Here is a 50464-nt window from a genome sequence, read left to right on the forward strand (position 1 = left end):
TGAGCCAAACCAGTTTCGGCTCTTAGTGGTGTCCTTTAAAGCACAAAGGCTTTTACAATTGATGATGTCAAGTTCATCTATTTTTTTCTTTTGTTGCTTGTACTTTTGTGTCATAACTAAGAAACCATTGCCTAATCCAAATCCAGGAAGATTTACACTTATGTTTTCTTCTGTTAATTTTGTATGTTAACTCTTACATGTAGGTCCTCGTTCTATTTTGAGTTAGTTTTTGTACATGATGTGAAATAAGGATCCAATTTTATTATTTTGTATGTGGATATGCAGGTATCCCAGCACCATTTATTGAAAATGTTAGCCTTTCCTCATTGAATTGTCTTAACATGCATTAATATTTTATTTTATTTGTTTATAACATATCTGTCCACCTTCCCATTCCTCTATCCAACCATCAATATATTTTATTTTTTATGCATTTCAAAAAGTGAGCCCTGTCCGGTTTGGATCAGTGAATAGAGTGTCGACCTGCGGACTGAAGGGTCCCAGGTTCAATTCTAGTCAAGAGCATGTACCTTGGTTGCGGGCATATCCCCAGGAGGGGGTTTGCAGGAGGCAGCTGATCAATATTTCTTTCTCATCAATGTTTCTAACTCTCTATCCCTCTACCTTCCTCTCTATAAAAAATCAATAAAGTGTATTTTTTTAAAGTGAGTTGCAAATATCAGAATACTTCAGCATGAACATCATCAACTACAGTTTAATATTTGTCCCCAATTTTAATGTAAAATTTACATACAATGGAATGCACAATCTAAGTGTTCCATTTGATTTGTTTTGACAGATGCATTCACTTGTGCAATGCAAATCCCTTATCAAGATATAGAACATCAACACCACCCCAGAAAGTTCCCTCACGTGCATTTATTTTTATATATTTATTTTTAACAAATGCATGTGCCCATGTAACCACCGCCCCAATCAAAATATAGAACATCTCCATCTCCAAAGGAAGTTCTCTTTCACTTCTTTGCAGTTAACCTTGCCCCACCCCACCCGCACCCAAGCAGCCACTAATCTTGTTTCTACCACTATAGCTTTGTTTTGCTGTTACAGAATTTCACATACATGAAATTCTATGATGCATGCTATTTTGTGATCGGCTTATTTTGCCCCTATAAGACTGAAAAGAAAATATATGAGTAAATGGCATCTTGCAAGGTGAAATGTTGACTTGTTGATGTGTGTGTGTGTGTGTGTGTGTGTGTGTGTGTAATTGTACTAAACCAAAATAGAAAATGCATTTCTTTTTTAATATATTTTTTATTTTTTAAATATATATTTTTATTGATTTCAGAGAAGAAGGGAGGTTGGTGGGGGGAAAGAGAGAGAGAATCAGAGAGAGAGAGAGAGAGACATCAGTGATGAGAGAATCACTGATTGGCTGCCTTCTGCATGCCCTTAATGGAGATCAAGCCTGCAACCCAGGCATGTGCCATTGACTAGAATTCAATTCAGGACCCTTCAGTCTGTGAGCTGAAGTTCTATCAACTAAGCCAATCCAGCTAGGACTTAATATATTTTTAATGATTCTAGAGAGGAAGGGAGAGGGAGAGGAAAAGGGAGAGAGAGAGAGAGAGAGAGAGAGAGAGAGAGAGAGAGGGAGAGAGAGAGAGAGAGAGAGAGAGAGAGAGAGAGGGAGAGAGAGAGAGAGATAGAAACATCAATGATGAGAGAGAATCATTGATGGGCTGCCTGCTGAATGCCCCCCACTGGGAACTGAGCCCGAAACCTGGGCATGTGCCCTGACTGGGAATTGAACCATGACCTCCAGGTTCATAGGTCGATGCTCAACCACTGGGCAACACTGGCCGGGTGAAAATGCATTTCTTACTATGGGTTGTAATCAGAGATTTAAACAGAGCCCTGTTTCTTCCCTTCCTGCCCTGTCGCTCTCCCTGCCTCCTCAGTGTCCCAACTGCATATCAGTGGTTCCAGTGATTGGTCTCCCCTTCATACCTTTCAATTTCTGTTCCTCCCCTTTGCTCACTCCCCAGCTGGTCTCACTCACTCTCACACTGGAGAGCTCCTACTCATCCATCAGATGCCCTCCTAGTTGGCCTCTCCTCTAGCAAACTCTCTATTCCTGTCCTCCCCTTTAGAACTGATTCAAAACGTACTCACCTATGCGGTTCCCAGCTCCTAGGAGGTCATGATTCATAACAGGCATCAGTAAATACTCATTGAATGAGTGAATAAACCCCAGAACTCTGGGTGACAGGGATTTTGATAAACCAACCAGATTCATTCCCAAGGCCCCATTCCTGCTTAATTTATGTCTCCAACTTGTTAACCATCATGCTTTACAATCTCCTTTAATTGCCCTGCAACCTTGGACTTTCAGTTTCTTCTTCCTATGCCCAATGTTAGGCCTTTCCATGGTTACTCCCTCCAGACAAGCTGAGGCAAACAACTTTCATTTATGAGGATGACGTCATAGCCTTATCTCTGTGGCCTTTGCCCCAGGATCCGCCCCAATCTTGCCGAAGTGACATAAACTCTGTGACTCTGGATGGGGGAGGACGTGTGTGCACCTGCACCCAGAGAGATGTTCACCAAAACGGCACAGTGTCTACATCTGAGATTTCAGATTATTTCACTTAATCTTTTTATTATATATTTTTACTGATTTCAGAGAGGAAGAGAGAGGGAGAAAAAGATAGAAACATCAATGGTGAGAGAGCATCAGTGATGGGCTGCCTCCTGTACTCCCCCTATTGGGATCAAGCCTGCAACCCAGGGCATGTGCCCTGACCAGGAAACAAACCGTGACCTCCTGGTTCTTAAGTCGACACTCAACCACTGACTCACACAGGCCGTGCTCACTTAATTTGGTGTACTTTTCTGGATGGCTTTAGCTTTCTAACTGAGACTTGCACCCGTTACCTCCTGCTATGGTAATGCAGCCACAAGCCCTCCATAAGCATTTATTGCTCACACTCTGTTGTTAACTAGAAGACTCTACTGATCTTGGCTGCACGCTCATGTCTGGGCATAGACTGGCGGATCTAGACTGGCCACGACTGAGACAGTGAAGGTGAGTGACTTTGTGCCACATTATTTCTAATCCTGTGGGAGAGCCCATCCTGGAGACATCCTCATGGCAGTGGCATGAATGCAAATGCAAAAAAGTCCAATTATGAGAGCAAATGTCAAGTTTCTGCCCCATCACATCTGTTAACATCCCATTTTTTCAAAAGTCATGTGGCTGAGCTCACAGTCCAAGTGAAAGACACTTATAAATTACATGGCAACGAGTGTGGGTACAGGGAGGGAGGGGTAAAGAATAGGGACCATCATTGCAATCTCCTACAAACGTGTTCTAACTTTATATTCAGGAAAAGCAGCAAAGCTGGTGTTGTGCAAGATGGCTGCCGAAGCTCCAGCCCAAATCCTCCAGCTGGTACAGGTGAGAGACACCTGTGGAAAGGGGAGGCGGCCATTTCAGCCCCAGAAAAACCTCAGTGTCTCTGATGGATCACATGCCCATCTCTGACCAAATCACTAATGCTGAGGCACCACAGTGTTCTGATTGGCCACTCCTGAGTCACCTGCCCACTCTTGGGTGGACTTGTCTGGACTGAGAGCTGAGAGGGTGGCTCTTGAGAGGAATATCAAGGATGCTGCTGCAGGAAGGCTGACGTAGCTAGGACAGCCCCGAGGCTCCTGAGACAAGGGCTGGAATGCACTTCATTGGCACTGGGAGAGTGGGGACGTGAAGGGGGAGGGAGAGAAGCCGGTGCAGGTGTGTTATAAGCTGGGGGACCGGGCCTCCATCTCTCTGGGACCTCTGGGAGACTGCTGACCGTGTCTCAGAGCTGCCCCCCAAATTCCCTAAGAGTGAGGACACAGGTGTTCATCCTCCAGTTCCAGTCATCACTGCTGAGGCCTGCTGCTTGGACATCAGCTCTGCACACACCCTCTGCAGGTGAAGCTGGCTATGTGGCCAGAGAAGCCCACGGGCAGAGCCTCAGGTGCTGGCAGCGAGGAGCTGGGACTGGTAGGTGGGAGAGGACATGGGCGGGGCATGTTGCAGTGGGAAAAACAGGCCATGATGCCAACCAGCTGTGAGGACACTGCCTCACTTTGGTCTGGGTCCTTCTCTCAAGGAAAGGAGGTCATAGGTGCCACCTCTGGGCAGAGACCAAAGAAGAACGCAGTGGGGTATAGTAGGGCTGATATGGGGGTCTTCCAGTGTCCTCTTGTTGACTATGAGACCTTACGCAAGTTACTTAACCTCTCTGAGCCTCAATTTCCTCGTCTATAAAATGGGAATATATAGGGTTGTTTTAAATGAGATAACTGATTATAAAGGACTGGGCACATGGTAATCAAAGATTGAAATAAATGAAGAGATATTCTGTTCATGAATAGATAAATTCAATATTGTTAAAATGCCAAAGTTTCCTAACTGAATGGACAAATTCAACACATTCCAATCAAATCCCAGCAAGATATCTTGTGAATATTGACAAACTGATTCTAAAGTTTCTGTTGAAAGACAAAAGATCCAAAACAGTCATCACAATACTGAAGAAGAAAAACAAAGTTGAAGGACTAGCAGTACCCAACTTCAAGACTTATAAAACCACAGTAATCAAAACAGCATGGCATTGGAGAAAGAATAGACACACAGATCAATGGCATAGAATAAAATCTCAGAAAAAAAAAAAACCCACATAAATATATTCAACTTATCTTTGACAAAGAAAAAAAGACAATTTGATGGAGAAAAGATGGTCTTTTCAACAAATGGGGCTGGAACAACTGTACATCCATTTGAGAAAAGAGAAAGAAAATGAAGAAGGAAAGAAAAAAAAGTATCAAGACATAGACCTTCTACCTTTCACAGAAATAACTCTAAATAGACCATAGACCTAAATGTATAATGAAAAACCATAAAATTTCTAGAAGATACCATAAGAGAAAATCTAGGATCTAAGTTTACCAATGAGTTTTTAGATCAACACTTAAAGCATGGTCCGTAAAAGAAAAACTTCATTAAGTTGAATTTTATTAAAATTTAAAACTTCTGCTTTTAAAAAAAAATACTTAAGATCATTAAAAACTAAGCCAAAGACCTGGAGAAAAATCTTTGCAAAACACGTATCCAGTAAATATATTTTAAACTATTCAAAAACAATTTTAAAACTCAACAAGAAGATAACAACCCAATTTTAAAATGAGCAAAAGATTTCAACAGACAATATACACACAGATGACCAATAAGCACATGGAAAGATACTTAACTAATATGGCTTTAAGGAAATTGCAAATTAAAACAATCATGAGATACATATCTACTAGATATGCTATCATTCAAAAACTGACAGTACCAAATGCTGGCAAGAATGCAAAGCAATGAGGACTCTTGCTCCTTGCTGGTGGGAATGCAAATGGTGCAGCCACTATGCAATACAGTAGAGTTTTTAAATATAGAAATAGAAACATTTAATTTATTTTAGAGAGAGAGAAAGGGAGAGGGATAGAGAAATAGAAACACTGAATGCAAATGGTGCAGCCACTATGCGATACAGTATAGTTTTTTTAAAATATATTTTTAAATTCATTTTAGAGAGAAAGAAAGGGAGATGGATAGAGAAATATAAACATTGATGAGAGAGAAGCATTGATAGGCTGCCTCCCAGGGATGGACCCCAAAGCCAGGCATGCGCCCTGACTGGAAATCAAACTGGTGACCTCTTGGTTCATGGACCGATGTTCAACCACTGAGCAACCCAGCCAGGCCAGTCTGGGTTTCTTTCTAAACTAAACATATTTCCACCATCGGATCCCGCAATCACACTTGGTATTTATTCAAAGGAGTTGGAAATATGCCCATACAAAACCATGCACGTGAGTGTTTATAGAAGCTTTATTCGTAATTGCAAACACGGAAAGCCACCAAGGAGTCCTTCAGTGGGTGACTGGCACAGAATCGGTGGCGCTCCCAGACAAGGGAGTATTATTCGGACTGAAGAGAAATGGGGTATCAAGCCACTAAAGACATGGAGGAACCCAAAAGGCTATCACTAAGTGAAAGAAGCCCGTCTTAGGAAGCTCTCCTGTCTGATTTCAACTGTCTGACGTTCTGGAAAAGGCAGAACTCCAGAGACAATAAAAAGACCAGAGGCGTCCAGGATTCAGGGGGAGGAGGATGAGTAGGTGAAATCAGGCTGACACTCTGACCCTTAGCCATACGGGTGAGGGCTGAAATTAATTATTTTACTTCTTAAAGCCGGAAGGATGGGCTTACAAGGGAGTGAGTGTGTTGTGATGAAGTCTGAGCTGGGCTTGCGCTGAGGCAACACTGGGAAGCCCCTGGATTGCGGGCCGAGGTGCGTTACTTTGAGGCGTCCAGCCCGGCTCCCGGCCTGCCGCAGAGCAGCCGGACGCAGTGCGGACAGCCTGGGCAGGGACTGTGCGCGGTGACAGACTTCACACTGTTCTTTCTCGTGGGCCTCAGGACCATGCCCCGTTTTCTTTAACTCTTTGTTTTGACATAATTTCAGACTCACAGGAAAATTGCAAGGAGAGTACAAAGAATCCGTGCATCCCCTCCTCCCAGCTTTCCCAAATGCCTTCACCCCGACCACACCGGCTCGGTCCTGTCCTGTCCCTTCACAGCCCAGCCATCAGCTCTGACCGGCTTCCTTCTCACCGTCAATCTGATGAGAACAACAGTGAACACTGCGTGAGCCAGGCACTTTTCACATAGTCCCTCCCCGCCTCATACAGCCCTCGGAGGGCCCATCCCCACCCCACCCCGCAGATGGGAAAGCTGGGCTCGGGGACTGATGTCTGTGCCCAGAGTCTCAGAGTCAGCAAGTAGCGGAGCCGGCGGGGAGTGAGGAAAGAGCAATGACTTAGAGATGCAGAAAACGGGTGGGAGCCGGGTTTGGGCAGCCAGCCCAGACCACACATTCCCCAAAGGAGCCTTCTGCTGCCGCTGCAGATGAGCTGGCGCCGCTCAGAGACAGCAGGACCAGCAGGGCCGGAGCAGAGAAGTCCCTTCCTCGCAGAGGGAAACCCGCGGCGCTCCTTCTGAGCGGCCTGGCCTCAAACACTGACTGCGTGGGTGTGCGTGAGTGTGCGTGAGTGTGCGTGAGTGCGACTGCGGGGTGTGAGGGGCAGGAGTGTGTCAGGGAGGGGGGTGAGTGTATGAGTTTGCGTCCGTGTGTGGATATGAATGTGTGTGGATGTGAGAGTGTAAGTGTGAACATGTGTGATGGGTGGGAAAGTGTGAGTGGCTATGAGCATGTGTGGTGTGTAAGGACCTGAGTGTGACAATGTGAACGTAGGGTGAATGAGTGGAATGTGTAAGAGTGTGAATGTGTGTGGCTATATGAGAACATGAGTGAAGTGTGTGTGATGTATGAGTATGTGAGTGACTGCGAGTGTGCAGGTGTTTGGGCAGGTGAGTGTGGGTGGGAGTGAGTGTATATGTGGGTGAGTGTGAGTGTGTGTGAGTGTGAATATATGAGTGCATGTGTGAGTGTGAGTGTGAGTATAAGTGAATGTGTGAGTGTGAGTGTGAGTATATAAGTGAATGTGTGAGTGTGAATGTGAGTGTGAGTGTGAGTATATAAGTGAATGTGTGAGTGTGAGTGTGAGTTTGAGTGTGAGTGAGTGTGAGTATATAAGTGAATGTGTGAGTGTGAGTGTGAGTTTGAGTGTGAGTGAGTGTGAGTATATATAAGTGAATGAGTGAGTGTGAGTGTGTGTGAGTATGAGTGAGTGTGTGAGTGTGAGTGTGTGAGTATATGAGTGAGTGTGTGAGTGTGAGTGTAAGTGTGAGTGAGAGTGAGTGCATGTGTGAGTGTGAGTGTGTGTGAGTCTGAGTGTGAGTATATAAGTGAATATGTGAGTGTGAGTGTGAGTGTGAGTATATAAGTGAATGTGTGAGTGTGTGAGTGTGAGTGAGTGTGAATATATAAGTGAATGTGTGAGTGTGACTGTGAGTATATAAGTGAATGTGTGAGTGTGAGTGTGAGTGTGGGTGTGAGTGAGCAGGAACAAACCCTTCTCGGGGAAGCAATCCGCCGGAGCTGCCCGGTGTGGCCTTGGTGACAGTCACGTCCCACGTGGAACTCCCATCCGACCTGCGCACTCACACCTGGCCTGGCCAGGCCCTGCTCCCTCTGGAAGCCCACACACTCTGTCCTTCCTAGGCCTCTCCTGTGCCCTCTGCTGCCCCATCAGAGCTCACCACACTCGAGCGCTTGAGCCTGTTTACTTGTCAGGGCCCCGACCAGACCCCAGGGCAGGAAAGCAGGGGCTGGGTCTATGTCCCACTTCCCCGCCCCAGCTCAGGGCCCGGCACATGGCGGTGTCAACAAACAGACGTCACTCCCCTTCATGCCACTGCTGGCCTCCAAGTGTTGGCTCTTGCAGTCCCCACTACCTGAATGCCCATCTCCTTTCCCTTCCCTCTTCTCCACTGACCCATGGAGACATCTATCAGAGGCCACCTCCTCCAGGAAGCCACCCCTGACTATGCCTTGAGACTGGCCCACTGCACTGTCACATATGTGGGAGTTGTGAGCTGTCTTGTCCACATGGTTGTAAGGTCTCAGAGGTCAGGAGCCCTGTTATGTGTCATATCTTTATATGTGTGAGCATATTAGTGAATGGGAGAGTCCTCAGCATTTGTCACAGGTCAGGCATACCGTAGGGCCAAGAGAGAATGAGTGTGAATCATGAGGAAAAAGAACTGACGTACTGTGTCTTCCCCTTGCCCCCCTAGGTCCCTCTGTTTGCTCTCTTCTTGGGCCGCTTGTCACCTGACATACTTTATCCATCTGGTGGTTTTCCTACCTTCCGGCTGCAGCAGGGCTCTATGTGGCCCAGTGTTTGGTCTATGGAGCCTGGGTTCGAATGCCACACCTACTGCGACTCTAAACAGGCTTCCCTCAGAGGCTCTGTGCCTCGGTTTCCGTCTGTAAAATGGGTGGAGTAGCCGGGTTCTCCCGGCTGTGAGCATTGAGAGCACGGGGTGTCAGGGGCACCGCTGATGAGAGCAAGGAGTTTCACTGAATTCTCCCTGAGCCTGTCACCATGTGTCACCATGGGGGGATGTCGCCATGTGGGGGGATGTCACCATGTGGGGGTGCGCACACACCAGCACCGGCAATCTTTGGCTGCTGGGGAGGCCGGATGATTAAAGCTGCCCAGCCCCAGCCCCAGGCGCACTGCCCCGAGGGTGAGAGGGAGGATGAGGGGGATGAAAGGGATGGGCTTGTCCCCCCCCCACCCCCCACCCCCGCTCCCGGGCAGGGGGACAGCGGGAGGGGCGCAGGGACCGGCAGGGCGGACGGGATGGGCTTTCGCTCTGAGCCCCGGGAAGCACTCGGTTCCCCGGGACGCGGCCAGGCTGCTGCGGGGAGCAGAGCGGGGCCCCGGGAAAGGTCAGGCCGGCGCGCGGGGGCGGAGGGCGGAGGGCGGGGACTCGGAGAGGGACGGGGCGCCCCAGAGGGAGGGAGGTGCATGCAAATCGGGGGCGGGCGGGCCGGGAGGCGGGGCGGCGGCCAGGAAAGCCCCGCACGGCCGGTCCCGGCCCAGAGGCCGCACTTCCCCGGGCGCCGCGGGATGGACCGGGGCGCGCAGGTAGGACGGGCGCCGCGGGGATGGTCCGGGGCCGGGCAGTGGGGGCCCGGCGGGGTCCAGGGTCTGACTCGCGCGGGGCGGAGCCGGCTCAGGGCAGGTGCCGGGCCGCCGCGGGAAGCTGGCCCAGTGCTCGGAAGCCGGCGCCTCCGCACTTTGTCGCCTCCGGGCTGGGGAACGTGGGGGCCCGGGGCTTGGCCACGCCGCCCCTCCCGGGCGGTCACCCCGGCCGCGCACCGGGGTCGGTGAGGATTGGGGGACGGGGGTGGAAAGGGGGGCAGTTCTGGAAGCGGACAGCCTGAGACGGGCTCGAGGACTCGGGTGACACCCTGCCACCTTTGGCCTCCTCGTTTGAATATCGCTGGGTGGACCCGCACCGGGGCCGCCGCTGTGCGGGCGCCTGGGCGCGGACCGTGTTGGGAGTGAGTCAGAATGCTCTCCTCGCACCGGGTACCCCCACCGTTTCCAGGCCGGGGCGTGGGCACCGGCGCTGAAATCACCCGGGAAAGCTGGTCAGGAAGGAACCGGGCTGTCTGCCGCCACCTGACCACGGTGTTTGTCAAACCGCCCCGTAAACAAATTCTCCTGGGATCTGTTAACCGCAGGCTCCCAGCCCCTTCCACCAGATAGACTCAGTAAACTCGGGAATCTGCATTTAAAAACCTGTATTTTCTATCATCAGGAGGGGCTGGGACCAGGGACCGGTGGCGGGTGCTGGGATTCACAGCTTATGCCCAGGCCAGCTCTGACCTGCTCGAGCCCCAGGCCTCTGTGAGCTGTGACCCCGCAGCTGCTCCCAATGGGCGGCCTCTTAGGAGCCGGAGCTTTTGCTGGGACATCAGCGTCTTTGTTAAAATCTTAGTCTGTTGGGGAAACTGAGGCTCGGTGTCCGTATGGCCAGGGTGTCCCCCACCATCAGGGGGTTCCAGAGTCCTGCAGAGGGCCCGGAACTGGGCTAGTCCAACCTGTGATTCGAGGAGGATGCTGAGGGTGGACGGGAGGGGCCCCCGAACCCTCACTCCCCAGCTCTCACAGTGCTCCTGGGCCTGCCCAGTGCGGCTCTGGGCACCGGTGTCTGCCCTGAGGAGGCGCCCTCTGGGGGCGGGGGGGGGGAACAAGGGGGTGACCAGCTCTTCACGGGCATGAGACTGGCTTCCCTGAGCAGGACCCTGAGCAGCGGGGAGAGAAGGAGAGGGGCTGGGCCGGGAGCTTGGGGGGAGGGGGGGGTATGCTGGCAGTGGGAGCAGCATGGACAGAGGCTGGGAGTGTGGAAGCCGTGGTGTGGGGTGCTGGGAGCAGGGAGAAGCCAGAGGGGCGGAAAGGTGGGTGTGGCCACGTTGTAGAAGGTCTCAGTGCCCCGCTGAGGAGGGCGCCAGTGTCCCGCCTTCGCCTGAGCCCTAGGAGCCGCCATGCAGATTCCTGGGCCTTCGGCATTGAATCTGGAGGGAGGCCCAGGAAGGCAGGGGGAGCCCACTAGCCAGTCGCCCTGGTTACGCACACCATTTCCCAGCAGGTGTGGGTGAGCTCGGGATTTCCGCATCGGAGCAGTGACTCAGTGCTGGTGTGTGCACTGGAGCCCGGGTTGCAGAGAGCCCAGCAGGCAGGGAGGCTGTCCCCCAGCGTCCGTTTCCTGATGCTCAGAAAGGAGCTGGAGTGAGGTGTCCGGGAAGTGGAAGGGGACCTTTCCTAGACCTTCCTCTCCTCCCCATCCCCCTGACCCGCCAGGATGGAGGCGTTAGGGTCAGACAGCTCACTGCCCTCAGCGCTTCCCGTCTGCTGGGCGGGGCAGGGACCAAAGGCCCCTGGGTGCTCCATTCCTCACATTTGTAAAACCGGCATCTCATGAAACACAGTTCCCAGCACAGAGTCCTTCCACAGGAAACACGCATGTCTATTGTTACTGTCCAGAAGTGATCCTGGCCCTGGCCAGTGTGGCTCTGTGGTTAGAGCGGCCGTGCATGGAAGGGTCATAGGTTCGATTCCTGGTCAAGGGCTCGCACCTGGGTTGCAGGTTCAATGCCCAGGTCCCGGTTAGGGCTTGTGCAGGAGGCAACCAATCTGTGTGTCTCTCTCACATCAATGTTCTCCTCCACCCCCCACACTCCCTCTAAAAATCAATGGAAAATATGGCCTTGGGTGAGGATTAATAACTAAAAACAAAGAAAAAAGCACAGTCCAGAGGTTCAGAGCATGGGCTCTGGAGCCGCATTGCCTGGGGCTGAGAGTGGCTGACTTCTCAGGACCTCAGTTTCCCCACTTGTGAAAATATAGTGATGACTTTATATGGTTGTAATGATGCTGAAAATAAGTGTCAGGCATACAGAACAATGCCCGGTATGGAGTAAGCACCATGTGTTTGTAAAATATTAAGAGATTAACCCCATTGGACGGGGGTCAGTCTGCCCACTGGGCAGGTGAGGAAACAGAGCCAGCGATGTGTGTGGTGGCCTGGCCTCAGGTCCCAGGTGTAGGGCTGACAGGGAGGGATTCGAACCTCCTTCCCTCCCCAGCCTGTGTTCTTCACCGCCCGGGTTTGCTGGGGGGACCAGAGGGACCTCTTTCCCAGCATGCCTCAGGGCCGGCCCTGTGAGACATCCCTGGCCATGTCAGACCAGACTCCCCGCGGCTGGTCTGGAAGACAGGCCGGTGGCTTGCGGGGATGTTGTGTGAACTTGCCCTTGCCAGAGGGGGTGGGAGAACCCAGCGGTGGCTGCGGGGCCCTGCAGGAGCCGGCGTCAGAGGGGCCGTCAGAGGGGCCCTCTTCCCGTGGCTTGTGGTGTGACTCCCAGCAAGTCTTTGCTCCTCTGAGCTGGAGGCACAGAGATGGGCTGGAAGGCAGGGCCCGGGTTCCGATGTGAGCTTGCTGCTTCCCATCTGAGACTGGAGGCGGCTGCCTAACCTCTCTGAGCCTCGGTTTGCTTGTCAGTAAAATGGGTGTGGGCGGGGCGGGTGTTCACAAGATAGTTTTTATGGGCACCTTGCCCGTGGCTCAGGGATGGCAGTTTCTGCCCCAGTTAGAACAGAGTCACCTCTCCCTAGCCAACCCCCGCCTTCCTCGTGCATTTCTCCTTCGAATGTGTGCTGGGCACGGAGAGTGCAGGCAGATGCCAGGTGCTGCCGCCGGAGCGCTGGCAGGTCCCTGCCCTCCTGAGCTCACATTCCCCTTGAGAAGACAGGCCGTACCTACAAACAACTCAGGACACCCCCCTCACCCCCCATCTATGATTCCTAACGCCACCGGCTCGGAAAACCCCAAGCTTTTTCACAAAAACTTCAGCCGGTACACGGCCTGACCCGAGCCCAGCTGGAGGCCGCTGGGCCTGTGTTTCTCCTCCTCGCTGAGCGCTGAGCGCGCCGTCCTGCAGGGTTGCCCCTGGGATGGTCCCGGGGCTGCGTGGAGGGGAGGGGCTCCGTCGGCTGGTCTGTGTGCACGGCCACCTTGGACAATCGGAGGCTTCTGGCCCCAGGGTTTCTGAGGGAACGTGGGTCGCAGGGACAGCGCCCGGAGGGGGAGGGAGCAGGGGGACGCGGGCACGGCCCCCCGAGGAGGACATTAGAGACGGGCGGAGGGGAGAAGAGAAGGTCTCCTCCATCGCCACCCGCTCCCCCGCTGCTCCCTGCTCTGTGTGGGCCGCCCGCTCCTGCACCTGAGCCTTCCCTGGAGGCGCCGATGCCTCGGGTTCAGCCGTGGCCCCGCACCCACCCTCGCTCTGGGCCCCGGGCCCCTGGCTCCAGGCGCTCAGGAAAGCCGGGTCTGGGCTGGAGCGGCGGGTGCCGGGCCTGCCGGGCGTCACCAGCGGGTTTGGGGGCCGGTTTCCCGAGGGGGGGCTGCGGGCTCTGAGCAGAGGACGGTGGAGGGACTGGCAGCCTCAGCCGCAGGCGGCTCACACGCTCAGGGCCGGGTCCTGCCCGGGGAGGGTGACCATCGCCCTCCAGTACCACCCAGCACTCCTCTCTCTCAGACGCAGCCTGAGTTCTCATCATTCTTCTTGTCTCGGGGGACGGTGAAGAGGTCAGCCTGACCTTGGACAGGACCCGGTTGGTCAGAGTCCCATTAAAACTCCCAGTCAGAGAGGAAAGAGCTTTTTCCGTCCTGCGGAGCTTTATTTGCGCTCGCACGCACTCAGCGAACGCGCCAGGGCTGGGACACAGCCTCCGGGCCAGGGCCCCGTGGAGCTGAGTCCAGTCGGGGAGGGGGCGCGGAGGGGGTGACTGTGGCCTGAGGCCTGAAGTGAAGGCACGCGGCTCTCCGGGAAAGAGCATTTGGGCGGAGAACAGCAAGTGCAAAGGCCCTGAGGTGGGACGGCTCGGTGTGCTGGACCCACAACAAGGAGGCTGATGCGTTGGCTGGAACTGAGCGGGCGGCGAGGGCGGGCCCGGTGCTCTCACCGGACTTGTAGGCTGGCCCCTCAAAGCAGCACCCGCTCTTCTCCATCGTCACAGACGAGGAAACAGACAGAGAACGTTCTAGTAACTGGTCCAGGGCCACAGCTGCCAGGTGGCGAGCAGGGCTGTGACCCGCCGCTTCAGGTCCGCAGTCTTCACCGCTGAGTTTAAACACAAAACGGAAACAGGGCTCAAATGCAAGGGCCGCCTGCTGCTGCTGCGGTCATGGCTGGGGTGCCCGCCCTCTGTGGGCCAGCCAGCCCTGTGGGCGTGGTCAGGCCCAAAGGGGCATCACAGACCATCTCTTACCAGCAAGCACCTTCCCCAGGACCAGGCAGTGAGGACACACCCGAGCAGAGTGGACGGGGGAGGGGGAGGGACAGGACCAGTGGAGGCCCCACTTCACATCAGGCCTGTGCTGGGGGGAGGCGGGCAGACCACTGGGTGCCCCCTCCATTCCTCTGAGGAGGAAGCTGAGGCTCAGGGTAGAAACTCACCTGATGACACAACTCGGAAAGGGCAGAGTCTGGGTTCAAGCCCAGGGCCGCTGACCGGGAAGTCGTTCACTGGCTCGTAGCCGCTGTGCTGAGCCATCCCCAGGAGGCGTGGAGGCAGAGACGGGCTTTCTTGGAGGGAGATGAGGGAGCGCAGGCACTGAGAGCATCCGGAGAGGGGAGGAAGGCCGGCCCGGAGCAGCCAGGACGGGTGGTGCCTTTTCCGAAGGGGACAGGCCCTCTCGGGAGCCCTCCGAGCCCAGGGCAGCCCGCCTGCAGGGATGGAGCAGAGGCCTCCGGGCCCCACCGCCGGGCAGCTCCGGCAGAAGGTCCTTCCTGAGACGGAGCCAATTAGCTTTCCAGGAGCGCTCACGTCCTGGCTCCGGTTTTGCCCCGTGGAGGGATGGCCCTGTATTTCTCTCTCTCAGACGACACAGCCAGAGTTCTCAGTCATTCTTCTTGTCTCAGGGGACGGTAAAGAGATCAGCCTGACCTTGGACATGACCCAGTTGGTCAGAGTCCCATGTAAAACTTCCCAGTCAGAGAGGAAAGAGCTTTTTTCACCCTGTGGAGCTTTATTTGAGGAATTCATATAGGGAACATCCGCCTGTCTTCCACAGCTTCTTGTTTCACCTCCTCGGATCTGGGGCCCAGGCCTCTGCACTTACACTGTGCAGCAGCCATGTCCCACTCGGGGCTCACATTGGGCTTGTCAGTTAAAACCTCCAGATTTCTCTTCTACATATGCTGCTATCAAAGTTTCTTCCATTCTGAGATTCCTTGTTTGAGGCTAGCAATCATTACCAGTCTTCCTTAATTTCTAATAAATGTACTTCAGGCTAAATGGCTGTATATTTTTCTCCTAGTACTGTTTTGGATTTATTCCACAGGTCTTGTTATACAATGTCATTGACTGCTAAAATAGTTTACAATTTCTCTTTTGTCTAAAAGTTTATGTGCTTTTTAAATGTTTTAAGGTAGATGGAATTTTTGAAAGTTTTCTTACTGGTGATTTCAAAATTTATTACATTACTAGGGGCCCAGTGCATGAATTCGTGCACCTTGAAAGGAACTGTGGGCCGTGAGGCTGTGGTGAGCACAGGGGCGGGTCTCAGCCCATCCTCCTTGGCCCCTCTTGCCATGGCCCTTGTCCCCTGTCTGCCAGCAGCCCTGTTCCCGCCCCTGCTGCTCCCACACACTGACAGCACCAGCCCCACTGGCACCCACTGATAGCACCGAGCAATTGGGGCCAGCACCAGCAGCGGGTGCAAGCGGCAGCTGCTGCCCCGATCGCCCCTCAGGAGCAGGGGGACATGGAGAAGCCCTAAGGGGCAATCTGGGCTGGTAGCTGCCACTCGCACCCACTGACAGTGCTGAGCAATTGGGGCTGGCACTGGGTGCAGGCAGGACCAAGGCATGTGGGAGCAAAGAAGTTTCAGTAATCACCAAAGGCTCGCCCTGACGACTCCCTGACACCCCTGCTCACCTGCTCCACTATCCCATCATGGCATGCACCCCCTGGTGGTCAGCACACATCACAGCAATCAGTTGTCAGTTATTCTGCCGTTTGGTCTATTTGCATATTAGGGTTTTATATAGAGAGGTGGTTAATATTTGTGGCTTTTATTATATAAAAATGAAGATTTTCTTTGTAAGATTTTCTGGTTAATTTTTCTGTATGATCGACCCTCTTGCATTTGAAAGGAGGTATATTTTCTATTGGATAGAAAGTTCTAGAAATATATCTGTTAGCTCAAGCTTGCTAACTATATCATTTATACTATTTACGTTTTTGTGTGTTTTTGTCTACCTGGCTTGTCTCCCCTTGTGATATAGGGTCTGTTCTGGCCTTCTCTCAGCTTTTTATTTTGTTTTGTTTTTCACTTTGGCTTTCTTTTCAAAGCTATTTATTATCAGGTGCATATGAATAGAAAATGTGACTAGAGAATGGTTCATGCGTTATACCTTCTTGGCCAATCGTTCCTTTATCAGTATAAAACAGCCACCTTTCTCTCATTTAATACTTTGATGCCTTGGATTCTGTTTTATTTGGTATTAATATTCCTATACCTCTAATCTTTATTTGCATTTTTCTTGGCTAATTTTCTGATTCTTTCTTTTCCTTTCAACTCTAAAGCTGTAGGCTTTTTATTTGGTGGCCAGATGAATTTAAAAGAAAACAAAACTTGCATCTCGGTCTCAACTCCACAACCCACTTGCTTAGTAATCTCAGACAAGTCATTTCCCTGTTAGACCTCAATTTCCTTGTCCATAGAATGGGAAAGGACCTGCTGGGTTTTTGTGGAAACAACACGATAGTGAATGTGAAAGGCCACACACACACATACACACACTACCTCTCCCCCCTCCCCCCCCGTGCACATGCTGGTCATTGGGATGAGTATGGGCCGGCGTTCCAGGCAGTGAGAATGCAGTGCAAAGGCCCGGAGGTGGGAAAGCCCACATGAGGCGGCCGATGACCTCACTGGCCACCTCCTCTGATCCCAGAGGCACATGAGTAAGACCCAGACCCGGCCGGCCTGGAGGGACTTTGCAGGTGGAGGGAAATGGTGGGCGCAGCTCACCGTCGAAGAATGGGAAGGATGTTGGACAGGAACAGGCAGAGCACGGAGGTGGCTGAGGAAGGCGCAGGGTTTGACCAGGAAATCCTGAGGGGGCAACACAGGAGGAGGCCATGCCAGGCGGAGGACGGGCCCCTGTGAAGTGCAAGTGGGGGAGGAGGGGTCTGGCACGTCTGGGGAAGGAGGGAGAGTGCAGATGGGTAAGGACTGAGGAGGAAGGCAGAGGGGCTTGCAGAATTTTGGGGATCCTCACTGACACCAGTGCCCCCTTCTTTCTCATTACCATAGCAACCAGCATCCCACAGTGGGCAAGAGGTAATAGGGACAGAAGGCAGGGAGCATTTGGGGGTACAGGAGCTTAGGGAAGGTGTGGGGGTCTCAACTGTTGTTTCTTTTCATTTGTTGGGGTCTCCTGGCATCTCAGGGCACTCCCACCCTCCAGGAGGATACCCACTGGTGACAGTGAGACGAGGGACCACAGACATGGGTGTGGTTTTTAAAAGTGAGCTCTTCCAGCACTGAAACATCAGGACAATGCTCCTAACATCTGGATTTCTGGCTGCCTCTGTGAAAAGTAAAAAGCCTCCTTCTCACAGGGCAGGGAGTGCTGAGGCAGCATGGCAGGGCCCGTGGGGACCGGGCGTGGGCTCCCCGCTGCCCCCTCTCTCCTCACTGTGGTCCCGCGTCTGAGTTCTCTAGGTGTCTGCGTTTCCTCTGGGGGAGTGACTCTGTGGCCGTGAAGCGCGGCTGAGGCTGGGAGCTGCCCGGAGGCAGTGAGTGCCCGTTCCTGAGGCGGGTGCCAGAGGGCAGAGGGCCCCTTGCAAAAGGCCGCCCTGCAGGCACCTGAAGTGGCATCGGGAGTGGACTCGGGGTCTTTGGGAATCCTTCCAGCCCTGGGGAAGGATGCTGCTGAGACCTTTGTCAACACATCCCACCACTCTAGACTGCTCACTCCAGCCTCTTCCCTCCCGTCCACCTTTTCTCTTTCCCTAGTAACACTAGAGGCCCGGTGCACAGCATTCGTGCACTGGGGCAAGGGAGGGGTCCCTCAGCCCAGCCCCTGCCCTTAGCTGTCTGGGAGCCCTCGGGGAATGTCCAACTGACATCCTTAGCTCTGCCCCAGAGCTGGGAGAGGCTCCCGCCACCACTGCTGTGCTCGCCAGCCATCAGCCCAGCTTCTGCCTGAGCGGTACTCCCCTTGCGGGAGCGCACTGACCACCAGGGGGCAGCTCCTTAATTGAGCATCTGCCCCCTGGTGGTCAGTGCACATCACTGCAACCGGTCGTTCTGCAGTTCGGTCAATTTGCATATTAGCCTTTTATTGTGTAGGATGCGTGCAGACAAGGTGCAGCTTCGTTCGTTTTCTCAGTGAACATGGGCATGTGTAGCCCAATCAGGAAACAGAGCATGACCAGCCCCGGAAGGCTCCCTCCTGCCCCCATCTGCAAGGACACTATCTGACCTCTGACCCCAAGATCGCTTTGTCTCCTTTGGACTCTTTAACAATAGAATCGTTGTTGCCCTTTGCTCGCCCAGCTTGTGCCCGTGAGACCGTCTGTGTGGCCACAGCCGTCCTTTCCTCGGAATCTCAGAGTTTACTTGGTGCTTAGAGATGAGCTCTGGCCGCCTGCTCCATCAGCACGGTCCGAGGCCTCTGCCACCAGCCAGATCTCTGCCTCCCTGCACCCACCCCATGAGCAAGTGATGGAGACCGAGGCTCTGAGAGGACCCCAGCTTGACAGTCAGGCGAGGGCCCCCACACTTAGGCCAGAATTATGCTCCGTGTCTTAGATGCCCTGGAGTCCTGCCAACGTGAGTGACCCCACACGTCGGTGCGTCCCTGACTGCCCGGGAGGATCTGGGGTGAGACAGCAGGAAGGACTTGAGGGGGAACGCCTCCCCCCGCCCCCACAGCCTGCCTGAAGACAGAAAATGAACAGGGAGCTCTTATCTGTGCCCACGCGTCACCAGCTTCGGGTTTGCCCCGGGGGCAAAGTCCTGGTCACTGCGCAGACACGTTCCCTGGTGAGGGCTGGGCAGACAGGACGGAGGCCAAGTTCCAGCCCGGTCACCGCCGCCCTCGTCACCTGGGGACTCCCTCTGAGCCTTGGTCTCCCCTGTGTGCAGGCATGTGTGGCTGCGCCTCCCACAGGGGCTTGCAGAGGAGCACAGGGAAGGGTGGGACGGCACCAAGTGTTTGGCTGCTTCCTCTGTGCCAGGCGCTGTGCTGTGGCCTCCAGAGCCAGAAGGTCCAGAATCGAATTCCAGCCCCACCGCTTACCGCTGTGCATCCTTAGGCAGGTGTCTGAGCCTTCCTGGGCCCCAGGCTCCCGTGTCCATCTTACAGGGGATGAGAGTAGCAGCCAGCGCCTGCCGTGTTCCTCGGGGTGGGGCGGTGGGACCCATGCTGTAATGGCCGGAGGGACTGGGGACAGGCCGGGCAGTTGTGGTGGCGTCTGCGGACCTCAGGGAGGAGGCCACCCGGAGCCGTGGCTGTTGTGAGTGACTGTTGTGACTGCGGCTGACACAGCCAACACCTAATCAGTGCCCCGAGGCCTGACGCCATGCGTCTTATCTCCAAGGAAATGAGTGATGACTGTGGTAATGCCCCAATTACGGCTCCCGGAGGTCAGCTCTCGGGGTGGCCCGTCGTGCCTGCATCGGGTGTTAAGGGGACTCTGAGCCCGGAGTGGTCAGTGAGAGGGGGGCCATGCTGGCTGACCCGGCGCCATGGGCACAGCCAGGGGGAGTGTGTTCAGTCCTTCTCCCGTTCACAGGGTCTGTGGGCCGCCTGTGCTGGGCACTGGCCTGGGCTCTGGGGCCACAGCAGGAAGGCGGCGGGCACAGGCTCTGGCCCTGGGGGAGCTGGCATCCGGGGGGCATCTGGACGGTGACGGGAAGGGTGCGTGTTGTGCTGCAGGGGTGAGTGTTGTGCGGAGACGTGAGAGGACGAGGGCTTGGAGGGCTGCCGGCTCAGCCTCCCCCGGCCTCCGGGCCTCTGGCCGATGGCGTGGCTTCTAGAACCCTAGATGGAGCCGTCTGTGCCTCCCAGGGGCCCCACTGGCTGCTGGGACTCAGCGTGTCCACAGCTGGCACAAGGGTGCACACTGCCAAAAAGTGGCCGTTGGCACAAGATGCCAGGCTGTCCCCGAGATGGCGCCTCCCTCCAGGGCTCCAGCCCGCCCGTCCATGGGGGAGGCCGCAACTCCAGCCTCTCCCCTCCGCTCAGAGTCGTGGCTCACTGCACAGCTGCCACTGGTGCCTCAAATCTTCTGAGTCCAGCCACCAGGACCTGGGCCTCCCAGCCACTGGGTAAATGGCCACTCCACCCACTCAGGCTCCAGCCTCGTTCATCCCCTTTTCCTTCCACCCCCACCCCCAAGTTCCACTATGTGGGCTCCACCTTCAGCCAGGTCCCGCCCCAGCCTCTCTCCCAGTCCTTCCCACCATCCCGTGCGAGCCCCACACCTGCTGTGGCCCGCGTGGCGGCCTCCTCACTGGGCCCTGGGCCGCAGGCCTTTCCCACCCACAGCCCGGGGGGTGGTTTGAAAAGTCCCAGTGTCACGTCCCTGCTCAGATCTTCTAGTAACTTCTCTTCTCACCCGAATATTTGTCAAAAGGAAGAAGGAAGAAAGGAACGAATGAGTGAATGGCCTTGTTCTCATCTATAGTACCTGGCACATAGTAGGTGCTTGGAAAACACCTGCCACAAGGACATGGGTGAATGGGTGAGGGCCTGGAGCACACAGGAGGTGCACAGGAGCCTGGTGGACGCCGTTGGCTAAGTTCCTGGTTCTTGCTTCTGGTTCTCGCTCCCGGCACTGGCTGGGCTGGAGGCGGGGCAGGAGGCTGAGCCCAGGCCATCCGGGGGCCCAGCCCGGCCTGTCTCCCTGTCCTGGTGCAGCTGTTGACGGGCTGCTGGTTCTGGGAACCCGGGCCAGGTGGGCAGTTCCGGGAAGGCTGCTGCCTCAGGGAGAAGTGTGTCCTGGCCCCCTGCCATACCGCCCGCTGTCCTCGAGGCCGGAGGAAGCTCCCGGCTGCCTCAGACTGCCGTTTGGCTCCCAGGGAGGCCCCCCACAGCCCCCGGTGCCGCCGGCTTCCCCCGCGGGCCTCTTGCCGCAGCCTGGCTGCCTCCTGTCTGTGGATCCAGCCCTTCTGGTGGGTTTGTGGTCAGCGGGGAGGAGGGAGCCAGAGGCCCGCACCCCCTCGGGCTCAGGAAGAGCCTCCTCGGCCACTTCCGGGCGGTGCTGGCCGCGGACATCGCAGCCTCGCGGCTCACCTGCCCCGGTAAGGAGAGTGAGACGGGTCTCTCTGCCGGCGCTTCCCTCCGAGCCGCTGTCTCCCTGGCTCCGGCTGCCGCTCAGATCCTGGCGCTGTGACCACAGCCGGTGCTGTCGCCTCTGTGCGCCTCAGTCTGCTCATCTGTAAAGTGGGGGTTTCAGTGGCACCTACACCGTAGAGCTGTGGTGAGAACCACGTTGGTTAACACACTGTACGCACGGAGAGCAGCGCCCGGCACGTGATAAGCATTGCGAATGCATAGCAATCATTACAGGCAAAAGCGTGGTCCGTGCCCACGTTTAAAGGTGGATGACTGAGTTTGTTATTGCTGAAGGTTAGCCAAGCACTCATTCCATAGCAGCGTATTGAGCACACACTGGGCACGGGTCAGCCCTGTTTAGGCACCGGGGGCAAGGCAGGGCCCACGGCACCACAGCTCGGCCCTCCTGGGCTCGCACGCTCCTCTGCAGGTGACGACAGGCCGTCTCTCACCCTGCCTCAGGGCCTCGCAGCAGGACGGAGGGGCTGGTTCATATTGTGGCAACACAGGGTACTTCTTTGGGGACCCGTTTGTGTCCTCTGCCTCTGCTTCTCAAAGGTTGTGTGTCTTGTTGGTTTTGTGAGACCTTTTTATATAGAACAGGCCACCAACCCGCCATTGTGTCGATTTCTACTTTTCTCGCGTCTTCTGCTTGCTTTCTGTTTCTTCTTTGGCGTGTTTTGATCTGAGGAAGTTGAAAATCTTTTGCAGTCAGATCTTCCTATCTTCACCATCTACCTCCTGAAATAAAACCAGCGCTCACACGAGTAACCTCAGTGATAGGATCAGAGACGGTGATAAGTCCATGGCAGCTATAGGCAGGGGCTGTGATGAGTGCCAGGGGCTGCCCTGGTGAGGGGATGGTTTCTGGGTACACAGGCTGCACGGGGCAGCAGGGCCGGGGTCAGAGGCCAGTGGGACAGGAGACGTGGAGGAGGGGAGGGGACAGTGGGTGGGTGGCAGAGGCTTGAGGTTTCTTATTTCCTGGAAACCTTAACTTTAAGACAGCCGTGGGCTCCCATACAGAGACCGCCTGTACGTTCAGCTTCCCACCATGACACAGGCCCTGGTGTGGCTCACCCGCTTTCTTGCACTCCCTCACGCAGCCTGCATTCTGTGCAGCTCTGTCCCCCGCACAGCTGTGTCCCCCCCTCCCCACAAGGCTGAATGTGGAGCCCTCTGTCCTCAGGGGATCCCTCCCTGTGCTGCCTTTTATAGCCACACGCCCTCCCCTCCTGCCTGCCTGCCTGCCCCCACTCCCCGCAGTAACTGCTCTCCCTCTCCAGTGCGGCCGTCCAGGAGAGTCACACAGTGAAACGTCACCTGCATGGGATCGGGCGGAGCGTCCCTTCCGACGGGCCGCCTTCACTGCCATCGCTCCTGGGCGTGGACTGTGCTCCCTGTCGGGGATGCTCCTCCCGGGCGGCCGTGACCCCTGGGAGCTGTGCTTGGGGTGAATACACCTTCAGAGCCGGAGGCCAGTGAAGGCCCGAGGGGCGCCAGCAGCGTGGAGAAGGCTGGGGGACCCAGGTCTGCAAGCAACTGCAGACAGCCCCGTGGCCCCGTCCCGTTCTCTCAGCCCGCTGTGGGCTGGGAAAGTCCTGCCACAGCCCTGTTCCAAGACCCTCAAAGTCTGCACCGCCCAGAGGAGGGGCTCAGGGGACCTGTGGACCCCTAAAGTGGAAGGCAAAGTTAATGCCTGCGCTTGCCTAGAAAGAGGGATTGGAGTTTGCACCCACGTTCAGACGGGCCCGTGGTCCCAGGACATGAGGACAGAGGGAGAGGCTGAGCGCTGAGGCTCTGGGGCCCGGGCACCCTGCTCGCAGCCGGCCTGCCACATGCAGCAGGACCGTCCCTAACACCTCTCTGAGCCTCCGTTCCTCCTCTCAAAACGGGGACTATTAGCACCTACTTCAAGGGGGCTCTTTTGACTATTGAGTGCATTAATATGATAGAATTGTAAAGGGATGTGGTAAATATCGTATGCTAAGTGCAAGGAGAGGCTGTAGGGTTTAGGAGGACAGAGCCTTCAGGCACAGACCTGCCCCCTGGACTTGGGGCTTCTCTGTGCCCGTTGTCATCCTCTCAACAAGCTGCAGGTCAGCAGCATTTCTTCCCGAGGGAAGCACAGGGGCGTTCGGGCACCGTCACCTCCCTGGTCCTGGATCTCATATCTCCGTTAACATGGCCTTGTTGGTGTTTGTTTGTTTGTTTGTTTGTTTAAGTTGCTGCTTCACCTCTGGCTCATGAGGGTTTGTAGACAATACAAATCCTCGGCTTTTTGTGCTGCTCAGTCAGCCTCTCTGGTCCTCTGCATGGGCACGGCTGTTTGAGATTAACAAGCAGGATGGCCAGGTCTTTCTGGCTCATCTCACTCGTCTTGTTGGGCTCAGCCTGTGTTTCTGGAGGAGAAGTTGAAGGCGTTGATACATTGGAAGGTGGCTTGGGCCCAGAAGCCAACAGACCTGGCTGCTGGCTCCAGCTCTGCCCTCTCATTAGCCGTGGGACCTGATCTGACCTCTGGCCTTGGTTCCCTCGGGTGGAAAGTGGGGACAACAACTTGTCCAGCAGGGTCTTGGACAGATTCCATAGGGCCATGGCCGGCAAACTGCAGCTCGAGAGCCACATGCGGCTCTTTGAGTGTGGCTCTTCCACAAAATGCCACAGCCTGGGCGAGTCTATTTTGAAGAAGTGGCGTTAGAAGAAGTTTAAGTTTAAAAATGTGGCTCTCAAAAGAAATGTCATTCGTTGTCCTGTTGACACTGACTCTGTGGACTAATGAGTTTGCCCTGGAGTAAATGTTTCTATGCGCTCAGCAAGGTGCCAAGCAAATGCGAGGACTTCATTGGCCCTCGGCGCACGTAAGGCAGCTGTTTCCAGCGGGCAGGCTCTGCGCAGCCGTGGCCTGGGAGTGCGTGCCCATCCCTGGAGGGGTGCGAGCAGATGCTGGCCTGCCGCCTGTCAGAGATGGGGTGTCTGCAGGGCTCCCCTGTCCGGCTGGCAGGTGAGCTAGGCAGGCCACCCCTGAGACTCTGCCCAACTCCCACCCGTCAGGGGTCCTGACTGAGAGTGCCAGCTGGAAACTGTTTCCTCTTGCCATGAGCTTGACTGGGATCACTGAGCAGTTACTGTTTTAATTTCTTATTTACCTGCACCTCTGCCATGGTTTCCCTGACATGCAGCTCCCGCATCCAGTGAAGCCCGCTGAGTGCCGTGTGCGTGTGTGCGTGTGCATGTGTGTACGCGCGCGCACACACACACACACACACACACACACACAATCTAGGCATGCCCTCCAGTCGGATCGGAGGTGGCACCTGATGCCGTCAGTGTGCTGTGTTAGTCCACCCTCCTGGAGGACTTTCCCACGATGGCCCTTCCGCTGTGTGACCGTGGCCAGGCCTCTCAGCCTCCCTGTTTCTCTTTACTCGAAGGCGGGGCGGGAGGGACACGGGCGTCTCCGCCGCAGGACGCTGTGGCGGCTGTGAGCCTGCGAGAGGGAAAGTTACGGGGCTTTGCAGAGGAAGCGGTGTCACAGACCCACCACCGCACGCCCTCCTGCTTCCTGGTCTCCGCTGGGACTCTGCGAGGAAGGGGTGCCCGTCTCCCCCGGGGGAGAGCTCTCCAGCCCCCTGCAGAGCCCGTGGGGCGCCTGTCTCTCCAAAGTGACTTGACGAGCACATGCTGTGTGCCCACACCGAGCCGGCCCCGGGTCCCGGCGGGGAACGAGGCCACCGCGGCCCTCGGGGTGGACGGCACACGCTGGAGAGGACAGTCTCTCCCACACGCCCCTTGCCCGTTGCCCCCGGGGGTGCAGGCCGGGTCCTCCCCAGGCCGCCCTGAGCGCGGTCGGCGTGACCCTCAGCAGGACTGTGCCTTTGAGCAGGATCACCGAGAGCACGGCCTTTCCTCTGGGCTGGGCTTCAGGATGCCGTGGCGTCCCGCCCCGTTCCTGGCGATGCTCACTCTGACCACGTGGTGAAGGTGGTGCCTTCCAGGCTCTGTATGTAAATTGTGCACAATTATAGATATACGTTATATAAAATTATAATGTTAGCTATTCTGACTCATTCATTAGCAAATCACTAACACGAGGTTGGTGGGAGCTAGAGGCTGCCGTGGCGACGAGAGCTGTCCCTGCTCCCGCTGTGACATGTCCCTGCAGCCTCCTGCATCCCTGCTCCGACTCCTGGGTTACCGTGGTCTCTGTAATGTCTGTTGTGGGCCATTTGTGCCCATGTGGGCCAGGGGGCACCGTTCGAGCTGACTCCTGTCCTTTACCATGTCCCCAGTGTTCCTGAGCCCTTCCTTCCATCATCCCTCCCTCCCTCCCTCCCTCCCTCCCTTCCTTCCTTCCTGGCACAGTGACAGTCCAGGCTGGTGCCTGCCAAAGCAGAATAGGATTTAGAAGCTGTGGCCTGGGCCCCAGGCTCACGGTGACCCGATGCCCGACTGGGTCCTAGCAAAGCGGAAGCAGGGTCAGCGGATTAGATTGCGCCGTGCGTCCGTGTGATTTCCTGGTTTTGCTGGTTGCACCGGGGCTGTGCAGAGAATGTCCTGTTCCCCTGAAATCCACACTGGAGTATTGGGGGGAGTTTATTCCTGTGAGTAAATAAATAAGAGAGAGGGGGCAAGGGAGGGAAATGAATGGAAAGGATGGAGAGGGAACGGCGGGGTGGGCGTGGCGGGGTGGGCGTGAGTGGGTGTGTGGGAGGAGCAGCAGGAAGTGGAGGCGAGCAGGTGGCAGGAGGCAGGGGCACAGCTGCTGGGCTGGGGAGGGAGGCGGCCTCTGCAGAGCCTTCGTGTGGGACGAAGCCCCTGGAGAGCATTGCGCAGGGGCTGGAGCTTCTGCTGTGGCTTCAGCCCCCACTGTGCTCCGGACACCGTGCTCCCCACACTGTGCTTCCCACACCGTGCTCCCCACACTGTGCTCCGGACACCGTGCTTCCCACACCGTGCTCCCCACACGGTGCTCCCGACCCCATACTCCCGACACCGTGCTCCCAACACTGTGCTCCTGACACCGTGCTCCCCACACCGTGCTCCCCACACCGTGCTCTCGACACCGTGCTCCCCACACTGTGCTCTGGACACCATGCTCCTGACACCGTGCTCCAGACGCCGTGCTCCCGACACCATGCTCCCCACACCGTGCTCCCAATCCCATACTCCCGACCCCGTGCTCCCGACACTGTGCTCTTGACACCATACTCCTCACACTGTGCTCCTGACAGCGTGCTCCCGACATGCCTCCTCTGTGCAGGGCACCTGCGAGCTTCATGCCTGCTACTGCCGGGGCAGGGAGAGTGCAGAGACAGCGACTGTCTGAAAGCACATGGCACTGAGCAGCAGGAGGAGGCCTGGCAGCTGCCTTTCTGAACTGATGATCCCAGACAGAGGCCCAAGCGGACTGTGGGTGTGCACTGTCAGCATCCCAGGACGGAGCTTTGTGGGGGCATTGGGCAGGAGGTGCCAGGCGTGTGGGGGGCATTGGGTAGGAGGTGCCAGGCGTGTGGGGGGCATTGGGCAGGAGGTGCCAGGCGTGTGGGGGGCATTGGGCAGGAGGTGCCAGGCGTGTGGGAGTGGCAGTCCGTGGCCCGATGGGATCTGTTCCTGAGCATCTTCCTAAGGCGCCCTCCCCACCCCTCCTGTGCAGGTGGCCTGAGGCCTCAGTGTGTCGGCTCAGGTGGTCCTCAGCGCCCGGGGCGATGGAGACTGAGGTCAGGGGGTGAGCTGCTGGCTCAGGGGCCACAGGAGCGCGAGTCAAAGCAGGTGTGGACATAGGAGGTGACAGGAGGGATGTGAGGTGGGGTCCCCCCGGGACAGGCAGACACCACGCTGTGCGGAACAAGGTGACAGAGTGAGCAAGGCTCACCCAGTGCCAGACCCTCCACCGGGGTCACCGCTGGCCCAGGCTGTGGGCTCGGTTCTGTGTGTGGACTGATGTTCACGGTGCCGTGAGTTTAAAGCACATGCTTTCGTATGGTGCCAGTACTGCCGGTTTGGTAAACAGGTTTCATACTCAAATCCCTGTAATCATAGCAGCGACTCTGAAGGAACAGAGACTAAAGTGAGGGGCACTGCTGGGCTTGTGGTGTGGGGGGTGTGAATTGTGCCCTCTCTCTGGGCGTCTGCACCTTCCAGTCTTTATTCCCGGTTACGTCTTGTGGGGTGCTGTTAACACAGCGAGGCTGGTCCGTGACTTCACTGCTATAAACCCCAAACAGAAGGCCCTCCATGGGGTCAGAGATCAGGGAGGGGTCACATGCTCTGTCTGGAACACGCACACCGAGGGCGTGTGAGGGACTCTTAGCTCCTGCGTGTGGGCGCGGCCCTCTGGGCTTGCCTGACCGCCTGGGCTCGCTCATGCACTGGGGTCAGCAAGGCCAGCTGCCTGCCCCGCGGAGGGTGAGCTCACCGCAGGCCCGGGCAGCCGCCCCTGGCCAGTGTGGAAGGGGACCACTGGGACCTGCCGTTACCGTCCTCCAGCAGGCGAGGCCGGGCGCGCCTCCAGGCAGCGGCTGTGCCAGGGCAGGCCTATGCATGCCGCACTCTGGCTAGCATCCTGCTGGCCAACACTAGTCACATGGCGAGCCCAGATCCAAATGCAGGGAACGCCCTGCCCAGAGCGGTTGGGGGGGTGGGGGGAGGGAGGACCACTGCAAGGTTATGTGGACATGGGGGGGAATTGAGGCATTCATGTAGTCAGACAGCATCACTTTTAGTGACTGCCTAATACGTCATTGCATGGGTCTGCCATCCTTTATTTAACCAGCTCTGTAAGGTTGGACAGTCAGCTTAGAATTTCCAAACTACTTCAAGGAATTGTAAGTCCTTCAGGGTGTTAATTGGGGGGTTGACACACACACACAAAAATGAAGGTTGGGTAAATAAATTTGGTAAGTGTTGAGCGGGGGGGGGGGGGGGGGGGGGGGGGGGGGAGTTCCCTTATTGCAGGACTTATGAGAACCTTTATATGCAAATACGCAGAATGAACTTCCGGAAGTCCGAGGGATACACACACTCAGCCGGGCCTGGGCTTTTTCCAAGAAGCACCTCCGGGGACAGGTGTTCCTGGCTCTCGCTCGGGGCTTTGTGCATCCGGGTTGGGTTTGGTGATTGGACAGGTCTCTGCTGAACACGGAGGGCTCACCGTGGCCAGACACAGTGGCCGGGGTGGGGGCGGCTGTGTCTGAGTGGGGCGAGCTCTGAAGGCTGCACTGGGATGCCTGGGTGGCGGGGACACGGGTCAGCCCTCACCGCTCACTGTCTCTCCGCAGGGGCCCTAGGACCTCCCGATGGGGCGGCTCGGCTCCGGGCTCACGCTCCCTGTGAGCTGCCTGATCCTGGTGTGGGCGGCAGGCGCTGGTAAGTCACCCCTCTCATTCATTCATTCATTCATTCGTTCATTCCTTCAGCAAACATGTACTGACTGTCTACCTGCCAGGCCCAATCAGGGAACAAAGCTGAGATCCCCGGCCTTGACTTTGCACTGTGGTGGGGTGAGACAGCCGATGACAGGTGGCCCGGATTATAAATTAATCCTAGGGTTGTTAGAAGGTGTGGGAAAAGACGATACAGAGCAGGGCAGGGAGGACTGGGGAAGCGGGGTCAAGGGGAGGATTGCAATTTATAACACGTGCTCAGGGAAGTCCTCAGGAGTGACAGGCACTGAAGCAGAGACTGAAGGAGGTGAGCAGCAGCTGTCTGGGGAGGACCTCAGTGGAGGCAGAGCCGAGAGTCTGCCTGGAGGCTGGTGGAGCCAGAGGAGTGGGTGGGGCCGGGTGGCAAGCCACCAGTCCGGAAGCTTTGAGGGTGTGAGCGGAGGAGGTACATGGCCTGTTACACGGATACGATCCCTTTGTAAGCATGAGGGTGGAGTCGGGAGGTTGGGGAGGAGCAAGCCGGGACATCCTGCTGGTTCTCAGCAGGCCACTGAGTGGCTGGACTGGACTGAGCACCCCACCTTCTCACCCGCCCTTTGATATTGGCCAAACCCAACAAGGAGCCAGTGGCCACGGGCACTGGGTGACAAGACGGTGGGATCAGCCTCCTGAGCTGCGGGGGTGGAGGGGGGTGGGGGGAGCACGGGAGCAGCACAGGGATAACCGCCTCCCGCTGCAGGGCAGGTGCCTGTTGGCGGCCGTCCTCACACTGCCTCGTATTTTCCCTGTAATTTGGCCAAAGGCAGGTAGGTGAGCGGCAGCACACGAAGGTCATGGGGTGCCCCCTCCGTGGGCCCTGCACCCGGGGATCGTCTTCAGCCTCGGGAGCCGCCTCAGGGCAGCGGGAGGCTGTGAGGACGCACACGGCGGTCCGGGCGGCGGTGCCCGTGTTCGCGACGGGCCCTGGTCCTGTTCCGGCTGGTTCCGGCCTGTCCCGGTGGCCACGCCCTCTTGCTGGGCCGCTCAGGGCGCTGCTGTGTCTGTCTCCCCAGGGGGTGTGCAGCTCCGGCAGCAGCCCACCTGCTTCTCCGACTACCTCAGCACCTCCACCTGCGAGTGGAGGATGGGCGGCCCCACCGACTGCAGCGCCGAGCTCCGCCTGACCTACCAGCTGGTCTTCCTGAACGAGGGGTGAGCCTGTGCCGGGGAGCTGGGGCGGGGGGGCGGCGAGGGGAGGCCAGGAGCTTGGCCTGAGTTCGCCGGCGCCCGGTGGTGCCCTGGAGTGCCGGGTGCTGAGTGCGGCTCCCTGCGGTTCTTGCTGGGGCCGGGGTGCAGTGTGCGATGCCGTTGGTGTCATGCCGCTCCGAGCTCACGCACCGGGCCTGCAGTGTGTGGATGGAGAGGGATATCGGACCAGGCAGCTCTCAGGCCCTCAGCCTAAGGACTCCAGCTCAGAATGAGCGAGGACCCCAAAAGCATCCGTGCAGGCAGCCTGTAGCGCTCGCTCTGGGCCGCTAGGAATGGAACCAGGACATTGAAATCACAACAGCACGCAGCCACCAGAGCAGCGACACCGTAACACACCACGTGATCGCTAGAGAACTCCTTGGTTCGCGTGAGAGAGAGCGGCAGGTCGTTTGACCCGGGCATGACCATTGTTAGGGCGCAGTCAGTGTGAAGTTCAGCATGGGACGTGGGATGCATGTTCCCGTGATTTATGTACATGCCCTCGATGCACCAGGTAGGTGCCCTGTGCTCCCCAGGGCGGTGCCCGGGCCTAGATCAGAGGTGGGGTGCTGGCCCTGAGCCACACGGGGCCCCCGTGCTGTAAACCGAGTGCTGGCACGTGGCCACGCCCATTCGCTCCTGTGTTGTCTGTGGCTGCTTCTGTCTTGGCCAGCAGGGTGTGCAGTGTATGGGGACAGGAATGGCCTGGCTCTCACAGTCTGGCCCTTGACGGAAAACGTTTGCCACCCTCCGGATGAGACACAGGTTGGCTGTTTGGGGCGGCACGTTAGGATGACGTGTGGTGGCAGGGCGTGTGCCACAGTGCCCTGCATGGGAGAGGACAGGCCCCAGGCGTGCTAGCGCGCGCGCGCGCACGCACACACACACACACACACACACACACACACACACGCTGTTACAGATCCTTCGGTGCCATGGTTCTTCCCTTTCACTGGCCTTCAGGGATGAGCCGAGTCCTGGGACCGAGGCCGCAGCCAGGGGGTGGTGGGCGAGGGGCTGTGGCAGCACGGACGGCAGTCCTAGCCCCCTGGCCCACCACACAGGCTGGCTGCCCTGCTCCCAGCCCCCTGACCTGGTCCTGAGGCAGGAGACCAGGAACTAGCAGAGCATGTGGTTCCTTGAGGCATGTCCGGGGGACACCGTACGTGCATGACAGCCTAATGCAGCCCGTGTCCGCAGAAACCACACGTGTGTCCCTGCGAACAGAGAAAGCACCATGTGCCAGTGTGACATGCTGATGGACTACATAGTCAGCGCGGACATCTACCAGCTGGGCCTGTGGGCTGGGAAGCAGCGGCTGTGGAGTGGCTCCTTCATGCCCAGCGAGCATGGTGAGCGGGCGGGGCGGGTGCCCTAAGCCCGGCCCTGGGGTGGGCCAGGCGGGTTCCATCCGGGGGAGGGCCCAAGCAGCCTTTCCTTAACCCCGATGGGGCTCTTGCCCTGCCTGGGCCTTAGTCCTCCCGTCTTTGAAATGGGGTTGGGCTCAGCAGCACCAGGCCCCCTCAGCTCAGACAGGCAACCCCCTGGTTGTGAGCGCCCGGACCGGGTGTTGAGCAGGCTGCTTGGTGGAAGGTGTTCTTGCCGCAGACCAGAAACTGAGCTGGGAACCGTCCTCACCTCCCTTGACTGCTCAGCTGCTGCTGCTGCTTCAGACAGTCCGGACCAAGCATGTCAAACTCGCAGCCCATGGGCTGCATGCCTCGTTTATTTGGCCCTTGTTAGCCTTTGAGTTTCACATGCTTAGTCTAGACTATGAAAGGCTGACCTTATCCTGCTGCCCAGAGTCCCTGCAGGCATTCCCCAGAGCTGGCTAGGGGGTAATGACAGGAGTTTCAAACACCATTTATTGCTGTGTGACCTTAGGCAAGTCACCTCTCTGAACCTCAGTTTCCAAAAGAGAGTTCCTATCCCCATTTTGCAACTGAATAAACTGTAGTGCAGAGCAGGCAAGTAACCCGCCTACGGTCACACAGTATGAGCAGCAGAGGCAGGGTCTCGCAGCCTCCGCCGCTCCATCAGCAGCGCCTGCAGGACCCCGCTTACCCGCTGGTGGTAAACTGGCCCATGCACAAACCCTGAGTTAATGTAATCCTCACATGCGCATGGCGACATTGGTGCATATTATATACTTGCGATCTCACTAATACGATTGCTTCAAAAGAGACTAAGTCTAAACACACGAATCAAAATGAAGAAAAATGCATGGTACATAATGTAGCTCACAGACGTGGCTGAAAGTGTGAAGGACGAAAGTGCACACGCCGGAGTCTGGGTTATTTGGCGTACACGTGCTGGGTTCCCCGTGGCTCCAGGGAGAGGGGGAGCAGCGCCAGAGTGAGTGCCGGGATTGGAACTGCTATGACCGTGAACCTCCGTGGTGCCTACACATGGAGGTGGTGTTGACTGAAAACCTCAGCGGTCCGGGCTCCGAGGGCCACACGCCCTCACCAGGCCCCCTTCTCCCCAGTGAAACCCAGGGCCCCCGGAAACCTCACGGTGAACGCCACCGACTCCCACATGTGGCAGCTGACCTGGAGCAACCCGTACCCACCTGAGAGTTTCCTGGCCTCTAAGCTCTCCTACCTGGTCAACATTTCAAACGAAGACGACCCCACGGAGGTGAGTGGGCACGTGGGGGTTCTCACCACCCCCTGGGACTCGGGGAGCGGAGACCCCATCCCAGGGTGGGAGACAGGAGCCCGGCTAACTGCAGCCTGGGACCTGGAGTCCCGGCTTCTGTCCCTCCGCCCCTCGCCTGGCGCCCGGTGTGCGGAGAAGGGACGTGACTTGTGGGCCTGCTCCTCCCTGTAAGGGAGGCTCTGGGCGCAGCTGTGTGTCCCAAGGACCGGAGGGACACTGAGATTTCGGGGACCCTCTCAAATGACTGAGTCCCACCATGACACCCTCACTCAGCATAGTCTCCCTGACGCTGACTGGTCAAGGCCAGCGTGGCCAGGGCTGCGGGCCGCCTGAGGCTCGCAGGGAAGGATGGCTCCCAGCTCCTGTGAGTTTGGCCGCATCCGTGTGCCAGGGGCTGTTGGGCCCAGGCAGGAGGCCACCCTCCGTTCCTCCCTCGTGGCCTTCCCCCAGCCAGCCCGGGGGAGAGAGGGCGCCCCGGGAGTTTGGCTGATGGTCTCACATGATGTCACCACAGGTGTGGTCCCACACACCATCACCTTTGTACTTCCTGTCGGTGAGAAACAAGTCAGAGTCCTGCCCACAATAAGGGACAGGACTGTACAGGGCAAGACACAAAGGGGATCCTGGGCCCTCAGTTTGTCTGGCACCATTTTTTTTTTAACGCAATAGGCAGCAGACAACACCACCTACTAATTGTCATCTTACCTTGTCCACTCAGCTACAGTCCTGGAAGTCTTCCCAGTGGGGGCTGGTGGGCGGGGCTGAGGTCGGGGCCATGTGCCTGGGCTGGACGTGAGGCTCCAGAGAGCCCATGAGGGAGCCAGGGGCATGTGCCTCTGTCTGCGCTTCAGAAAGTTCATCACGCTCCCTGGGCGCCAGGCCCTGTCCTAAGTGCTTCCCTGCTTCAACCCATTTAATCCTCACGGCAACCCTGGAGGCAGGCACTTTTTCCCTCATTGCAGAGAGGACATTGAGGTTCCGTCACTCACCTAAGGTCACACCCCCCGAAAGTGACAGTAGGGACCCTTGCCCTCAACTTACAGATGAGGAAACTAAAGCTCAGAAAGGTTCCGACTCGCCCCAGCCCTGTCCTAGGGCTGGTCAGTGGGGTGGGGCGGGCCGGTATTCTGACCCATCTCACTGGAGCCTGGTCACAGCCATGGAGGTGCCAAACTGCCTGGGCCGGCGGAATGACCAGATACCAGGCTGGTGGCTCTTACACGCCGTGCGGTCAGCCAAGGACAGCAGCCCGAGTGGGGGTGGCACCCCGGTGCCAGCTGTGCGGTGATGTCTTCCTTTCCTCCCCCAGTTCCTAGTCCACAATGTGACCTACAAGGAGCCTACCTTCCGCTTCCCGGCCAGCGCCCTGACGCCCGGGGCCCCCTACAGCGCGCGGGTGCGGGCCTGGGCCCCGAGCTACAACAGCCTGTGGAGCGAGTGGAGCCCCCCTGTCAAGTGGGTTCACTGTGAGTATCCGGGTCAGTGCTGAGCGGTTAGTCCTCCCCGCTTCACGCTGGGCCCAGACTCTGCCCTGGCCGAGCACCCGGGTCTCCGTCCGAGGACGCCTCCACGCAGGTAACAGAGGAGCGGCTGGCACGGCCACTGGCCCAGGCGGGCAGGCGGGGCTGCGTGGCAGGTGCCCACGGGGCCCGAGCTTTCCCGTGTGGAAACGTGCTTCTGTGTGTGTGACAGTCCAGCGTGACTGTGCTGGCCTGTGGGTGGTCTTCCTCCCGGGCTCATCTCTCTCTGGGACAGAGATGGTTAACCTGTGTGTGCTGGGCCCTTTGGCAGTGAGGGAGCCCCGAGGACCCATTCAGAACAATGTTTCTACAGGCATAAATAAAGAACTAGGATTAATTTTATACAATTATAAAATATACCTTAAATATGGTTGTGATCTGGGAACATATGCTTCTCTGTTAACAGAGAAACAGGAGCGAGGGCAGTTCTCATAAATACTGTCCCCAGAAAACGGATAAGTGACATTTGTTATCTGGCAGCAGTATGTGGTAGGAGAGCAGCTGTGATGTCTGTGGGCAGCTGGGTGACTGCTGATGCTCCCTCCATGCCTAACGGGAGGAAATGCGAGGTGTCAGAAGTGAGTGCAAATAAAGATGTCATTTCTTCCCCATCCAAGTCCCAGACCTCTGAATTCTGCCTGCAACCTTGTTGGAGGTCTGTGGACCCCAAGTGAAGGATCTCTAAGGGCCCTGCCATTGTCTGCAGCCAGCCAGCAGAAGGGGAAGGAGAGCAGGGAGGGACACCTGCTTCTTAAAAGCCTTAGCCTGGAAATGACACATCACTCCCTCTCAAGTTCTATTGGTGAAACTGGCCACTTGGCCACACATAGCTGCAAGGGATTCTGGGAAATGTAGTCCTTTGCTTGAAATAGCACCCCCAAAATAACTCTTTACAACTTTATCACTTGGCTTTTGTAATAGAAATGTTGAATTATCTCACATTCCCAGGTTCTTGCAGCAGCTCAATGATATCACCCCAGAGTCTTGCCTTCTTTTCCTCTGACATCCTTAGCATGGCAGTATTTTATCTTTAGATTTGCCACCTCATGGCCCAAGTTGGCTGCTGTACACAGCCTCAGACCCCAAGGGCCAAGGAAAATGAAAGGTTCTATCACTAACAGGAAGCAAAAAATCTTCCCAGAGCTTCCTAGCAGACCTTCCCTTGCATCTCTTTGGCCAGGACTGTCACATGGCCTCTCTCAACTGCAGTGAATGCTGGGAACTCAAATGTCTGGGAAGGAGACTAGGATCATCGTGATTGGCCTGAACCTCAGGGTGGGCACATTGCCACTGGGCAAAGAAGAGGGAAAGATAGGGGAGGAGGCTGCCTTAGGCATTGTCTGCACTGTGGAGAGGAGATGGGTGGTTAACATTCACTTAGAGAAGAATTCTTCAAAGTGTCTCTTCCCCATCTGTCTCCACCTGGGCTGTGAGCTCTGTGGGTAGTAGCTACCCTGTGCCTGTGTCCCCAGTGCCCAGAAAGGGGCCAGGCACACAGAAAGTCCTTGGGAAAGTGTTGTTGAATTGATTTGATTCTAACATTGGCCTGGGGAAGGGAGGAGAGGGGATGAGAGGGGAAAGAAAAGGAGGGGGGAGGAGGGGAGGGGAGGGGAGAGTAATGGCTTGCATGGAACATGTGCAGTGTGCTGGACACATTCCTTATTTCCACATCTATTTATTGAGCTCCTACTATGCGTGGCCCCATGCTAGACACTGGGAAATCAGTGGTGAACAAAACAGACAAAAATCCTTGCCTTCTGGAACCGGCACTCGGGGGAGGGGGAACAGAAAATAAACATTCAGAAAAGAGGAAATCAAATCAACCCAGACCCAGCGGCAGTGGGTCTGGAGGCAGTAAAGTAGGGAAAGGGGGCTGAGTGATGGCAGAGAGGGCGCGGGGGAGTTTGGGAGCTGGCGAGGGTGCAGTGAGTGAGGAGAGGAGCCCGTGTGCGAAGGGGATAGCAGCATGGGGAGCGGGCGCTGTTCTGAGTGCGGTGGGTGGTAAGTCGTGGGACCCTCACAGCTCCCCGTGAGATGAGCACTGTTGTTAACCCCATTGTGCCGGTGAGGAAACCGAGGCACCGAGGGGGTGAGGGATGTGTCCTGGGTCACCAGTGAGGGTACGACAGAGCCAGGCTTTGAACTCAGGTCGTCCAGGGCCAGAGTCACTGCCCTGGACCTCTGTGCTTCAGGAAAGAGCAGCAATTCAAGATCCTGAGCTGGCACTGAGCGTGGAGGAGCAGGGGCAGCGAGGGGGCCTGTGTGGCAAGGGCTCAGGGTGCACGGGGAGGGCCCAGGGGCTGGGGCGGGAGGGCTCGGGGTGGCTGATCGTGCGGGATCTGGGAGCCACTGGCTGAGGCTCCGGGGAAATGGAGACCAGGTTGTACCCAGCAATGAGGGCTCATGGCTTCCCTCCCCCTTCCAGACTACGAGGGGCCCTGGGAGCAGCGCCTCCCACTGGCCGTGGGCATCTCCTGCGTCGTCATCATGGCCGTCTGCCTGTCCTGCTACTTCAGCATCCTCAAGTGAGTCCTGGGCTGGACCCCGGGGCGGGGAGCGGGCAGGAGTCCCTCCTCTCACCTGTGGGCTTGCAGTCCTCGTTCAACCATAAGTGTTTATGGAGCGAGGCTCTGAGGCAGCAGCTGAAACCCACCCAGGGCCTCTGTGAGCCTGTGGGAGCCCCATGTCAGGCCTGCAGAGAGCCCGGTGTTTCCCCCGCAGCCCCAGCGCGAAAGGAGATGAGCTGGGCGCAGGCACAGATTCCCGGGCGCTGTGTGTTGGTCAGGGAGGGGGAGAGGCGGGGGGACGGGAGGGGGCAGGATATTTGAGCTGAGAGGGGCCTTCCTTGGGAGAGGGAGGTGGATCTGCCTGGGGTGTGATCCAGACAGTTGGGGCTGACAATAGACCAAGGAATTCTAGGTGATTGCCCTGACAGTCGGGAGACCAGGGCTCCGGTCTGGCCCTGGCGCTGGCAGCTGTGGGACTGGCTCCTCCTCTGGGGGCTGAGAGAGCGGGAACGTGTTCCGTCCGTCCTAAGAGTCTGAGAGAGTCTTGGATCACAGTGGGGTGGGGGTAGAAGGAGCCTGGTTTTCAGGAAACATGGTGTCTCAGAGCCTCAGTGCTCCCATCTCTGAAATGGGACTAGAGTCCTCCCTCGCCATGTGAGGATTAGTGACGGCTGAGGATTGACTGGGCGCACAGTAAGTGGGCAGGGGTTGCAGGCTTTCCTCTCCGTGTCTTGTCACTGACACCTCCCAGCCACCGTGGGCTGGTCTTTTCTCTCCTCTGAGCCTCAGTTTCCCCATCGCCTGTCCTCCCAGACCCGCTCACTGTCCAGCACTCCAGCCTCTTGCTGTTCTGTGAACGCACCAAGCAGGTTCCCTCTGAACCTTTCACTCGCTGTGCCCCTGCCTGGAGGCCCTTTCCCCGGCATCGCCCTGGCTCCCTCCTCTTCCACTCTCAGTCCCACTCAGAGGCCGCCTCCTCAGGGGGCCCTCCTGGACCACCCCCATTCCTCTCTACTCCTTTATCTTCTCCATTTCCACTCGTGGCGCTGGATGCCATCATTAATGTCCTGTGGTTACTTCTGTCTGTCTCCTCTTCTCTGAAGTCAGCTATGTGAGGGCGGAGCCTTTGCCTGCTTCACTGTTCTGTCCGAGGCCGGGCACAGGGAGTGTACACAGTAGGGGCTCAGCACGGCATGCTGACTGAGTGGAGTCAGCGGAGGCTGACCCAGGGCATCTGAGGACCTTCCCTCAGAGCTGACACGCCATGGCTCCAGGCCGACCGGGGGAGGAAGGAACCTGCTTCTTCCAGGGTCTCCTCAGCCTCTCAGCCTCCCCTGGCCTGGCTCCCAGCGGCTCCCTGGGGGACCGCTGATGGGAGCACCCGAATTCTCTGCAGCCCGAGTGCCTCCTGCTTCCCTGGGCTTGTCCCATGAGGACAGAGGCGGCGAGTCGGGAGCAGAATGCTGGGGCACCAACCGGCTCCTCTGCCGCCAGCTGTCCCTTCAGCCCCGGGAGCCTCAGTCTGCCCATCTGTGAATGGGGTTGGCAGGAGGCCCTGTCCCACGGGACATCCAAAACCAACCCACATGGTCCTGGCCCCTGGGAGGAACTGGCGATGTGGTCATTTCTGTGGGTGGAGAGACCAACGCGCTTCCCTTCTCTTTTCCAGGATCAAGAGAGAGTGGTGGGACCGGATCCCCACCCCGGCCCGCAGCCCCCTCGTGGCGGTGGTCATCCGGGAGGCCCAGGTAGGCGTGGCCGGTCCGGGCTGTGGAGCTCCTGGCAGGAACCAGCATCCCGGCGTCTGGGCGTTAGACACTCACGGGCTTTGGATGTGCACCTGAGTGTCAGGAAGGCCCCAGCACAGGCGCTTCTGCAGCCCAGTGTGGTCATCAGGGGCCAGAGGCTGCCCCCTCCCCCCACCTCAGCTTTCAGAGCCGATTTCCAGCCTGGGGCGGGTCCCTCCCTTGGGAGGAGATGGCCCCTGTGGTCACCGGCATGTCATCCCTGGGGAGGTGCCTGCACCCGGGCAGGAGGCCAGGAGGCCAGGGAGGGGGCACTCGGCTCCTGTGTGTTCCTCTTACGGGCAGGAAACTGCCGCAAAGCGCCAGCAAACCCCTCCTTTCTCACTGGCCTGGGTTGTATCCCATGCTCATTCCTAAGCCTTCGCCTGCCAGGAGCGGGGAGACCGGGGGCCGGCCGGTGCCAGCCTGAGCGTGGCCGCGTGCGGTTGCCCGAGCTCATGGGCTCTCTGTGAGGGGGCGGGAGCCGGTCCTCAGGTCTCCGGGGACCCTCCGGCAGGCTGTGGGCCCGGCCCTGCCGCTCACCTGCAGAGCGGCCTGGGTTTGAGCAAGCGGCTAACCGCCCTGAGCCCGGTGTCCTGTGGGTTGTGCGGTGATTATGGAACGGTTGGAATTCACCGAGACGGTGCCTGTGAAGTGTGTGTCACCAGGCCCTGCACAGAGCCAGCCTCATCCACGTGTCAGTCAGCTTTGCTGTGCAGCAAACGATCCTAAACTTGGTTGAAACAAGCCCCATCTGTAGCTCCTGCTTCTGTAGTCGCTCAGCGGTGGGGCCGGAGGGGGGTCTGGGCCGGGCAGGGAGCTCCCCGGCCGGGCTCCTCCCCGCGGCTTCGCGCCCAGCTCCGCGGTGGTCTGGCTCTCGCCGGGCCCTGGAGTGACTGAGCCTGTCGTCCTCCCGCGGGCTGGCCCGCTGGCTCAGTGCCACGTGTGCCCCTTTCTGTGCCCAAAGCACGTCACCGGCCGGGCCAGGCCCATGGGCTGGAGGAGCTGCAGACGGCGGCCACTTTGCCTTCAGCCTCAGCAGCTGAGCATCGGGGCGGCCTCGCTCAGTCCCAGGGGCGGAGGCTCCGGGAGCCGCAGTGGCTGGTCTGACCTCCGGCAGGTGACGGCAGGGCCCACAGCCCTCCCCAGCTCACTGCGGCCTCTCCGCTCTGCTCACCGCGTCTCTGTGTTCCAGGTGCCGATGTGGGGGAAGAGCCCTGGGGGCCAGGAGCCGGCCAAGTGCCCGTACGTATATGAGCTTGGGTCACAGCCCGTGTGGACCTGGAGGGGGTGGAATTGGCGCAGTGAGGGGGTCCCACGCCCCTCTGTGCCTGCCTTTTCGTTGGCACTCAGCACTGTTCTTTGCAGGGTGGGAGGGGGAGGAGTGGGCTGGGGAGGTGGCTGCTGGCTGGGCCCCTGAATTTCCCTGGGGGGGTCGGGCAGGTGCGGGGCCTCCTTGGGGGTGCATTCTGGCCTGAGCAAGGCTGTGGAGTCAAGTACCCGGGCAGCGGTGCCCGCTGTAAAGTGCTGACATCACCGCATGCTGGTTGGCAAACACCACTGTCCTAAACCCTGAAGATGCCACCAGCACCTTAGCCTCCTTAGCGCCTCCCCCAGGCCTCTGGGCCTCCCCCGGTGCAGTAGCCGAAGGTTAGACCCGGCACTGAGGGGCCTTCATGACGCGGGAGCCCTGCCCCCGGCAGCCGTCCTCAGTGGGCGTTCCCTGTGCTGCGTGTTTTAAATCCCATCCTCCCTGACAAAGACGGTTCATTCAATAGTCTGAGCTGGCAGTGGGTCCGGGTTATGGGCTGAGCTCCAGACATCCCCAAGGCAGACAGGGCCCTCCTTCCGGGGGCTCCCAGGGCAGGAGCGGGGCAGACTGAGAGGCAGTGGCTGTAAAGCCAGGAGGCCCGTCTGCAATAGGTAGGCATCAGTCCAGGGCGGCTTCAGGCTGGGTTTTGAGGGATGAATAGGAGTTTTTCAAGTGGAGACACTGACCTGACCAAACTGCTTCTGCAGGTACTGGAAGACGTGTCTGACGAAGCTCCTGCCCTGCCTGCTGGAGCCCGGCCTGGAGAGGAGTGACAGTTCTTCCAAGGCGGCCGGGAGCGGGCCTGCCCAGGGCCCCGGACCAGCCTGGCGCCCCGCGGAGGGCAGCAGCGCGGTGCTCTGGCCGGAGAGCATCAGCGTGGTGACGTGCGTGGAGCTGCTGGAGGCCCCGGTGCAGAGTGAGGAGGAGGAGCAGCAGGAGGAAGACGGAGGGAGCCTCTGCCCCTCGCCCGAGAGCAGCGGGGCCGGCTTCCAGGAGGGCAGGGCGGGCATCGCGGCCCGAATGACGGAGCACCTGCTCCTGGACCTCCTCGGGGGCGCGGAGGGGGGCTCCTGCCCGCCAGGCTGGGGGCAGTCCTGCCTCCTCTCGCCCTTGGCAGGTGCCAGTGCTCAGGTGCCTGGGGCAGGCAAGGAGCCTCAGGAGGCCCCCCTTCGGGGCGGGGAGCAGCCCCCAGAGCGCCCCCCGGCCACCCGGACGCAGAGCCCCGCCCGCCTGGCTGTGGCAGAGCTGCCTGCCATAGTCATTGCCGACAACCCCGCGTACCGCAGCTTCGGCAGCTTGCTGCGCCCGCCCTCGGACCCGCAGCTGGCCGAGGACCAGGGAGACAGGGACCCCAGCGTCCTCCCTGCCCCCCAGCCCTCCGGGCCGCCTGCCGCACTCCAGCCTAAGCCAGAGACCTGGGAGCAGGGCCTCCGGCAGAGCATCCTCCGGCTCCGGGCGGCTGGCCCCTCGGCCCCCGGCGGCTACGGGCAGTTCACGCCAGAGGTGTGGCAGGGCAGCACCCGGGGCGGCGAGTCGGGCAGCCCCCCCGGAGACGCCGGGTACAAGGCCTTCTCCAGCCTGCTGGCCAGCGGGGCCGCGTGCCCAGGGCCTCCTGGGGCTGAGGCCAGCAGCGGGGAGGGGGCCTACCGGCCCTTCCAGGACCTCACTGCTGGCAGCCCTGGGGTCCCTGCCCCTGTCCCCCTGTTCACCTTTGGGCTGGACACGGAGCCACCGCCCGGCCCTCAGAACTCGCCCCCCCTCACTGGCTCCCCGGAGCGTCCCGGTCTGGAGCCAGGGCCGCAGGGAAAGGACAGCCAGAAGCGCCCACTCGCCCCAGAGCAGGCCGCAGCCCCCCTCGGGGACGACCTGGGCAGCGGCATCGTCTACTCGGCCCTCACCTGCCACCTGTGCGGCCGCCTGAGGCAGTGCCACGGCCGGGAGGAGCCGGGCCAGGCCCACGGCGAGGCCCCCCACGGCGAGGCCCCCCGCTGCTGTGGCTGCCGCTGTGGAGATGGCTCTGAGCGCCTGGGGGGCCCCCCGCCAGGTGGGGTTCTGCTGGAGGCCAGCCTCCCTCCGGCCTCCCTGGCACCCCTGGGTGCCTCGGAGGAGGGCAAGGCCCCCCTGTCCTTCCAGCCTGGCCCCAGCAATGCTCAGAGCTCGAGCCAGACGCCCCAGATGGTGGCCATGCTCTCGACGGGCCCACAGGCATGAGTGCGTCCTAGGTGTGCGCCCTCCTAGGTGTGCGCTCTCGTTGCTGAGCACACCTCAGCCCTGCCTGCGAACCCCTCTCCCACCCCATCCCCCACGCTGAGGGCAGCCAGGCTGGCGTGGCCGAGACAAGAGAAGCCGTGTGAAGTGAGGGTGTCTGACCGGCTAGGAGGCCGGACCTGTTCTCACACTGAGGAGCTCAGCGCGTGCCGCGGGTGGGAAGGCGGGAGCCGGGCCCTCAGAGCCGCCTGCAGGGACCGGGGGCTCCGGGCACCTTGGCTTGTGAGCGAGCTGTCGGCCACCTGATCGGTCCACGCTTCGCCAGCGCACTGCCCCTGCCACGCCGCCCACGGCCTGTCTGTCCCCCGCTCACTCGGTTGCCCACGTCTTGCCCGGCTCCGGACGCTGAGCCTAGACACTAACCGAGCAACGGGGAGCGCCGGAGGCTTTGGGGCTGATGGGAGCCCGGGCCTGGAGCGCGGCGATGAGCCCAGCGGTGCCACCATTCAGCGGCTCCGGTAGGCCGGCGCGGAGCAGGAGCGGGCAGGGGAGGGCGCTCAGTCAAGCAGGGGAAACGGAAGCTCTGAAAAACGGCGGTTACCGCGCAGTGACGGGTTGTGGGGTCCGGGAATAAACACACCCAGCTGCCTTGGGGCCGGTCGGTGCCCTGCAGACACCGTGGCTGCAGCCACAGACCAGAGGGAGAGCTCCGCCCTGAGAGCCGGCTGAGCTGGGCGTCCAGACGCCCACACCAGGCACGTTTCACCTGCCCGCCGGCCCGGACCTCCCGCTGAGTGTGTGTGTGTGCACGCGCGTGTGTGTGTGTGTGTGTGTGTGTGTGTGTGTGTGCGTGTGTGTGTGTGTGTGTGTGTGTGTGAGATTGTTTAAACCTAATATTTGTATTTGCAGAGGAGGCTGGGACGGGAGGGGGTGGAGTTTTATATAAGTAAAGGTTCTTTCTCTCTTTTTTTACTTATGAAACAAGCATGCTTTTTATCTTTATTAACTCATTGACTCCACACAGGACTCAAGTGCAATGAGGTGATCAGGAGGGGACCCAGGAAGCCTCCTGGGGAGCGGGCAGGGAGGCAGGTAGGGCGGAGGCCGTAGAGGAGGGAGTGTTATAAACAGCGCCAGCCGGGCCGCTGCTGCCTGGTCCTGCCGGGAGCTTCGGAAAGCCATGCACCTAGAGGTGTAAGCCTAGAGGTGTCCCTGCAAAGTGGGGTGGGGGCTGGGGTGTTGGTCGGCCCACTCCCCTCTGCCGCCGGTGGAGGCCACGGCAGGGCACTGGCAGCAGCTCCAAGCTTTGCCAAGGCTCACAGCTCATTGGCAGGCCCACAGCTGAGCCCGCGTGTCTGTCACCCAGGCTCTGCCGTGATGGTCCTCACACCCAGGTGGGTGGCCTGAGGGACTGGGCCTCCGACGGGCAGGCAGGGAGCGTAAGCTCCTAGGTCTGTGACTGTGTCTGTCACACTTTCAAATGGAGGCTTGGCCGTTTGAAGTTCCTTCCTGCTCTGCCGTTCTATGCAGCTCGCTGCCTTACATGCAGCCTGATTGTCCAAGTGTCTCCTTTATTATTTTTTTTAAGTGTCTCCTTTGTATTGAGCCCAAAACTATCGCTTTAGCTGCCAGAGTCCCCCTCCCCCCTCCCCCAGACGCCCAGTTTACAAGTGGGGACACAGCTTCAGGGAGGAAGAGGGGTTTGCTAAGGTCAGCAGTGAATGGCAGAGCCTGAACTAGCCTCTGGACTTTGTGCCTTCAGGAGTCATAACAAAACATAAGAATTAAAAATGAAAATAGCTATTTAGCGCCAAGCAGTATGCTAGATGCTGTATCTCCCCTGTGCCAGCTCTAGCAGGCAGGTCCAGTCGTCCCGGTTTCACAGCTGAGGAAGCAGCCCGGAGAGGCTGAGGTCTGGCCTCGGGTCCCACAGCGAGCGAGTCCCAGAGCCAGGCCTGCCTGCAGAGCTCCAGCCCCATGGAGGCCTCTCCTGTACCGCACGGCACCATCCGCACGTCAGCTCCAACCCGCTTTGTCTGAGCATCGTCTCAGGAAACCCAATTTAAGAATTAAGCAGCAGAGAAAGTACATTAGTGTGCGTGGTGGAGGGGCAGTTGGGTGAGGTGCAGCAGGATGGAGGCAGAGTGTTTGTTCTCTCCTCAGGATTTTATAAGGAGGGAGACCCAGCTGGTGGGCTGAGGCTGATGTGACAGAAATAACGGGGCTTGGGGCTGGGATGGGGAATTAGGTAGAGAACCTCCGTCTCTTCCCTGCCTTTAACCACCTCCCAGGCTCCCGGGAGCTGGAGAAAGGCCACTGCTCTTGCTTCCCCAGCCCCCTTCTGCAGCTTAGGAGGAAGCAGAGCAGGAAAGCAGGTAGCGGGAAAGCCCACACCACACATATTTACTGAGCGCCTACTGTGCCAGGGGCTGTGCTGGGTGCTGAGGAGACAGTGAGAGGAGCTGCTTCCCTCCTGGACCTTATAGTTCAGTTGGGGAGACACACATGGAACAGACAAAAGAAAAAATTGCAAACACCAATGGGTGCTGTGCACCCTAAGAAAGACACCTACTAAGAAGGGCTCCTGGTGGCTAACTGGGCTCAAATTTAAAAACTAACAGAACCTAGCAGCGGTTTCTACACAGGGATCTCTCCTGTAACCTTCAAGGAGAGCCTGCAGGGGACTGCCTGCCTGCACTGGGCTGCTGCCATCTGAGCCCTGGAATCCCATTTCAACCAATAGGACTGAGGATTTCCCCACCCAGTTGGAGCTGGGCAGCTCCACACAGCTCTATCCTGACCAATCAGGACAGTGCCTTTTTGGGCCAGACTTTGAGTTCTATTTTGCATGAGGACAGAACAATCAGGCACTAGGGGCAGGGACTTCTGTCCAGACAAGCCAGCTCTGAGAAGGCTCTCTCCCTTCCCACTGAGGACTGAGTCTCCCTGGCTGAGCTGAGACACGGAAGATACCTCAGTGGAGTGGAGAGGAGCAGACCAGTACAGGCCAGAGCAGGCTGGATCAAAGGGGAGCCAACCAGGGCAGCAGGGAGCAGAGCACAGCTGTCCAGGCAGACAGGGGCCTGGCTCCAGGGCACCATGTTTGCACAGCCAAGCTGTATAGTAAAGGAGCTGTTTGCACTGAATAATGTCTCCTTCACCACACCCCACACCGGGGGTTCCTGTTGCTGTTAAATTGGTGCCAACAACCGTCAGTTGGCAGTGCTCTGCAGAAAACGGCCTGGGACATGGGGAGCTACAGGGAGGCCTAAGGAGGTGTGTTCACAGAAAGACCAGCCATGGCAGTGAGCCAGGGACATGGGGGAGGAAGGTGGGCACAGTGGGGGATGGAGTGAGGAATTTATATTTGGCCTAAATGAACATTACCCCACCCCCTGAGAAACATGGCCCAATAGACACCCATCTCTCTTTCATCTCCCCAATCCCCGAATGTAACTTGCCCACAAGCAGGAGCCAATGACACGGAGCCCCTGGACGTCCTCCAATCGGGCTCCCCCTCACCTTGCAGAGGACTGAGACTCCCCCCCACAGCAGCGCTGGCTAAGATCCTCGATGCTGGTGTTCTCACGCACTCCCACCAGCAATGAGTGGGTGTGCACAGAGGAGTGGCTGCTGCCAGGGCCTGCCTTCGAATTTTCTTTGACAACAGACTTTTTAAAATCCCCTTAAAATCTGGTCCTTGCCCATCAGCAAATGAGTGGATTAGAAAACTATGATACATCTACACTAGGGGTGTCGAACTCAATCAGAGAAGGGGCCAAAATCTAAAATCCAGCCTAAATCGCGGGCCGAATGGTTTACTGAACAGTCATAAACTGTCATTGTGATGGAAACGCAGCGGAGTGCAGTGATGACAGTGCGGTGCGGGCCACATTGCAAGGCCTGGCGGGACGGATTTGGCCCGCGGGCCTTGTGTTTGACACATGTGATCTACACAATGGAATACTACGCTGCTATAAAAAAAAGAAGGAATTCCTACCATTTGCAGCAGCATGAATGGACCTGGAGAGCATTATGCTAAGTGAAATAAGTCAGACAATGAAAAAAATACCACATGATCTTACTCATTTATGGAAAATAAAGAACATTATAACCTGGTGAACAAAAAGATAGATACAGAGGCAGTAAAGCACAAACAGACTCAAATTACAGTGGAATGCTGGGGAGTGTTGGGGAGGGGGGAAAGAGATCAACCAAAGGACTTATATGCATGCAAATAAGCACAACCAATGGACACAAGACACGGGGTGGGGGGGGGGTGTGCATGAGACAGAGGGTGGGGGAGGCTGGGGGGGAAAAAGGAGATATATGCACTATTATGTGTAATACTTTAAACAACAAAATAAACTTTAAAAAAATAAAATCTTTGGTCTTTGGCCTCCCAATCAGGCAGGACACCCCAAGGCTCGTTGGGGCATAAAGCCCTACCAGGCGTCTTCAAACTACGGCCCGCGGGCCACATGCGGCCCGCAGAGGAGTCTGATCCGGCCCGCCAGGTTTTTTGGGCAGTGAGCGCAGCCGAGGTGTTACAGTAGGAATTAGTAGTTCATATAGTCCGGCCCTCCAGCTCTCTGAGGGACCGTGATCTGGCCCCCACTTTAAAAAGTTTGAGGACACCTGTGCCTAGACCCTTCGCTGCTTTCTGTGTCCCCTTTATCCAGCCTGAGCCTTCGTTTTCTCCTTTGTAAACAGAAAGGATAAAAAAAAACCCGTGTCAGGAGTTTTCCTGAGGACAGTCTCCACACAATCGTCTTCGCCATGTTTTGGATTTCCTCCAGCCTAGACGGGGCACAGGTCACAAGAATTAAAGATAAAAACAGCGTAGAAATCCAGATTTCTCGACCCTGCCCACTGCTCCAGGCTCCTCTGAACTTCCCCGTGAGGCTCTGCGGGCTCCCACTTCCGCTGCCACTGTTGTTGGTTAAGCCTGACAGGGGAGTCCTAGCTTCTGCCCCCCTCCGGGCCCCCACGCTCTCTGGCTTATGCCTACCCTCCTGGGTCGGACTGCCCACACCAGGCCTGGGATCCACTCCTTCATTCGAATAGCACTCCCTGATAGGCAATGGTTAAACCAAAAATACATTTCTCAAGTGATGAGCATGGATCACAGTTTTATTTTAAATTTACAGGAAGGAAATCAGAAGAGAGGACTCAGGTTCCATGCACGACCTTAGGCAGCGTCTTACAGCCAGACAGCGGAGAGTGGGGCAGGGCTGCCCCCAGAACTCCTTACGGGGGACGCTCACGGCCCATCCGGAGGCCGCTCCACGCCGGGCTGGTGGCACTGGATGAGGCTGTGAGGCTGAGGACGTGGGTTGAGATGTTACAGACCAGCCGGTACGTTAAACAGCCCCCTGTGGCGCTGAGTCCGTGTGGGACAGAGCAGGGCTAGCAGGTCATGTTAGTCCACGTACAACTCAGTTTTCTCCGCCTGGAGGGGGTGCAGACCCGGAGAGACGAAGGGGGAGGAAGGGGCGGGGTCAGAGGGGCAGGTGTGCCCAGCTCTGGCCCCCCCCTGCCCTCCCCCCCTCCAGTGGAGCTGGAAGCAGGCGGCGGGGTGGGCAGAGGGTGCTGCTGCGGAGTTCCCAGCGCCCCCCGGAGGCTGGGCCGGAGGTGGGGCGGCCCCGGGGTGGGGGAGCCCCAGAGGCTTAAGCTGCCCTCCGGAGGCCTCCACAGCCCTTGATTTCGGGGTCCCCATGGCCCGACTCTGCACACCCTCAGCCTCGATCTTACAAAGATTTTTCCTGGGAGGTGGCATACTTTGGTTCTGTTTCTTTTTTAAAATATAAAACCTACTTATTGCTTTTTTCTAATTCTAAATTAGCAAGTGCCACCTTCTCCCATTCAGAGAAAACCTGAAGGTATAAATAGGAAAGAAAAACCACCGGAAACCCCATCCCCCGCCCCAGCACCGGCACTGTGTGGGCGTCACAAAGGACTGTTTTTAAAGACCTATCTGTGTGCATCCTGTAGAATGGCCTCCACACATGATCTTCTTGTAAAAGCTATTAATTAACCAAAAAACAAACAAAACAGCCCTAACCGGTTTGGCTCAGTGGATAGAGCGTCAGCCTGTGGACTCAAGGGTCCCAGGTTCGATTCCGATCAAGGGCATGTCCCTTGGTTGAGGGCACATCCCCAGTGGGGAGCATGCAGGAGGCAGCTGATTGATGTTTCTTTCTCATCGATGCTTCCAGCTCTCTATCCCTCTCCCTTCCTCTCTGTAAAAAGTCAATAAAAATAAAAAATAAAAAACACAGCAACTCCTTCACTGGCTCCTCACAGCAGCGGAAACCCGGAAACCGCGGGTGGGACTTGCCCATGCACCCTGACTCCTGACCACCCTCCCCCATAGTCTTACACCCCTTTTTCGGGCGAGAACAAACACAGAGACTCAGAGAAGCGAGGCTCCCCCTCATCCTGTCTCTGCTTGACCCTGTCTTTGCCAGAGGAGCTGTGTGACCACGGGCCAGGTGCTTGGCCTCTCTGGGCCTCCGTTTGGTCCCCATCAAGCACAGATAAGAGAGGCACCTGCAGCCACCGCGGTGGGTGAGGACAGATGTCACGATGGGCGAAGGCCAGAAGGTGCCGGTGCTCTTGTGATGAACCTGCCTGAGGCCCCTGGCAGCAGCAGGAGGGGGCCAGGCTTCCCCAAAACCCCACCTTTCCCACCACATCACAGGCAACTGGCCAGCAGAGAAGCCACGTGACAGGAGGCCGGCTCCTCGGTCCCTGCTGCCCCCTGGTGGCCCACTCTGGCCCCAGCGCCTGCCTCTGTTCCAGTAGGTCCTGTCCCAAGGCGTGCCAAGCTCAGAAAACTGGACCTGGAATCCCACCCATGCGGCCCACCCTCTCTTCGGTGTCTGCGTTTCCCCACCCTCTCCAGCACCGGCTGAAGGCTCGGCTGACAGGCATCAGGAGCTCTCGCTGCTCTGAGGACAGCTGTGTGACCAAGGCCCAGCCATGCAGCCTCTCTCAGCTTGCTTCCTCGTGGCGGTAGGTTAACAAAGCAGGAGAAAGCAAAGCAGGGAGATCTCAGGGACTGGATTAAAAGCAAAATTAAGAGACATGCTTATTTGCATTGGTAGGTGCAGGATGGCTACATTTGATATTTACAGTAAACAGAGCTGGTGTATGCACAGAAAGATAAAATGAATTTTGGCTCATGAGGGTGGTTTCGTCTCTGAGACAGAGTTTACTGCTCTGCTATGTCCCAGATGTGTTAATAAGAACAATGGGCAGGGCTTATTTACGGCAAAGATTAACTTTTTACGAAGGATGCCATAGGCTTGGGTGTTACTACCCACCAGGACCTTCCCAGCTACACATTCATAATCAGAGCATCCTGTGTGTTTCATGTCAGGCCTGCCACGGAGCCCCCTAATTGCCGGGCTTGCTCCATTGCCCCCTTCTCACTCCCGGCAGAGACCCAGGAGGTGGCCAATGCCCGATGAAAAGCTAACCCCAAGAAGGTAATTGCTTGCGTGTCTATACAGTGAACACAGAAGCCACAGCGGTGTGGAAGGGCGGAACGCAGGGACTACCTCGCCATGTCCCTGAGGGGCCCACCACCTCCCCGTCTCCCAGAGAAAACAAGCTTCTCAACTTCATCAGATTCAAACACTCCACACCTGGCTGCCTGCACATACCCTGTATTACTCTCACTGTACGCATCACCGTGAGTTACCATCTTCATATAACCCTGGAAGTTTTCTTTAAAATGCATGGAATGTGGTCACAAGCACTGCTGGTACCGTTAGCGCTGCGTGGCAGGCAGGGGTGCAGCTTCCCATTGGCTGAACTCCTGCCCCTGAACAGAGAGCACAGAGCAGAGCAGGCTCCGTCTTGCCGATTGTGGACGTGTGTGTGTGTGTGTGTGTGTGTGTGTGTTATAGTCTCTAACTATAATTGCCCCTCAGCGTGGACGGCAGACTGCACTTGCCGCCTGATTGTAGAGTTTGAATCTGCAGGTGGCAGACAGGCTCTGTGCTGCTTTCAGAGGCACCTGGCCCTCCCCATTGAAGAACGTGCTGGACCAGCCTCTGTAACAAGCTGTGTCTTGATTAAGTGGTGGCTTGAGGTAGAGGAAAAAAGGGCAGAGAGATGGAGATAGAGGTGGAGGTGGAGGTGGAGGTGGAGAGAAAGAGATGTGAGCAGCATCGATCCACTGCCTCCTGCACTCCCTCTACCGGGGATGGAACCTGCAACCTGGGCATGTGCCCTGACTGGGAACCCAACAGGTAATCTTTTGATGCAGGAGTTGGCACTTCAATCTACTGAGCCACCACAATCTAGTGCTTTTTACATAGACACTGAGTGGCCAGATTATGAAGATCTCTGAACACATAATAATCTGACCACTCAGTGCTAGTGGAGTGTGTGTGTGTGTGTGTGTGTGTGTGTGTGTTAGAGGCCCAGTGCATGAATTCATGCATGGG

General features: G+C 57.6%; 1 protein-coding gene across 1 annotated transcript; it reads left to right on the forward strand.

The window, feature by feature from the left end:
• Positions 1 to 9515: 9515 nt before the first annotated feature.
• IL4R (interleukin 4 receptor) lies at positions 9516 to 44612 on the forward strand. The gene is made up of 10 exons (XM_045570282.1): positions 9516 to 9621; positions 28682 to 28769; positions 29839 to 29977; positions 31214 to 31365; positions 32502 to 32653; positions 33984 to 34140; positions 36620 to 36719; positions 38371 to 38449; positions 39681 to 39730; positions 40505 to 44612. Exons 2-10 carry the CDS (start codon positions 28700 to 28702, stop codon positions 42006 to 42008), a joined length of 2403 nt encoding a protein of 800 aa, XP_045426238.1. The 5' UTR covers positions 9516 to 9621; positions 28682 to 28699; the 3' UTR covers positions 42009 to 44612.
• Positions 44613 to 50464: the final 5852 nt, after the last annotated feature.

The sequence above is a fragment of the Pipistrellus kuhlii genome, unplaced genomic scaffold (assembly GCF_014108245.1).
Source record: "Pipistrellus kuhlii isolate mPipKuh1 unplaced genomic scaffold, mPipKuh1.p scaffold_m20_p_31, whole genome shotgun sequence".
NCBI lineage: Eukaryota > Metazoa > Chordata > Mammalia > Chiroptera > Vespertilionidae > Pipistrellus > Pipistrellus kuhlii.

Bases quoted from the DNA above. Each gene is read 5' to 3' on its own strand.
- IL4R (XM_045570282.1), top strand. From the start codon at position 28,700: ATGGGGCGGCTCGGCTCCGGGCTCACGCTCCCTGTGAGCTGCCTGATC. The intron at 29,978-31,213 runs GTGAGCCTGTGC...CCGTGTCCGCAG, and splicing joins CTGGTCTTCCTGAACGAGGG to AAACCACACGTGTGTCCCTG. The intron at 38,450-39,680 runs GTAGGCGTGGCC...TCTGTGTTCCAG, and splicing joins TGGTCATCCGGGAGGCCCAG to GTGCCGATGTGGGGGAAGAG.